This window comes from Bufo bufo, chromosome 1 (assembly GCF_905171765.1).
Source record: "Bufo bufo chromosome 1, aBufBuf1.1, whole genome shotgun sequence".
NCBI classification, from domain to species: Eukaryota; Metazoa; Chordata; class Amphibia; order Anura; family Bufonidae; genus Bufo; species Bufo bufo.
The window spans coordinates 756,465,083-756,537,171 of record NC_053389.1 but is presented as its reverse complement, the minus strand read 5'-3'; the positions used below and the strand labels follow the sequence as shown (position 1 = coordinate 756,537,171).

The window sequence follows — 72,089 nt, the reverse complement described above, 5'->3', positions numbered from 1 at the left end:
AACGCTTAGATCCGTTCAGAACGAATCTGAACGGATTTTTTTTTTTTCATGATAATGCAAACGGATCTGTTTTGACTTTACATTGAAAGTCAATGGGGGACGGATCCGTTTGAAAATTGAGCCATACTGTGTCATCTTCAAACGGATCCGTCCCCATTGACTTACAAGTCTGGACGGATCTGTTTGCCTCCGCACGGCCAGGCGTTCAGGTGTCCGCCTGCTGAGCGGAGCGGAGGATAAACGGTGCCAGACTGATGCATTCTGAGCGGATCCGCATCCATTCAGAATGCATTAGGGCTGGACGGATGCGTTCGGGGCCGCTTGTGAGAGCCTTCAAACGGAACTCACAAGCAGAGCCCCGAACGCTAGTGTGAAAGTAGCCTAAGTTTGAATCCAAGGGTTATAACGTGGATAAACTCAGTGAACAAAAAGATGAGATCAGACAGATTGAGAGGAAAAAACAGTTGGATGATGCAGTAGAAAAAATTTAAGAAAAACTGTGAAAAAATTCCACCTATAATTATTCCATATAATGCACGGACACATATCCTGAGAAATATTGTAAATAAATATTGGGACATCCTAAAAGAAGATAAAATAATAGGGAACATGATACCTACAGTCCCATTTTTTTTGTATATAAAAAAACAGCCAATATAGGCAACATAATTGCACCGACGAAAAAATGCGCCGCCATAACCAATGGGAGAAAAATCAATAAAAATCTACCGAAGGGTTTTTTCCCATGTAGGAAATGTATGGGGTGCGGAAAAACATCGAAAGATACTATTAAACAAACCCAGATAAGAAATAAAGAAGGCACATATGATTACAATATCAGAGATCATATAACATGTAATACCCAAGGAGTGATTTATGCTATAAGATGTCCCTGTGAAAAGTTATACATTGGGCGAACAAAAAGACAATTGAAAAAGCGAATAAGTGAACATATATATAATATAAAGAAAAAATCTGAGGGGCACCCTCTCTCAAGGCATCTTAAAGAAAACATGATGGGAGTTTTGAGGGATCGTCATTTGTTGGGCTAGAAAAAGTGGAAAATGAAAGCAAGAGGAGGTGATTTTATTAAAAAATCTATCAAGGAAAGAAACCCAATGGATTTTTAACATGGACACACTAATACCCAAGGGCCTTAATTCTGAAATCTAGTTATTTGGTTTCGAATGAGGCGCCATTGGACTCGTGGCTCTACGAGGGTGTATGCAGAGAAGCGGTGTCTATATAAAGAAATCAGTAGTAGCATTCAAGTGATTCCCTGAAAAAGAGCATCATAATTTGCTCGAAACGCGTTGGACTGTTTTTTGGTGCTACTGACGACCCGTAGCTCTTAGTGGTGACGTCACCCGCTCCTCTGTGAGCATGAGCAATAGGTTAGCAGAGTTTTTGCCACCGGCTGGGTCGAACTCCCAGTACTCACTACGAAACTCCCGTACTAGCAGGCACTGCAGGCTGGCCGGTCACTCACTTCCTCACGCGCATGCTCCGCCTGCTTCATAAATAAAGTGGGAGGAGCATGTGCATGACGAAGTAAGTGACCGGCCAGCCTGCCTGCTAGTACGGGAGTTTCATAGTGAGTACTACATGGATTGCGCTACCGCAGAGGATTGCTATATTTTACATATGGCTTGCCTACACTTTACATATGAATACTGCTGTGTGCGGGGCCCGATGTAATAGAGTACAGAGACTGCACCAGGCCCCGCTGCGATTTCAACACCAGTTGCCGGCCTCCACCCCCCTGTATTGGGGTCACTATTTACACAGGGACACTGTTATGGAAAGGGGGGGGGGGAATCTGTGGATGACACATATATAGCATAAGATGCTATATATGTGTCATCCACAGATCCCCCCCATAAGTGTCATCCACAGATGCCCCCATAACAGTGCCATCCACAGATGCCCCCATAACAGTGCCATCCACAGATGCCCCCATAACAGTGCCATCCACAGATCCCCCATAACAGTGCCATCCACAGATGCCCCCATAAAAGTGCCATCCACAGATGCCCCATAATAGTGTCATCCACAGTCCACCATTAGTTCAAAACCCACCAAAAGCACACCTTTTGGTTCAAAATATTTTTTTTCTTATTTTCCTCCTCAAAAACCTAGGTGCGTCTTATGGGCAGGCATGTCTTATAGGGCGAAAAATACGGTAGTTGTGGAAAAATTCATATCCCAAAAAGTTTCCCATTTATTCCTATGGAGTATTGGAAGTGTTGCTGATTTTATGAAGCCCAATTTCTCCATAAATTTCTAGGTGAAACCCTAATCGACAATGTAATCTACAAAAATAAAAATAGCAATAGTGCACAGTGCAGATATTTCTGTTGCGTGGATGCACCCTACAGTGGTCAGCCAACCTGAATGACTGTTTTATATATTTCAATGGCTGAGCTTTTAGGCTACCTGCACATGTTGCTAGTTTTGTATGTTTTTTTTCTGTGCGGATTCCCGTGTGGAAAAACTGCAGCGTAATACAGTACCAGCAAAATGTATGAGATCAGACAAATCTCATGTACATTTTGCTTTTTCGTTCCATGCGGATTTTGAAATCTGCAGCACGTCAATTCTTCGTGTGGTTCTTTTGTGCAGATTATGTGCAAGCAACACATGTGGTGTAGGTAGTCTTAAAGGGTTTCTATCACTTCGTATGCCATAATTAGCTCTCAGACACTAGCGATCCGCTAGTGTCTGCTCTGGCCAACCATCCTAATATAAGAGCTTTTTGGGCAGCCGTTTTGCTAAAAAAATAACTTTTATAAATATGCTAATGAGCCTCTAGGTGCTATGTGGGCGTCATTAGCACCTAGAGGCTCCGTCTACCTTTATACACAGCCACCGCCCAGCGCGTCCCTCCAGCCCGCCCATCTCCTGATGAATGCGATCCTCCGTGTGACGCAACGGACGAATTCTCGCGCATGCGCCGTGCGCGGCTGTATTCGGCACATGCGCAGAGAATGTCTGACCGCTTACCTGCTCAGACATCTCCACTGCGCCTGTTCCTTGGAGCACTATGACGTCATCGGCGCAGGCGCAGTGGAGATGTCTGAGCAGGGAAGCGGTCAGACATTCTCTGCGCATGCGCCGAATACAGCCGCGCACGGCGCATGCGCGAGAATTCGTCCGTTGCGTCACACGGAGGATCGCATTCATCAGGAGATGGGCGGGCTGGAGGGACGCGCTGGGCGGTGGCTGTGTATGAAGGTAGACGGAGCCTCTAGGTGCTAATGACGCCCCCATAGCACCTAGAGGCTCATTAGCATATTTATAAAAGTTATTTTTTTAGCAAAACGGCTGCCCAAAAAGCTCTTATATTAGGATGGTTGGCCAGAGCAGACACTAGCAGATCGCTAGTGTCTGAGAGCTAATTATGGCATACGAAGTGATAGAAACCCTTTAATGTTTTTTAACTAATTAATTATTAGTACTGAATGGGGCTAACGCTGGAGCCGATCCATCACACCTCAAACTGCATATCTGAGGCAGAAATCCAAATGTAAAGGCTCCCATACACATTAGACTATTGCTGGCTGGCTTCACCGAACCAAACATGTACGTGTATGAGAGAGTTGGAAAAGATAGTTTTAAGTCAGATATTTAAACCTTAACCCTTTACCACCATATTAGTACGTCACATGTTGGGTCTTTAAAGATGGCGCCTGCTTCAGAGAGAAGCACAAACCTGGGGGTAATATCTGCAACTGGCTAAAATGCCGATCACAGACATTTAACCCTTCAGATGCTGTGGTCAAATGTGAATGCAGATTAAAGGGGAAAACTAGATTTTGATTTTTTTATTTTATTTTAGCACAAGGCCAAAACATAACAAAATGTGAAAAACAAAACAATAAAAAAAAATATTTTTAGGCCATTTGTAACAGTTTTAAAAATGTGTAATAATTTAGGTACAATTTAAAGTGGCACTGTTCTTTGGGAAAACTTTTCATATGTCATAGTGACACATCAAAAGTTTTGATCGGCACGGGTCTGAGCATCAAGATGATTGCTAGAACATGGATAGAGAAAGGCTCACATAGGCTGTCTCCTCGCTACAGGAGACATAAGCGAGACAGGCCCACAGACTTTCTATTGAGTCTGTCTAGCATCCGTCTCCTGCAGTGAAAAGAAAGATAGCGATATGAGAGTGCTTCTCTATTCTCCCTCTAGCAACTGGCGGGGATCTCAGCACTTGGAGCCCCACCAGTCAAAACCTTTGATATGTCACTATGACGTATAAAAGTTTTTTTCAAAGTACAGGGACACTTTAGGCTAAATGCACATGATCAGGATTACTTGTGGATTTTCCGCACGGATTTGCATGCGGAAAATCCGCACCGTAGGTCATGCACATTGTATTCTATGAGAAATTATAATTCTCATGTAGACGATGCAGATTTTTACCTATGGTAAGGATTTTAAAATCTGCAGCATGTGAATTTATTTTATTTTTCCTGACCGGATTTTCTTTATTCACTTCAATGGGGAGAGGAAAATCCGCATCAAATCCACATGTAAATCTGCACCAATTGATGCGGATTGTCCACACGGATTTCCCTGCGAACACCTGCGGATTTCAGTGCGGATTGTCCGCACATGGATCCTGGACGAGTGCATTTACCCGTAAGCATCACATTTCTACCACCGATCTTCGTAGTAATATTTATTTCGGATCTGCACTATGCAAATCTGACACATGTTAAGATACTGAGCCAAGACCATATTAAAGTAAATAAAAACCATGTTAAGATGCACAGCCTACCATATTGCAAAATCCAAAAATTAAAGCTATTAGAAGAAATGACAGACTGGCTATAGTGCAACACATATAAAAAAAATTGCAAAACCCTGTCATAATTTCTTAATGTATTCCTCCTGAGAATTCAGAGGAGCAGCAGACAGTGAAACAATGAAACCCTGTAATGTGCTAATCCTCTGCAGATGTGGAGAAAGTGCTAACATGGAGCAATGGGAAAGCAGGAGTGTGAGATGGGGAAACAGCTTTCCTTGTCTGAACACTGTTTGTGTGATTAAATTAAATGTCCTAGACTGACATTTTGCTGTTTGGCCACAAGATGCCGCTGTTTCCTAACACAACTACAGACTGCACATATATCTTCATATTCATGAGTGAGGCGGGGATTACACAAGGTCTGGAGAGGAAGAAAAAGACAGAGCAGCAGCCATCTTAGAGTGAGGCTGTGAGAGACACTGAGGAACAGTGTGAGCAGAGAGTCCGACAGCATCCAGGTGTGAGAGCGTCCCTCAGTGACTACAGCTGCAGCTAAGTGAAGCTGATCGTGTTTAAGACCCTGATCCTGTCCAGAGGAAGGAAGATTGCGGGCAGGAACTCTGATGATAGCAGAGGAACAAAGCAACATACACTGCGGTTCCACATGCTTGTTGGAGAGACGTTTGTTCTGTTTAGAGTCACCAGTGGATGCAGAGCAGACCCAGGTCGGTAGGATCGTGCACGCACCTCATCACAGTGTTGGCGCCTAGGGACTGAGACCAGGCCTGTAGTTATTTAGTTAGGGTTTCTGTTTGTGTCAGGCCACAAGTGTTGCTACTGTTAATTTTAAAGGACATCATAACTTAAAGCGACATTTCACATTGGGGAGCAGATAAAATTCTCACAAACTCAAGCTTTTTCTTGCTGGCGTTTTCTTGCTCAGGAGGAATACTCAGGCATGTGTTACAGGACCAGTCATGGGAGGGGGGATACTGTAGAACTGGTTAAGATTGTAAGCTGTTGTGCTGCACTGCAGGATAGCCCGTAACACACACCCATACAGTGGTTCTTGTTTTTAGGGTAATAACAGGTAAGGTGTGGCAGTTTAGTTGTGCCCGCCAGCAGGTACATTACTTCACTTTTCTCCTTCATCCATCGGAGGGTGCCGTGCTGTGCAGCACAAGGGTCTCAGCCTTCAGGCTGGGTGTATGCACATTTATTGTATGTTCTCAGCATGTGTGGTTGTGTTCAGGGCCGGTACAAGGCAGGGGCCGAAGGAGCGGGTGCCCTGGGCACTACCATTTGCGGACAGGAGGGGGGCGCAGGTGAAGTGCCAGCAGTGTACAGCTTCACTGTACCACATTAGCCAAGCGCCACTTGCTGTGCTTGCTGTGCTGAGTGCGCTCCTGCACCCGCCTACACCGTCCACACCAGCCATGTCAGCGCTGCTCCTTCTCTCCCCCTATGAATTTTGTGCCGACTGCGCTCCTGGCTCGGGCTCCCTTTCCTCCTCTGCGTTTCCTCGCCCCCTCCCCCCATGGAGGATTCATTTGGTTGATACCACCGGCGTGCGCCGTGTGACGTCACGCGGCTCACGCCGGAGGCGAGGTGTGAGGTGAGAGAGGGAGGACTCGCGCAGCCTACAGGGAGCTGTGTCGGCGCGTGAAGAACAAGCCACGAGGAGCCTGCCTTCACTAGCTGCTACTCACACACAGACTGTAAAAAGTAAGAAAATAATGTAATACAAATAACAAACTAATTTTTTTCTTAAAAACGGGGGGGGGGGGGGGGGGGGGGGGGGGGGGGGGGGGGGGGGGGGGGGGGGGGGGGGGCGCAGTTTGCCATCTTCGCCCTGGGCACCAAATGGCCTTGTCCCAGCCCTGGTTGTGTTTATTGCCACATTTAAGTAAAATTCTGTAAAAGCTGGTGCTGGAGTAGTGCTTTCCTCATTCGTGACTTCACTGTATCCTGGGGAGCCCACCCCGGTACACGGCTTACAGAAGGGCAGTTTCATGGTCGTAAACGATGTCTTTCATGATCGTAAACGATGTCCACTGTTTAGTTGACTCCTATAGTTCTGTTTACTGCATGGGTAGGCTATGGGTACGCTGGGTATGGCATAGAATGAGGGTTAGGAAGGTTCACTCTTACACAGGGCCTGCAACCTCTCCGGAAATGTCTGTTTTAGAAACGACTTGTATCTTCCTTGTAATAACATTTTTGGAGCATCTATTCTTATGATTCTATGGTGTGCCGTTCCTTTATTATTCTTTCCAGTAGTTATGAATGTGTAACTGCCCTCACAGGAGAAGCTGGATGGGAGGGGTAGTACTTCTCAGAGGCTCCCTGGGCTGAGCACACTTGTGTGGAGGGGCACATCCTGGTTTGAGGTCATCTGCCTGGTGGTGGTTGGGTGTCTTTGTATTTCGGGGTGCAAGGAGATGGGGCTGGCAGAGGAGGCAATGATCAGGCCGGTGTTGTTGCAACAAGTAAACAGTCCTTTACTAAGGATAGCGGCAAAATGCAAATTTATATTTATATGTAGGCACAATACTTAAATGTTACTCAAACAGTTTCTCAAAGTTCCTGAGGCTGAATATATAGGGTAACAGTACTGACATTCTTTGTTTTTCTCTCTAATCCAGTCAAGGGGTGCTTTTCTCTTTCTTTATCCCAATATGTGGTACTACAATGCCCAGAAGTGGCGTGTAGTCCTTTAGCAGGCAAGCAGTCTGCCTCTTAGGTGTTCCTGGAAGCTGGAAACCTCTAGGCCAGACAATTGCTGTGAAGCCAAAAAGCCTTAAAGAGGACCTTTCACTTGTAAAAACAATGTGAACTAAGTATGCTGACATGTAGAGCGGCGCCCGGGGATCTCACTGCACTTACTATTATCCCTGGGCGCCGCTCCGTTCTCCCGCTATGCCCTCCGGTACCTTTGCTCTTTAAGTTATAGTAGGCGGAGTCTGCCCTTGTCCTGTGGGCGTCTCCTTCTCCTAGGCTGCAGCGCTGGCCAATCGCAGCGCACAGCTCACAGCTTGGGAGAAAAAAAACCTCTCAGGCTGTGAGCTGTGCGCTGTTATGTCAAGTAAAGCAATTTATTTTATAAATTTGAATGTTTTTTAATACTAGCAGAACACTTATATCCTACTTTTTACTTATTTTATATCCATAATTGTTTGTGTTCTGATTTCATCAAGAAGCCCTGTTTGTGGGAGGGAGCAGCAGGTACATCTGCTGATAATTAACCTACCGATATGCGCTGATTAGGTGAGTTGTGCCTGCCTTCGCACAACCGTCTCTAGTGATAATATTTGCTTATGTGCCTTATGCCCTTCTCTTGGGTAATACAATATGGATTGCCCCTTGCGCTGTTCTTTTGTCATGATTAGTATAAGCACTGCTGACATAGCACAAAGGATGTACCATGCTCTACTTGAGTCAACACCCCTCACTTCTCCCTGGTCTGACAGAGAGTAAGTTGAGAAACACATTTTATGTGAACAATTGGATTCCTAAATTTCACGATTTGTAATTTTCAGGTTAGTGGACATCACCGTAAGCACCTTTACAGAGTAAATTTTGAATTTATTAGAAGGAGTTGTTAAAGTTCATCGGCCTTTTGTCCTGACCCCCCACATCACCGGACCTGAAGAGTGAGGCATACTTACCCGTTTCCCATTACTGGGTTCCGACTCCTCTGGTTTGATGATAGTCATGTGTGCAACCAATGACTGGCCGCAGCGGTGGCGTTTCCCCCATGTGTCACATGAAGCATATGTGCGTTACATATGTCATAATTTTGAGGACAAGGAAAATATAATTTTATTGGCTTTCATTTTTGACATTTTTTATAGGTTTAAAGTGTCACATTGCTGCAACATTTGAGTAATCCCTTTTTTTATAGTCCGTATGTCCCATTTATTAGTAGTTCTCTCTGTTAATGTAGATGAAATATAGCATCGTCAATCTTACTGTCCATTGTGTGTCATCGTAAAAAATGTTAATTACAAACAAAAGGACCAATAGACACTGTGTGTGGCATTTATAACATCATTGTATCCATTTCACTGAGTCATTAGACTCTAGAGCAGGGGTGCACAACCTGCGGCCCGGGGGCCAAGTGCGGCCCTTGTTTCCATTCTGTGCGGCCCCCAACCCTCTGGTAACAGATATGTATTTCTATGTCTTGTGGCTGCTCACATGTATTTTTCATGTATTCCTCCATTAGATAGGAGTACTAGAAGTGTAACTAGACATTTATGATATATAGTATATGTTCAATATGCCATAGAAATAGTATTTCAGTTGGTAATACTTCTTTCAGTTTTATTTTCGGCCCTTAGAATTGGTTTAGGCTGACAATGTGGCCCCCAACCAGAAAAGGTTGTGCACCCCTGCTCTAGAGCCTCTATTCACACTTATATAAGAGAAAAAAAAACAAAAAGAGGCAGCGCCTGGTGTGTAGAACCTTACAAACAATAATACAGAAATACACCGATTGTGCTTACCATGTGGTGTTGTGAAGAGGCACAACACCTATGTTTCGCCTTACTGGAATTTTTCCCGTCCAGTCTGCGGGGGATGGATCTGCATCTGCTGCCTTGGTCTATGCCCTTTTTCCGTCGCTCACGGTCAAAGAGATAAGGCAGGTTTAGTTGAAAGAAGAAAATCAGACCAAAATTCTAACGGCGCTGATGCAGAAGAAGGACTCCGTTTTGAGATGTTACCATACAGGTAATCTTTTATTCAAAGGTCTACGCGTTTCAGGGGCGGACTGCCCCCTTCATCAGGACAATAAAATCCTAAATAAGTTTTATTGTCCTGATGAAGGGGGGCAGTCCGCCCCTGAAACGCGTAGACCTTTGAATAAAAGATTACCTGTATGGTAACATCTCAAAACAGAGTCCTTCTTCTGCATCAGCGCCGTTAGAATTTTGGTCTGATTTTCTTCTTTCACTAAACCTCTATTCACACTTGCCTTAGTAATTAATATATAACTTTTATTACAAAACTTCTTAAAATTAACTATACATATAGGTGAGACTGTTTACAAATCTCAGCAGTTGGCAGGCTAAAGCTCCACATTATAGCTAGTACCTAAAGGGTTATTCAGCTGCTATATTCTTCAGCTTATTGGATGTAACACATTGTAGCCAGTTCACCCCTTCACTGGCAACATTCTTTCTTATTTCTTTCCTTTCCCTAAACATTGATTCATTGTACTGGGCTATCCCTGCCTAGCTGCTGAACTTAAAACACATGTTTTGCCGGAAAACCGGCGTCTTCAGGGGATCAGGCAGATATGTTTGAGGGGGAAGGAACTACCTTTTATTTATTATTATTATGTATATATCAGTGCTAATTATCTATCTATTTATCATCATGTATACAGCATCAATTAAGAATATAGCAGCTGAATAACCCTTTAGGTACTAGCTATAATGTGGAGCTTTAGCCTGCCAACTGCTGAGATTTTTAAACAGTCTCACGTATATGTATAGTTAATTTTAAGCAGTTTTGTAATAAAAGTTATATATTAATTACTAAGGCACGTGTGAATAGACGCTCTAGAGTCTAATGACTCAGTGTTATCGTAAAATGTTAGCACATCTGGTACACTAACCATATACATCTACCTAAAATCCAAAGGCCTGGTACAGTCCTGATCAAAAGTTTAAGACCACTTGAAAAATGGCAAAAAATCTTATTTAGCATGGCTGGATCTTAACAAGGTTCCAAGTAGAGCTTCAACATGCAACAAGAAGAAATGAGAGTGGGACAAAACATTTTTTGAGCATTCACTTTAATGAAAACAACGAATAAACTGAAACAGGCTGTTTTTCAGCTGATCAAAATTTTAGGACCACATGGCTTTAAAAGGCCAAATCTGTGCAAAGATGTGGATTCATTGTTATTTTCTGTCAGGTAGTCACACGTTGTGATGGCAAAGGCAAAAACTCTCCCTTTTTGAACGTGGTCGGGTTGTTGAACTGCATAAGCAGGGTCTCTCACAGCGCGCCATCACTACTGAGGTGGGACGCAGTAAGACAGTCATTTGGAATTTTCTTAAATTCTTAAATGATCCTGAGGGTTATGGAACAAAAAAGTCAAGTGGAAGACCCAAACAAATTCATCAGCATTGAGCCGGAGGATCCAATTGGCTGTCCGTCAAGACACTGGACGATTCTCGACACAAATTAAGGCCCTTACTGGTGCTGACTGCAGCCCCATAACCATCAGACTACATCTGAGACTGAAGGGCTTCAAAAACAAAAAACGTCTTCAAAGACCTCGTCTCCTTGAACGCCACAGAACTGCTCGTTTGGACTTTGCAAGAGAGCACCAAACATGGGACATTCAAAGGTGGAAGAAAGTTTTATTCTCTGATGGTCCTGATGGTTTCCAACGTTACTGTAATGACATGCAGATCCCACCTGAGATGTTTTCTACGCGCCACAGTGGAGGGGGCGCCATAATGGTCCTGGGGTGCTTTTTTCCTTCAGTGGAACAATGGAGCTTCAGGAAGTGCAGGGGCGTCCAACGGCCGCTGGCTATGTCCAGATGTTGCAGAGAGCATTCCTCATGACTGAGGGCCCTCGTCTGTGTGGTAACGACTGGGTTTTTCAACAGGACAACACTACAGTATACAATGCCCGCAGGACAAGGGACTTCTTCCAGGAGAATAACATCACTCTTTTGGCCCATCCTGCGTGTTCGCCTGATCTAAATCCAATTGAGAACCTTTGGGGATGGATGGCAAGGGAAGTTTACAAAAATGGACAACATTTCCAGACAGTAGATGGCCTTCGTGCGGCCGTCTTCACCACTTGGAGAAATGTTCCCCCTCACCTCATGGAAACGCTTGCATCAAGCATGCCGAAACTAATTTTTGAAGTGATCAACAATAACGGCGGAGCTACTCATTACTGAGTTCATGTTTGGAAGTTGGATTTCTGTTTTGGGGGGGGTTTCGTTTTTTTTTGGAGGTGTGGTCCTAAACTTTTGATCAGCTGAAAAACAGCCTGTTTCAATTTATTTGTTGTTTTCATTAAATTGAATGCTCAAAAAATGTTTTGTCTCACTCCCATTTCTTCTTGTTGCATGTTGAAGCTCTACTTGGGACCTTGTTAAGATCCAGCCATGCTAAATATGATTTTTTGCCATTTTTCAAGTGGTCTTAAACTTTTGATCAGGACTGTATTTTCCTCTGTATGCCTTTCTCAGGGATCCTCGCCCCTTTGTTTCCTAACGGTATGCTTCCTTTTATCAGAGCATTCTGCTGCAGACTTGCCTCCAGAAGCAAAGGGGATAAGACTAGTGTTGAGCGAACTTGTGTTTCAAGTTCGGCGTAAAAGATTCGGGAAGGCTAAGAATTCCGTTATGGATAACTTATGGTCCGTGGTAGCGGAATCCATAACGGAATTGTTAGATAACCCAAACCTGAACCTTGTACGCCAAACTTGAAACACAAGTTTGCTCATCCCTAGATGAGACCAATCAGGATTGGGCCCCCTCTCACCAAGTTCAACACAGTCAGCTCTATTTTGTAGGTTAGAGAACTGTTATATAGAGACATCATTATGCTATGTGTACAAAATAATTTCTGAATACTGAACGGTTATTGAAAGGAGGAATTTATTCAATAATTAAACAACTAAACATTTTAAAAATCAGATTCTTCTTCTCTTGATTTTCAGTATATACAAGTAATGCATTACAGTACCTACATCCAGCCTGTAGATGTCATTGTTGTAGCTGTGTCTATAGACTACATTGGCCTGACCCTGGCATCCGATTCCTTTTGGATAATTGCAATCTCCGCAGCTAAGGAGCTGTGCAAACTATACCGTATGGTGTGATTGTTTATTTTTTTTAATGATTTTTCCCTACTTACATTTCATCCTGTAAAGTCGGCCATAGATGTAACTAAACAATCTAGATCCAGTTTTTCAACCGTACGGCAATCCAGTCACTTTACATAGGCGCGGTTATTATGTAGACTCATTGGTCAGACAAAAAAGTCATTATATTTATGGTCACATGAAGAGCTTGGGCACAAATCCAAAACTGCAAGAAATTATTTTATACCTTTAGGCCTACATGCACACGACCGGATGTGTTTTGCGGTCCGCAAAAAAAACGGATGACATCCGTATGCCATCTTTTTTTTTTTTTGCGGATCCATTGTAACAATGTCTAAAGTGGACAAGAATAGGACATGTACTATTTTTTTTGCGGGGCTACGGAACGGACATACTGGTGCGGACATGAATGGGTCCGCATCCTATCTGCAAAAATAACGGAACGGACACAGAAACAAAATACGTTCTTGTGCATGAAGCCTAAGGGGAATGCATTGTGTGGAGGGACACATGCACATACATAGATTGTACAGACCCTCCCTACACACTAAAGGGGTTATGCAACTTAACATTTTTTTAACATACCCCTTCAGAGTGGCCGGACCCGCAGTGGTGATCATACTTACCTGGTCCCCGCCTCTGGGTTCCAGTTCCATGGCTGCCTCCTCAGGTCCCAGGTGTCTCAGAATCAACAGCCTGTTGACGAAGGTCATGTGATCGCTGCAGCCAATCACTGGCCGCAGCAGTCACATCAACAGAATGACTATTGTCAGCCTAAGGCGACTTTCACACCACGTTTTTACTGGATCCGTTAGGGTTCAGCAAAAACGCTTCGGTACTGATAATACAACTGCCTGCATCCGTTATGAACGGATCCGGTTGTATTATCTTTAACATAGCCAAGACGGATCCGTCATCAACTCCATTGTAAGTCAATGGGGGACGGATCCGTTTTCTATTGTGTCAGATTGTGTCAGTGAAAATGGATCCGTCACTATTGACTTGCATTGTGGGTCATGACGGATCCGTCTTGCTCCGCAATCCCCGGACGGAAAGAAAACTGCAGCTTGCTGCGGTTCGCTCTCCAGTATGGGAACACAACCAAACGAAACGGAATGCATTTTGGAGAACTCCGTCTGTTCAGTTACGCTTTGTCCCCATTGACAATAAATGGGGACAAAACGGAAGCGTTTGTTTACGGTACTGAGACCCTATGACGGATCTCAATACCGGAAAATAAACGCTAGTGTGAAAGTAGCCTAACCCAGGCGGGACCACATGGTAATGGATGCTCCAAACTGTTCCCCAACAGATGATGTCAGGGGACAAAAGGATCAGGCATGTTGAATTTCAATGTCCAATATCCTCTTGCCATAGGTGTCTGGCAGGCAGACATACATGCTGGTCTTCAGCTGAACATGTATGTGTATAGAGAAGTCTGGAGAGATAGCTTTTGGTTGTGTATGGGTACCTTAAGATGCATACAGCAGGTACAGCGCGCATACTGCATGCATAGACTTGCAATATAGACATGGTTTTAAAACAAACTTTACAAATGGTGGTGATATAATGGTAATATCCACAGAAATCATAGAGCTTCACAGCAAAGCTCATGTGGAGCCCCACTACCAGCTTTACCAAATGTACTGCAACCTTTATTCAAGTTAATGTCCACCGTTCTGTTTCCAAAAATTTTGTCAGTTAATTTTATATTATCTGTACAGATAAGCTTTTTTCTGACTTGATAAATTATAGAAATCTGGCTGCAGGCAGCTACCACTAGGGGAGCTAAGTGCATAATCAATTTATACAGGCAGATTTATGGCCAGCCACAAGAGATGATTAACAAGGAAGTGATTTGTGCTCGTTTAAGTCCATTTACATCGTACTCGCCAGCTCTTCCAGATCATCCAGGAGGCTTCCAGAAAAAGGGGAGACCAGCCAGACACCCGGAAGAAGGCAAATATCCTACACAGTGCATGGAAGGCAGTTTTCTCCTGAGAGCATCCTTTACATGAGCTAACGGTATGTACAGCATCTCGGGGGCGCCCATAGTGCTCCGTAAGGGTGGGACGCATCATGAAAAGGGCTGTGATGGGTCATGAAATGGGAGGGAATACATGAAGGGGTAGTCTCAAAGAAAAGGGTGGGTCCACATCTTTAAAAAAAAAAAAATGCGGCAATAATGACCCTGCCGCAAACCAACTTCTAAATGTCAGCACGCATGATTTACATGAAGCTGACATCTGTACTGTTTGTGACAATCGATCAGGCACATACAGCCTCATTATTGTCAGCAGCACATCCCAAGAGGGCAGTAATTCAGAAGAAGGGCTTGAAAGTGCAATCGTTTGCCCAATCATTGGCTCATGTCAATGGATCTTCACATAGCTGTGTATGCAATGAGCTCCCCCTACAGGCAGTTACAGGTATCTACTGTCACCTATGGCAGCAGTTCAGTGCCATGTAGTGCAATCTCTCTAATGTGGGTATGCCACTGTTTAACGGAGACTTGTCACATGGAACATGATGTATGATCTGCAGGCAGTAGTTATAGAGCAGCAGGAGCTGAGCCAATTGATATATAGTTTTGTGGGGAAGGATTCAGCATCATTTCTCATTTATTCACTGTTGTTTCTGTACTTAAAGGGGTTGTCCTATCTCAGACAATGGGGGCATATCGCTAGGATATGCCCCCATTGTCTGATAGGTGCGGGTCCCAACTACACCAAGAATGGAGCGGGGAAGGTGGTGTCCGGAGGAACCCGGGTTTTCCATGGTCCGAACCACCAACAAACGCGGCCCTCATAGTAGTGAATGGGAGCATACCGCCACTGCTCCCATTCATTTCTATGGGGAGTGCGCCCTCCATAACTTTCAGGGCTCCGTTCTCAGTGTAGGTGCCACCCCAGACCCGCACCTATCAGACAATGGGGGGCATATCCTAGCGATATGCCCCCCATTGTCTGAGATGGGAAAACCCCTTTAATAGTCCAGGGGGTGGTCCTACTCAATGACAGTCTTCCCTATATCAGTGTGCATGCCGTCAAGTGTCAGCCAATAAATAGGACCGCCCCCTGGACTCCTAAGCATAGACAGAGCAGGGATTTCAATGAATAAATTATAAGTTTTGCTAAATCATTCCCAACAAACCTATATATCAATCTGCTCCGCTCCTTCTGCTCTATAACGTGCTGCCTACAGAGAAGGCACCATATTCAATGTGACAGGTTCCTTTTAAATGAGTGGTCTGTGCTCCTATCTGGAAATGTTTAGGTGAGCGTACACCCCCAGCATCACAGTAAGAGCCATATCAAGAACAGCTCTCTCCTGGATGACTGCCAGTGCCCATTAAAAACTATAAATGGCCATTGAATTTCAATGAGCATGGGATAATGATTAATTCTCCTCTGGCATTAACGGCCGATAGCGAGAAGTGGGGTCCGAGCAGCAGCCCCCCATGATCAGCTTTACTCTGGGCTTTGTCCATACATTCCCATTTTATTACTATACAACAATGATGAGCCATCACCCGCTATCCATAAGAACAGCCTAACGGCACGGCTCTTTTTCTATGAATGTAACATGATATAAAAACGTCTTACGGCTTCCCTCTCTAACATCAATTATTTAAACCAGGACGGGGTAAATCATTTGGAAAATCAGCAGGAAAACAGGAAGCGGAACATTTTGTCCTGGGGAAAATGGGTCATGTTGCAATGTCTGAGATTACTGAATACAGTAGTCCATTTATTAGAGAGCACCCGCGGCCAGGATATTGCTAACATAATGAAAAATAAAAGTTTTGCAAATACGCTCCGTAATCTGTCCTCATGAATTGCAAATCCACTCGCAAGTTAATGGAGCAGAAACGCTATTTAAAAATAAGCCTAAATGTGCGAGCGCATTTAAAGTGCTCTTAAAGGGCCACTAACCATAAAATACACTAATTGCACACGTAATTGTCTAAGCAGCTATTCCAGGCGCGAGAGAGTTTTCCTCAAGGCGATGATTGACGGGAATTCCAGATTTCAGAACATCATCATCACTCACCTATCTCAGAAACACTTAAGCGGATCATACACTTTAGGCTTTTGTCAACAGAACCTTCTGAGAACGGCGGGTTCGGACGATGCGCTAATGTGTGGGAAGCGCCCTACTCTCCCCCAACAGATGATGTCGGAGGAGACATGGATAAGGTGAAATAAATGTTGTTCTCCCGGAAGATAAGCCGCCACCAGAAGAATACGCATACATGTCGGGCTGATAGTGTATGTGTCTGGGAAAGCCGAGATAGAGTTGGGAGAGATAGCGGTCTTACTAAATGTGTATGGGTAGTTTTACATATATGTGTGAAGTGGCGCATATATAGGAAAGGGCGCCACAGCATAGATCAAAAAGAGCCCCCCAAATGGATGATTCTACCACCCAGAACACAGGGCCCTGGTGTTTGCTTCCCCCTCCAATTGCCTTTCCATGACCCCTGGGCCAATTCCCCTATCTTGTTTGCTAACTTACTTTGTAGAAGGTAATCTGACTGAAAAGCAAAAGGGATGGGTCCAAGAAGGGCTGGGGACCCTCTATCCAAGAGTCCCCATCTATGGTCTGCCCGCCCTATTAGCAGATCCTTACTATAAAGTTATATTACCACCTTAGACATCTATGACATAACCATTGGATATGCCATAAATGTCTCAAAGATGCATGTCCCACAACTATCTCCAGAACAGGAGCCCCCTGACCCCTGTCCCATCTGCTGAGGCAGCAAGGGCTAAAGGCTCATGGGCCCTGGTGTAAGAATTCAGCTTGGGCCCCCCTTCCCTCAGTGGTTTGTGGCCAGGGGCAGGAAAGCAGATATTCCTCATGTCACATTCTTGACGTAACCCCTTCCCTCCAGCCAGAGGTGTAACTTGACCAGCATGCACTTTCTATAATACTGGTGTCTTCTTATGAGGCACAAGGGTCTTTGGGCCCCATCAGGCTCCTGGGCCCGGTAGTGACTGCTACCTCTGCACCCCCTATAGCTACACCCCTGGGAGGCAGGCCCTGCATCCAAGTGAGAATGAAATGGCCATGCATGTCCGCTGCTAACCCATTAACAGGAAGAGCCAAGCATGCTGTCTAAAGTGGGAATGCCCCTTTAAGTCTGGTGCTCCTTTGGTCTACAACCTGAGCTGCAATACCAAACACAGTACATTACCAAGAGTGGTGCTGTTTATGGACAACCCCTTGGCTGGTAGAATATATATCGTCTATATTTCATGATCATATGGCCAGTGGGAAAAACTTCAACCCAGATCAAATGGATAAGTGAATGAATGTGTCTCCTGTAATTATTATAGAATTAGTGACTAAAGAAAGATCTTTAATGTAAAAAGAGATAGAAGCCTTGTTAATAGATAATTCTAAGACTAGACTGGGGTGATTTGTCGCTGGATGACTTGGAAATTCACAATTAATTTTCCTTCTCGTGAATTACAATTATTACCGTGGTTTTTGGGCAGTCCCAGAGTCTATCATTAGATGCCCCCTCCCCAATGTCTGTAAGATTTAGAGAGAGGGTGAATTTTTTCTTCCCCTCTCAGCGCCATCTCATCACTCTGATCTGCTGCAGAGTCCCAGCCCCCTCAGACCTTGTTGTGTCTTTAAAGAGGAAGGATCCTCACATGAAGACAGAGTGAGGTTTTGGACACTTGCTCTTTTTCACTTTACGCATGAATCGGTTAAACTCTCGGTTGCTTTTGTCCCATTTGTGGATGGCAGTGAGAATGTGCTGGTTCTTCACTTTCCGACCAAGGACCAAGAACTGACCACTCAACTGCTCCAGCTGAGGACATGGACAATTCGCTCCATTCTTCAAGAAGAGGACAAGCTCTCCCCAGTCCTTCTTCTGGATAGGACCTTTCTTCAGTGCTTTCTTCTTACGTAGGAGCAACTTGCGGTCTCCATTGTCCTTCTTGACCTCCCGGATGGAAACTTTCAGGGCTAAAACAAGAAAAGGACATAAGAATATGTTCTCTTCATAATATTTTTTATTCGGCTATTTACTAGTACCCCTTATGTCCTTTTACTTTGGATACAGTGCTTCATGGGAGACCTTTCAATGCATCATATGACGACACATTATTTCTGATTTGGTCTTTTAAAGGGGTTCTGCACTTTGTCTAAACTGATGATCTATCCTCTGGATAGATCATCAGCATCTGATCAGCGAGGCTCCGACACCTGGGACCCCCGACGATCAGCTTTTTGAGAAGGCAGCGGCGCTCCAGAAGCGCCATGGCCTTCTCACTATTTACCGCTGGCCCAGTGACGTCACGACTTGTATCAACTTACCTGGGCGCGGCTAAGCTCTGTTCACTTGAATGGAGCTTAGCTCCGCCCAGGCCTGTTGATACAAGTTGTGACATCACTGGGCCAGCGGTAAACAGTGAGAAGGCCGCGGCGCTGCTGGAGCGCCGCTGCCTTCTCAAACAGCTGATCGGCGGGGGGTCCCGGGTGTCGGACCCCCGCCGATCAGATGCTGATGATCTATCCAGAGGATAGATCATCAGTTTAAACAAACTGCAGAACCCCTTTAATTCCTATTAATTGTTTTCACACACAAAAGTGGGTACTATACACTGTTAAACAGGCGGGTATTATATACTGTATGCTAGAATATGTGAGTACTATACACAGAAGAATATGTGGGTGCTATACAGGTGAAACTCGAAAAATTTGAATATTGTGCAAAGTTCATTTATTTCAGTAATGCAACTTAATAGATGAAACTAACATATGAGACTCATTACATGCAAAGCGAGATATTCAAGCCTTTAATTGTTATAATTTGGATGATTATGGCTTACAGCTTATGAAACCCCAAAGTCACAATTTTGAGGTGCCCTTTGCTCTGTATGGATTAACTAGCTGACTAGAGTGTGACACTTTGAGCCTAGAATATTGAACCTTTTCACAAAACTCTAATTTTAAGCTGCATTAATGCAATTCCTTTTAATTTGCATTACTGAAATAAATGGACTTTTGCACAATATTCAGATTTTTTGAGTTTCACCTGTACACTGTAGAATATGTGGGTACTATATACGGTACAATATTTGGATACTATATACAGTACAATAGGTAGGGACTATATATGCTAAAATATGTGAGTACTATACACTATAACACGGATCAGCAACCTTCGGCACTGCAGCTGTGGTGAAACTACGACACCCAGCATGCACGCTTGCCTAGCTGTTTTTAGAACTTCTATAGAAGTGAATGGAGCATGCTGGGAGTTGTAGTTTCACCACATCTGGAGTGCCAAAGGTTGCTGACTGCTGCACTATAACATAGGTGGGTACTATATACGGTAGAATATTTGAATACTATACCCAGTAAAATATGTGGATGCTATATATTGTAAAATATGTGGGTACTGTATATGGTACAATATGTGCGTACTATGTGCTGTAGAATATGTGGGTATTGTACAATAACATATCTAGGTAGAATATGGGGGTACTGTATATGGTAGAATAATTGGGTACTATACAATGTAGAATATGTGAGTACTAAACATGGTAGAATATGTGAGTACTAAACATGGTAGAATATGCAGGTACTATACATGGTAATATATGTGGGTATATGCAGTAAAATATGTGGGTACTGTATACGGTAGAAAATGTGGGTACTAAACACTGTAGAGTATGTGGATACTATACATGGTAGTAATGTGAGTAATATTTACAGTGCTATACACTGTAGAATATGTGGGTAATATAAACTGTAAATGGCTACATTTATCCCAAAATTGTACCACAATTCTGGCGTAAAATTCTGTCTCAAACTAAGCCAACCAATAGATGATATAGAGTCAGAGAGAAGTGCCTGTCCCTGCACCAGACTCATCATCCAGCCTGAGCCCCTGAAATAAATCTGGTGCAGGTCTAGGCAGCCCGTCTAAGTGTACGCCATCTGTAGGATTAGGAAATCTTCCCCGTTGTATATGAAGCTGTGAAGAGAGCCTGTATTTTTATGCCCCTTTACAGTGGCCATATGAACGCTCATTAGAGATTATCTGGCGGTGAATAGGTGCCGCCGATTACCCGATGAGCGAATATAATATGATCATTTGTGCTATCACCAAAAAACCATAGTTTGCGGCAGCAGATTGTGGTATCTAAACAGGCTTTGCTCCCGACAAACAATGATTCTGTATGGGGACGAGTGATGGCATTAGCGTTCGCTCCTCCCCGTACTGTGGGGGAGATCACTGCATGTAAATGCAGGGGTCTGCTCCACTGAGGAGCAGGCACGTATCAGGAAGAAACGCTTCTCTCCCGACAATCATCTGATAAATCTACCAGTGCAGTGGGCCCTTTAGGGAAGGAATGACTGGGACTTTCTACAGCTGTCCTCGCCCGTCGTTTAGCTGGACTGCGACTGCTGCGAGTTCCAGGAAAGGGCCCATGAGACTGCAGCTAAGGTCTGTGTACACACTTGCAGTGGGGGTCTAATAATTAACTTTAAGGCAGATCACACAGTATGTCCCAGCAGTATCAATCCAGCCTACAAGCAGCTGGAACAGCAAAGAGCCAGGTGTGAGATCTTCCTGTGCGTCTGCTGAGACTTAAAGTGACATTACAGTCCATCCACTAGACACAAGGAACACAACCAGTATGTTCATTTTAAATCGAAAACTCGTATTAAAGCCTCGGGCACATCTCCGTGCTGCAGATCTGTGTTGTATGGATCTGCATTACAGCAAGAGAGCCTGCTATGGTCCGGTACTGTAAGGTGCTCTCTTACCAAATTCACTGGCGCACATGTGTTCATAGAGAGAATCGGCTTTTATCTCGCTGTCGCACTGTGGACACACCTCCGACTCTGCATAAGACACAAAAACATACATTAAGACATGCATGAAGATATTAAGGATGGGATTGTCTACATTCACCTGGAGCTCATGCATCAAAATGGACATTTGTTTCTTAAAGGGAACCTGTCACCTGGATTTTGGGTATAGAGCTGAGGACATGGGTTGCTAGATGGCCGCTAGCACATCCACAATACACAGTCCCCATAGCTCTGTGTGCTTTTATTGTGTAAAAAAAAACGATTTGATACATATGCAAATTAACCTGAGATGAGTCCTGTACGTGAGAGGAGTCAGGGACAGGACTCATCTCAGGTTAATTTGCATATGTATCATATTGTTTTTTTGACACAATAAAAGCACACAGAGCTATGGGGACTGTGTATTGCGGATGTGCTAGCGGCCATCTAGCAACCCATGTCCTCAGCTCTATGCACAAAATCCTGGTGACAGGTTCCCTTTAAAACCATTTGTGAACCTACTAATCGACACTTAAAGGGGTTGTAGAGGATTAGAAAAACATGGCTGCCTCGTTTTCATTTATTAGTATCTTGGTTAAAAAAAAAAAAACTATCTTTTTTATTTCCTCCTTTTGGAAACTATTTCAGAAGGGCATTAACGCCATCTATAAAACTAATATTCATTCACAAAATGAACCTTTCCTAAACTTTTGTCCCTTCAAAACACAATCAGCCCCCTTGCTGATGGCCGCATGTTTGCTCGTCCTTCTTCATTGGCTAAACTACTTCGGTCCTTGTAAGGTAGCACTCAGCCTTTCAGAATATTTGCTCACCCTGGCTCAAGAATACAAATCTGTAGACTCCACTACCTAGTAGAATTTGGCCTATAAACGGCCATGCACATTAGGTAGAATTTGGTTAATAGTTGAATAGCAATAGAACAAACAATCATCTGGTGAACGACAATTTTGCAGACATGGCTATACATTTTAGTCCATATTGGCCACTACTGTCGGTCAAACTAGTTGTAGGTGTTCAGTGAAACCATGCATTTACAAATGATCTTTCTAAAAACATTCTTTTCAAGAAAGATCTTTCATCCATGAAGGCTCAAACCTGGTGAAGGCATCACCTTGATCTCCTCCTAGAAGGAGAGCACATTGCACACTTACTTCTTCCTAATTCTATTTGTTGGATTTTTTTCTCATAAACTCATTCTTTTTGGATGTTGTTCCACCATTATACCATTCTAGTCTTGATAATCTAGGATTCCTAACTGTATTAGTCACTACCAGCCTTCACATGATGTTCTGTGGCTTGTTTTTATCTTAAAGTGGCTATCCCATGACTAATTTAAAAAAAATGAAAATTAGACATCATATAGGACATGACAGTCTCTTTCTAACAAAGCTAGAACCAGCCCTGTACCTCACATGGATCCAGAGATCTCCACATTCATTGCTCTGCTAGATTTATCAAGCTGACAGCTCAAGGGGAGTGTCTTTTCTGCTGTAGCTAAGGGGGCATGTCCATGGCCTCCCTATCACAGCTCAGGAGGCGTGTCTCAGCCCTCCCTATCACAGCTCAGGAGGCGTGTCTCAGGTCTCCCTATCACAGCTCAGGAGGCATCTGAAGGATGAAACTGAGCATGTGCGGCCTTCTCAGTGAGCAGGTCAAATACATATGAAAAAACAAACTGCAGGTGGTGCTATACAGATACATTTTATTGAATAACTCAGTGGCTATGCTACATTTTTAATTAAATGCAATTACAAAAGTATTCAGATCCAGGTGCTGGTTTGAAAACCGTAGAATATATTTTGTGGGACAACCCCTTTAAAGGCCCTTTACATGGACTCATGATTGGCCGAACTAACGTTCCTGTGAACATCCATTCCTGATCATTGCCCCATGTAAACATCCCAGTGGTAAGCAGTTCTGTCAGCAGATAGCATCTGTTATACAGTAAAAAAAAAAAACAACTTGCTTTTTGGCAGCACATTTTCCCATGTAAACAGGGGATGTTCTGCTGACAAATGCAAACTGACTGGGGATATGAACAGTTGCATATTTTGTGCAGCACATCCCCTGTTTACATGAGGAGACGTGCTGCCAACAAATGATGATGATGATGATGAAGATCAGCCAACAGACAAGTGTTTGCCTATTCCCAATCATCAACCCATGTAAGAGGACCTTAGGCCAGGCAGTCTAGCATATTTTTTAAACACAATAAGGAGACATGGCTCAGAGATGCTTAAAGGGGTTGTCCCATTAAAAACAATTTTACATTTTTCAAACCAACACCTGGATCTGAATACTTTTGTAATTGCATGTAATGAAAAATATATTCTAGCCACTGAGTTATTCACTGAAATCTATCTGTATAGCACCACCTGCTATTTGCCCTTTCACTATTGAGCAGCTCCAGTGCAAGGCAAGTGCTACACTCTACACCAGTGCAAGGGCTTATTAAGACTGGCGTTTTAGATGCCGTTCTTAATAAGCCCCTGCACTGGCGGTGGATCGCCGAAGTTGTGTAGAGGCGCCGGCCTATACCAGGCATAGAAAATGATGAATGAGACGAGCCTACCGACCCGTCCCCTTCACCGCCCACGCCCCCTTTTTAGACCGGGTATGAAGGGGGAAGAAGTCGCAGATGTTCATAAATGACTCCTATAGTTGTCCTCACTGCGTTTTCTGCATGATCCTGACACAAACAGTCCCGTAGAAATCTTGCACAGAACACAGGGACCATTGGCGGGCGGTCATCTGAAGGGTGGGGCTTAGCAAAGGACTTCACAATCGACTGCAGATAGAGCAGAGGAGTGAGGCTCCTGCTTCAGCCACTTGTCTTACAGCCAGACACAGGACCGGAGGAGGGGGAGGAGGAGGAGGAGGAGGAGGGAAGCATGGCTGATCTCCTAAAACACAGAGAGATCTCTTTATATAGTTCTTAGTATTAATTTATGGAACCAAATAAAATGAAGGGGAAGGAGGGGATGGAGGGACACATGCAATTTTTTTTTTTTTATTCTTTTGTGCATTTTCTGTGTTTAATGTTTTTTTTAAAGTTGCTCCTGATACACATGCGCACTTGGCTTGGCAGAGTGATAACATAGCTCGGGGCTATTATATGCTATTTTCTATATGTGGAGGGAATGTGGTGAGCTGTTTTCTTAACTGAATTCAGATTTTACCATAATGAGCGCAGTACTTAGTACTGGATGTCAGCGGATATCCTTCCAAGTAGGGATCGACCGATTATCGGTTTGGCCGATATTATCGGCCGATATTGAGGATTTTGAACGTTATCGGTATCGGCATCAATTTTGCCGATATACCGATAACGTATGGGGAACACAGAACGCGCTGCTGACAGCGCTCTCTGTGTTCCCTCCGCAGCACAGGGGAGAAGGAAGCAGTGTCTCCTCCCCCTGTGCTGCTGCTGCCGCTGCCGCCAATGAGGGGATAGAACATAAGAGGAGGGGAGGGGCTGTGGCCGCTGCGCCACCAATGAAGATAAGCCTTTCATTCATTCATATACAGGAGGCGGGAGCTGGCTGCAGAATCATATAGCCGGCTCCCGACCTCTATGAGCAATAGCTGCGGTCCGCGGTAGTTAACTCCTCAGGTGCCGCGGATCGCAGCTACCGCTCATAGAGGTCGGGAGCCGGCTATGTGATTCTGCAGCCAGCTCCCGCCTCCTGTATATGAATGATCGATAGACTTATCTTCATTGGTGGCGCAGTGCGCCCCCCCAAGCCCCCCAGTATTAATCATTGGTGGCGCAGTGCGCCCCCCACCCCCATCCCAATCCCGGCCAATAGTAAAAACATTGGTGGCGCAGTGCGCCCCCCCCCACCCAGTATTAATCATTGGTGGCAGTGGCCACAGGATCCCCTCTCCCCTGCTCCTCTGATCGGAGCCCCAGCTGTGTAAGCCTGGGGCTCCGATCGGTTGCCATGGCAGCCAGGACGCTATTGAAGCCCTGGCTGCCATGTTCAGCTCCATGCTGCTGTGTGCACTATGCACAGAGCAGCAGGGACAGTGTGAGATCCTATTCACCCTGATAGAGATCTATCAGGGGGAATAGGACAAGGGTTCTAGTCCCTAAGGGGGTTAAAAGTTAGTAAAAAAAAAACACAAAAATATTAAGTATAAATGAAAAAGATTTATAAAAAAAAAATACACATTAACAATAAACAAAAAAAATACACATTAACAATAAACATATTAATTTTCAGCAGATTTGTGTAGGAATTTTTTTTTTTCTCAAAAATGAAAATTCCCAGAATATCGGTATAAATTATCGGCTATCGGCCTGAAAGTTCACAAATTATCGGTATTGGTATCGGCCCTAAAAAATCAATATCGGTCGATCCCTACTTCCAAGTACAAAATTAACATTGGTTATTGGTATGTGGCTACAACTCTAAAACGTATGTAGATGAGAAAATAAACTACTTCATAAAGATTAGATTGCTGCTGGCAGAGTGGGAGTTACCATTACTATAATAGAGAAAGATGCCCAATCTGTTCAATTATCTTCCAAAATAAAGCCAACTAAGCATACCTTTTAATTAACAATTTTCTCATGTGCCATTGAGACATGTGAGAAGATTATATTGGGGGTCTAGGAGCTAATGACCTCAATAATGTGTCCATAACCCACTGATACTTGTCAGGGGTTTCTCTTCCTCAAAGTCTCAAATATAAAGGTCCTTTGAAAAAAAAAAAACATATTCCTGATGGACGACGTTATTGATGCACATGTGTCATTGGGGGCTAATTGTAGAGTGGGCGGGGGTTGCAGTTGTACTCAGATCCTGGTGACATAGGAGGGCACCAGTACTATAAACAGAACATGATGGTTGTGAGGTTTTGTATTAGAGATGAGGAGCTTCAGCTACAGCTATTCACCCTTCTTATGATGCTATGGAATTTCACCTATAGGTTGTGTGAATTAGCACCCTTCTTTATATGATTTTAACTCCCTTCTCGGTGTTGTGGTGTAAGGTGTCACACTCACACTCCGAGTGACGCATTTAATTGACTGTCTCCCTTTGACTTCTGTATCAGGCTCTGATGTGTAAATGGATTTCACTCATCCTTCCTGCTCCATGTTGCAATCCCTAACACATACAGCACAGCTGTCTTTCAAGTGGGTACAACAAATTTGATCACATAAATATTAGCCCACCCAGCCTGTCCTTCATAAATATGCCAAAGTCACGCAAACAGCATGGCAGCCATTAGTCAAAGCAGGAGAACACATGAACTGGTGGTATCACTATATTAAGTTAACATTATTCTCTTTCAACGCTGAAAACCAAAAATGATGACGTTGATGAGATATGATCATAGCTACATAGCTGGTAAAGTTGGAAGAAGACACAGGTCCATTGAATCTATCTTATATTTTGGTCATGTTGATCCAGAGGAAGCCAAAAACAATCCCCAAATCAATGTCCCTTCTCCAGAAATCTACTTTATATGACTTGTGATATTATTATTTGAAAGAAAAACATCCAGGACCCTCTTCAACTTATTTAATAAAGCAACCATCAGAACATTATGTGGCCGCAAGTTCCATGATCTCACTGCCCTTACAGAAAAGATTCCTTCTCTATGACGATGGTGAAAGCTTTTTTCCTCTATATGTAGCACATGCTCTTCATCACTAATTTACCTTTTTCCATCACAAACACTTTGTGGTCACTTTTAGAAGATGTCTTAGATAAGAATACCAAGGAGAATACCACATAAACCACAAAAGAACATGCCACCCCTTTTGTTGGTGCCATGGTTAATTCTGAACCCACAGTCCCAATACTGCAATGGTAGAGGTTCCCACCACTGGGCCACCTAATAGAATGAAAATAGGCTATTGTCCCTGTAGAGTTGTCCATTAGTCTTTTTGTCAATATAATGTCTGTAGATCTGTCAAAATGTCTAATGTGGAGTAACATGGAGTCAACAAACAGGATCATACTTGTATAATTACATTCCTAGAAACTTCCTTGAGATTTTTTTTTTAAATACGGTAATATGTATGTAATGCAAATCTATTGTATGTCATTGGAAAAATGCTGCTGATGACTATTGGCCAAGTAATGGCTCAGCCAATGGTTATACCTTGGCCATGCATCTTAATTTATTAGGTTTAAGTTGCAGGTCAGTGGAAATCATATATCTTCACTTTTTGTTATAATTTAGAAACAATCTATTCTATCCAAAGTCATAATGAAAGTCAGCAATTAATGGACAACCTAGTTTTCAAGGTAATCCTATGGCAGCTGCAGCTTTACTGCATTGGCCTTTGTGACTGACAACTGCCCTGGTGGGTCTAATCATTAAAACTTCAGCTGCTGGGGTACAATTGGCCCCCTGCTATCTTGGTCAGTTACCCCCTGCTGATCAACAGCCTCATAGCTCATCCAGGTTTAAATTTAGAATACTGCTATACCTACTGCCGGGCCAGAGCAATGTGGTCACATCACCAGGTGTGGGGTGTGGCGCATACTCCTGTTATAATAGGTGACCATATTGACCTTTGTACTACTCATCTCCTATTCCTTTTCTGTGCAGGGTTCATTTTGGCTTCCATTTTAACAAGGGAAAGCAAAAAAAAATTAAAATCCACAAAAAAAGGCACAACTAAGGCCACTAAGGCAAGATGGCAGCCCCCATAATCAGAAAATAGAATAAATAAAGCTGCAATCAGAAAATAAAAACAGATCAGAAAAGAAAGGATATGTGATGCTATCTGGTTTTAAACTGGCCAATGAAATTTTTAAATTTTAAGGTTAAAAGGGTTGTCTCATCTGAGACAATGTCATAGGTGCGGGTCCCTAAACGGAGCCCTGAAAGTGGTGGAGAGCGCGCTGCACATGCGCAGCCGCTCTGTATTCATTTCTTTGGGGCCACTGAAAATAGAAGAGAGCTGGCTCGGCTATTTCAGTCAGGCTCATAGAAGTGAATGGGAGCGGTGACCGGTCGTGTGTGGTGCACTCCCATTCACTTCTATGCAGAGAGCGCTTGGTGGTGGCCGGACCAGAGTCCTTCAGCCACCACTTTGCCCGCTCTGTTCTCAATATAGGTGCAGGTCCCAGCGGTGAGACCCGCACCTATCAGACAATGGGGGCATATTCGATATGCCCCCATTGTAGCAGATGAGACAACCCATTTAAGGTCTAGTGTAAGGATAGATTGATGTACCTTGACCCTCCACAACATGTTATTATCATGTCTTACCATTTCAGGATGGGCATAGAGATTTCAATTAGTAACTCAGTCGAAAATGGTGAAAGCCAAGTAGAGTTCGACAGCAGGCATGATGTGGAGGAGGGCCTTTTGTTTGGTGCTTTTTCTCGGATATAGTAACCATTGGGTATTTTGGACACACTTCTAAATTCTTCTCCATTTGTAACTCTGAAGTCTACTATCATATTTTGTACATCCTGTTTCTAAAAATGTCAATGGTAAAACAATGGAGGGTGGTATAAGACTGGGGTCTATTTGTTTTACTAGAGGAAATTATTCTAAGGGTCTACCTTTAGACTGGACTGGTCCACCACAGAACCATAGGATCTTCAGAAGGGGCAAAGCTCTGACACAATGATCCCCAAAGATTCAACAGTAGGCAACCCTATTTGGAACTCAATGTGGATACACTTTCTAATGCAGTCTACTGTATTTCTCATGAGTTGATTTACAAATAACCTATTCAAGGATGGAATGGCCTCCCAAAGGTCAAAGAATTCTTTGGTGGGCCCAGGCTCTGACATTATAATGGTTTTCTACAGAAGCAGGGAGTATAAAAACTTCTAGAGTGTTAATGAACAATCAGCTTATAAACCCTTAGTGTTGATGTGTACAATGATAACAGTATAGTTTACAATACAATTAAAAGTGGGCATGCACTTGATTTGTATAGATGTATGCTGGTCTTTCAGACTCATTTTATTTAGTGGATCCAAGGTATTTTAGTCCTATATTGAGCCTTTTACGCCTACATGTAACTGATGCTTGCCCACAAACAATATACAGTACATCATAGGGTAGGTGATAAACGCATTACTGGGGATCCAACCTCTGACACCATCATCAATCAAAAGAACGAGGGTTCCCAGGTCCCTTGTGTGAATGAAGTGTTAGAGCACAATCAAGACCACCACTCTCTTTACTTCTGTGGGACTGACTGAGATAGCCAACCGCTGTTCTCATCAGTCCTATAGCCAGTGAATGAAGCAGTATATATGCACACCACCACTTCATTCAAGCAGAACACCCCCTTTCTCCTAATCACTGGGGGTTACATCAGTCACCCCCCCCCCCCCCCCCCCATGTTGTTCATAGATCGACCTCTTTAATGTTAGCAACAAAGTTTACGATAAAGAGTAAACATATTCTGTAAAATTGGAGGGTGGGGCACCAAAATCATTTCTTCTAGTCACCCTAAGGAACCCCAGTCCAGCACTGTCCACCCTCCATCTATGGAACAAGTATTTCATTGCCATCTTTGTTATCATTGCACACACATGACATATATATTCAGTAAGATGTAATAGGTTATTTGTGAATCAGCCCATAAAAAATAGACCATAATGACAAGTGATTGGCTCCAAAGGCAGATCCAAGTGGGATTGTCTTCTGCTGGACCTTTCACAGAGTCTGGTCCCAGAAGAAGATCCTCTGGTACGCTGGTGGCCTTGTCTGACCCTGATGCATAATGTTTGTAATGAGGGAAACACTTTTCTATGGGCAATATAGGTATGATTTTTCAGAACCACAATGAAAATGTCATGAAGTTCTTCTGATGGGACATAAGATGGCTTTTAACATTGTACTACCAAGGTATATTGGCATTTAGTTTTCAAATTGGTGTTATCTCCTTGTGTACCACTTCTATTCCCAAACTGACATTGCAGAATAGATGGAAGCCCTGCCTTGTGTCAACACCACCCCCTCTTCTTCTCCTGTTGCAAACAGACTCTTGCACACAGGGTTTTAAAGGGCTTCTGTCACTCCACTAAACTCTTTTTTTTTTTTTTTGTCTCCTTAAAATCCTTATGCTGCGATTTCTCAATATATAGGGCTATTACTCAGTTTGGTTCAGTAGTTATATCAAAAAACAGACTTTTATAATATGCAAATTACCTCTCTAGCAGCAGGTAGGGCGGCTACCTGCTGCTAGCAGCCGCATCCTCCATTCATAATGACGCCCCATCCTCATGTTGATTGACAGGGCCAGCGGACGCGCTCGTTCTCTGACTGGCCCTGTCTGCGTTTTAAATCTCGCGCCGGTCTTCATTTGGCGCAGGCGCACTCAGTGGAGGACGCTCGATCGGCCGCTCCATCCTCGGTGCGCCTGCGCCGATGACGTCACATGTACACCCGGCGCAGGCGCACTGAGGATGGAGCGGCCGAGCGAGCGTCCTCCACTGAGTGCGCCTGCGCCAAATGAAGACCGGCGCGAGATTTAAAACGCAGACAGGGCCAGTCAGAGAACGAGCGCGTCCGCTGGCCCTGTCAATCAACATGAGGAGGGGGCGTCATTATGAATGGAGGATGCGGCTGCTAGCAGCAGGTAGCCGCCCTACCTGCTGCTAGAGAGGTAATTTGCATATTATAAAAGTCCGTTTTTTTATATAACTACTGAACCAAACTGAGTAATAGCCCTATATATTGAGAAATCGCAGCATAAGGGTCCATTCACACGTCCGTTTTTTCTTTCCTGATCTGTTCCGTTTTTTCAGGAACAGATCTGGACCAGATCTGGACCCATTCATTTTCAATGGGTCCTGAAAAAAATCAGACATTGAGCTGTCCGTTTTTTTCCAGGACCCATTGAAAATGAATGGGTCCAGATCTGGTCCAGATCTGTTCCTGAAAAAACGGAACAGATCAGGAAAGAAAAAACGGACGTGTGAATGGACCCTAAGGATTATAAGGAGACAAAAAAAAAATTATGAGTTTAGTGGAGTGACCTTTAAATGTTACAGAAGAATGACTGTTTTTAGGAACAGATTAAAGCAAGCAAGCCAGAACTAAACAAGGTCAAGATTCCAAAATCTAATGGAGGGTTTGCATGGCCAAATTGTCGGGCAGATTATCGGGGATGAACGTTCTTACAAATGCTCCTTCACGATAATAAAGGTGCAGCTGTTTCAGGTGAAACAGTCGTTTGTGCAAGCAAATAAATTATAATTTCTTAGCAACAGATTGTGCTGTTTAAACGGCATTCTGCTGCCCCGAGACAATGCAGCTGCTGTAGTCATCGCTCATTCTTATACTGTAGAGTTGAACACCCCCACTGAACGAGCAGCCAGTTTTTGGGAAGGAACAACATTCCCTTAATAGTACATATTATATGCCCCCCACTGTCCAGAAAGAATGGGGCTTTTTGTAGAGGTATTGGAGAAAAATCTGATGACAGAGATGGGCCTGAAAATGGAGTGACTGGTACAAAGCTTTTGTCAGCACATTGGCAGCCCTGCTTTTAGAAGAACACCTAATTCAAGGCAGATTTTTCTTGAGAATGTCTTCAAGGGGCTACAGTTGTCCATACACACTAGATGTAAGTTGGCAGAACCCAACAACTGATCAGACAGGAGATAAGCCGTTGCCCGAGGAAGCTATGATACTAATTGTAACAAGGCATTAGCTCTAAAGGTGCCTATACACCTTTAATAGCTGTTGACCACTATGTCTACCGACTCCACCATACACACGAATGCTTAATTTGGACAAGCATATTTTTTTTTGTGTTTTCAATGGAGAGTGAGGGGAAATCTGCTGCCAGATACTTCTGTTAGCGGCTTATCTCCCAGTAGAACAAAAGGATCGGGCTTTGAAAGTCAACTTGTGTGATCCTTATATCCCTAAACGTTATCTGTTGGAGAAAAATCGGAAACTCCCCATACACATTAGACTGTTGGCTGGTCCCACTAAAAAAGAGGTAGGTTTGGCCAACAACAGACTACTTAGACCTTAAGACCGTAAAAAAATACAAATGTGAACAGAGCTTGGTTTAACCCAATGTCACGGACGTTCCCGCAACACGTGGCAGGAGATCGGTGAGACTGGCAACACGTGGTTTGATCTGACATGTTTTCCTTGTGGATCCATAGGCGTCTGTGTTGTTTCTGGTAATGGCCACACCCCTTGCCTCCAGGTGTTGCTAATGTGGTCATTTAACCTTCCTTATTTATTGTTGCTTTTCCCACAATGCTGTGCGGTTTATAGCATAAGTTTCAGTTGTGGATAGCTGGTGTGTGGATCTCGGCGGAGTTCCTGGTGCTTCCATTGGTCCTTTGAAGTTAAGTCTTTCCTTTCCCTTTTGTATTTTGTTTGGGTTCTGTGTGTTGCATTTCCCTATTGTTTGTATTAGGCCTGTAGAAGACTCCTGTTCGTCCTTCCTTTTGGAGGAACAGGTAGTCTCGTCCCTGCCATTAGTACCAGGGTCCTATAGGGCTAGATAGGACTCTAGGTATTCCTGTGTATGAACACACCTACCTCTGGGGTCTGTTCATACTGGTAGTTAGTCAGGAATTTGGTTAGGGTTTTCACTAGGAGGTGTCCAACTTCCTTCCCTAGTTCTCAGGCCTGATTCCCTGTTCCCCCCTTCCCTCTTATGCTCGGTGTGGTGTTTCCCTCCCACACTAAAGCGTGACACCCAAGTGCAGCCTATTTTAAACACGTTTTCCAGGACTATAATATTGTTGGACTATATCTGATCAATGGTATCCTATCCAATCAACTGACTGAAGGAGCCTCGACATATAATGGAGTTCGTTGGAGTTCCACCAAAGGATTCTAATGCTTTTATGGCAAGACAGGCTCTATATTTGCAGTCAAATGTGACAGCACCTCTGAAGGAGCCCAGAATGCAGATCTGAACATAGCCTCACGTCTTTTTCCACCTTTACTCGGCTGGGTGAAACACATGGCAAGACCGTAAGCTAGGGCGAGTGCTATCCAATTTGACAAACATTACATGTGAGTACATTCATCAGAGCCTGACTACTGAAGGTCAGACACAAGACACATTTCCTAAAGTATGAAAAAGCCAAGGGTCACTGAGGGAGTGCCAGGGAAAGAAAACAGACACTTGGCTCTTATCTGTATTAAATTTGGGGTTTCAAAGTATAGTAGAGAAGGTCACTCAGAGTGGGTTGGGTAGTGATCAAATAACCCCTCCTTAATGAGCCCACTCAGTAGTTAGTATAAGCAGTGAGGATATGAGCTGTGATGTGGTCAGGACTTCTTCTCACCTCTGCACTAACACTTCCCTCCCCTGCCCATTTAAATGTAAATGTTTATCCTGCTGGGCTTATAGAGATAAGATGTGTTTGCACAGGAGAGGGGGGAGCTCTGCAGACAGACCCTTGGCCTCCTTCTAGGTGTTGCATACTTCTGGGTTTTATGGAATGTAGTAGGCCCCATCTTCATTGTGAATGTCTGATATATACTCAGATTTACCGGGCCTCAATTTCCTTGGAGCTCCCAAAGGTGCTGTCAGTTGAACTCTCGTTTAGCCGACCGCTACATCTCCTTACTCCCCCATACACACGCATGCTTGGTTTGGCCAAGCATGCATTTTCAATGGCAAGAGCCCAAGAGGGGACAAAGGCTGCCAGACACATTGGATGGCAGCTTATCTTCCAGCAGAAGTAAAGGACAAGGCATTGAAAATTAACTTTCCTTCTTTGTCCCGACATCATCTGAGAGCCAGGAGCCCCCGCCACCCATACAATTAGCTGGCCCCAATGAAAGGTTGTGCCGTTTAGTGTATTATTTAGTGGAGTATAGTGGTATTTAGGAATTTGGTTGTAGCATGTGGGAACTATAAGGCCTCTTTCACACGGGCGTCGCGGGTGAGGGCCGGATGCGAGTAGACACGCAATTTCATTCAGTTTTGCAATCGCGTTCCGTTGTTCAGTTTTTTCCGCGCGAGTGCATTGCGTTTTGCACGCGCGTGAGAAAAAACTGAATGTGGTACCCAGACCCGAACCTGGACTTCTTCACTGAAGTTCGGGTTTGTGTAGATTTTATTATTTTCCATTATAACATGGTTATAAGGGAAAGTAATAGTATTCTTTAATACAGAATGCAAAGTCCAATGTCAATTAAGGATTAAAAAATAATAAAAACATTACTCACCTCATCCACTTGATCGCGCAGCCGGGATCCTCTTCTTTGTTCTTCTTGAAGGACCTGCAAAAGGACCTTCGCTTGACGTCATTGCGCTCACCATGTGGTGAGCGCGGTGACGTCAGCGCAGGTCCTGCTGAATGAAGATAGGTCAGTGAAGGTCCTTTTGCAGGTCCTTCAAGAAGAACAAAGAAGAGGATCCCGTCTGCGCAATCAAGTGGATAGGGTGAGTAATGTTTTTATTATTTTTTAACCCTCAATTGACATTGTACTTTGCATTCTGTATTAAAGGGGTTCTCCGGGCTTTTAATATTGATGACCTATCGTCAGGATAGGTCATCAATATCAGATCGGCGGGGGTCCGCCACCCGCCACCCCTGCCGATCAGCTGTTTGAAGAGGAGGCACGCGCCGTGCCATCGCTGCCTCCTATTCACTGTTTACCTTCTCGCCGTCGCCTCTGCAGCGGTGAGCAGGTGTAAATACACCCAAGGAATGGGACGGATCGCTCCTATAGAAGTGACATCCATATTGCATCCGTTTTTTTTGCGGATCTATTGTCCGCAAAGCGGACAAGAATAGGACATGTTCTATCTTTTTTGCGGAACGGCCATGCAGACATACGGAAACAGAATGCACACAGAGTCATTTCCGTTTTTTTTTTTTGCGGACTCATTGAAGTGAATGATTACGGGCCACAAAAAAACTGAACGGACACAGAAAAAAATATACGTTTGTGTGCATGAGCCCTAAACAGGGATGTGCTGCCAAACCATGAACCTGTATGAGGAGATGAACAGCTCTTTCCAGATCACTGTCCTGAGTATCGATCCCTTACACAGAGCAGAGAGTACAGTAGCTACAACCCATTGATTATAGGAAGAACTGTACAATGCCTTTATTCCCCTTGTAATAGTGCTGCGGGGAAGTAAACACTTGCTTCAAGGTTCCGCAATAATTCTGATCCCTGGGCCTTTCAGCAATGACAAATCCTATAATCAGCTCACTGAAACAAAAAAGAATTGTCCAAAACGAAGCAGTTTCAAAGTTTGCCCCATAAATGTTCTGATCAACAGGTTTCTACCAGTCAATCCAATGAGTCTGGATGAAATACTGGTTGGTAAAATGGTAAGGATTGTCCACATTAACTTTATGTATAGGCAAAAAACTTCTATGGCCATCTTTAGCCTTCCTTACATGACCCCAAACATGTATCTAACACCATATTTAGTGCTTTTGTTTAATCACAAAAATCTATATTGAATACCGTATATGAAACTGTAAATAGTCCCATATTAGTGTTTATTAGTCCATGTTAGACTTGAGAGCTGACAGTCACAGACCAGTGTGTTTCCCTGGACTTTGCCAATCAAGGTCACTTCAAGAGTGTGTTGGTGATACAAGTTAAAAGGTCACTAATAATGAGCATTTACCCTACAGTCAATTTGGGCACACGTGTATTTCGTCAGATTAGACAGATCTGGGTATTCGGCGATCTGGCCTCCATTATCTTGTCAATTTAGGTGATAAGTGAGTAATAACTAGCTGTATTTTTGGAGGGCATATGGCAGGCACTGCATGTATGGTCATGATGAACACAGGACCTCTGCAGAAATGCATTTTTCTGCATCCTATGCCTTGGCACTAGATATCCAGGGGGTATGAACCACAGGGGCGATTTATGCTGATCTGGGACAGGTTTTCATGCATCTCTTTCAGTATGGTGCTAACATCCATTATTATGCTCTTTGTATACATTCAATTTTGCTAATAAATATTGTGTTCATCTTGGACAGCAGTGATTGCTCCTTTTTGCTTTTAAAGGGGTTTTCCAGGATAGGCCATCAACATTAGATCAGTGGGAATCCGACACCCAGCGGCCTCCCACTCAAGCATCTGTTTGAGAAGACCACAGTGCTCCAGTGAGCGTCATGGCCTCCTTGCAGCTTACCAAGAACAGCGCTGTCCATTTACTAGAGGCTGTGGAATAATAAAGACTTTCATCTTATTGGTATTGTATTACATTTATGGTTAATGTTGGAATAAGTAAATGTAGGATTAAATAAATAAAACTGACCCAGAATAAGTCTCCCTGTACTCTCCCTGCAGTCTCCCTGTACTCTCTCTGCAGTCTCCCTGTACTCTCTCTGCAGTCTCCCTGTACTCTCTCTGCAGTCTCCCTGCACTCTCTCTGCAGTCTCCCTGTACTCTCCCTGCAGTCTCCCTGCACTCTCTCTGCAGTCTCCCTGCACTCTCTCTGCAGTCTCCCTGTACTCTCTCTGCAGTCTCTCTGCAGTCTCCCTGCACTCTCTCTGCAGTCTCCCTGTACTCTCCCTGCAGTCTCCCTGCACTCTCTCTGCAGTCTCCCTGCACTCTCTCTGCAGTCTCCCTGCAGTCTCCCTCTCCAATATTCTTCTATTAATGATTTTCAGCAACACTGCCCCTAGCGCATGAGCGCTTACAATATCTTTCACTATGCTCAGCTCACATCACAATAGCGGAGACCGAACGGGATGAAGGTTTTATAGGGCTGTGACATCACATGAGATAGCTATTTGCGGATTGGCTGGCTGCACGGCATTATAGGTGATCTCACGTTCCCGGGCTTCTTACTTTCACGTGTAACATGTGCAACTGCCATTTTAGGAAATACTTATTCTTTCCGACTAAGCGCGAGGAAATTCGGATTCGTTGCAAATCAAAGTTTTCCTAACTTTAGCGCCGAATTCCATTTCAAATGCTTCACTTCACTCAACACTATTACCAAGGTTTACTTTGTTTTTCATTTTTGATGCATGCAAATGATAAAAAGAATTGGGGTCCATTCACACGTCTGCCAAATGGGTCTGGATCCATTCCGCAATGTTGCGGATCGGATCCGGACCGATTAATTTTCAATGGGGCTGCAAAAGATGCGGACAGCACACAGTGTGCTATCCGCATCCGCACTTCCGTTCCACATCCACACTTCCGTTCCGCAAAAAAATAGAACATGTCCTATTCATGTCTGCAGACACGGACAAGAAATGGCATTTCAATTAAAGTGCCGGCCATGTGCGGTCTGCAAAATGCGGAAAGCACATGGCCGGTGTCCGTGTTTTGCGCATCTGCAATTTGCGGACCATAAAACACTTGCGGACGTGTGAATGGACCCTTAGTTGTGGTGGCGGACCTTACGTGGACCCCCTCTGTGTCTATGAACAGCACGGAGAATCACAAGTATGTTGAATGAGGGGACAGTGGGACATAAGTGACAAAGAGCAGTTGAAACAATAAGCGTTCATGAGTGCAGGTTAGGCAATGAAATAAATGGCTCCGTTGGTAAATAGCCCCCAATGAGATGAAAGCCGGGCAGGAGAATCCCATGCGTCAGCACAAAGGGATCCTACTGTCAGTGAACGGCCATATTGCCATCTGTATGCTACCGCTAGTAACAAGGACGGCACATTCCCGCATAACAGGAGACGATTGTCAGTAAAACCTATACCACTGCCTCATCATGCGAGAGGGTCAACGTCAGTAAAGCTGTTAATTAAAGGGTATGCTCGCGTTAAGCGGTTGTGTGCCAAAAATAATAATGAGGAATTGTGTTCCCCTATAGGTTCATTGTCGTGAGCAGACGTGAGGGTGTGTATCTACTAAGTACTGGATATTTCTGGCACAAACTTTTTTAAAATGTTTATTAACAAAACTATATTAAGGGATTACCAGTCTCCCTATTCTGTATAATGTTAGATGCACTGATGACAACGCAGCCTCTAATACTAAAGCATGCCATATACATATAGAACCTAACATGTAGAAGGTTTCATATATGGATTCTGCGGCAGGTTTCACCCTACGCGGTGAAATCCGCAGAAAGAACTGACATGATGCAGATTAGATTTTTTTAATTCTCCTGCACTTTGCTGCTACTAGGTGTGCACAGACCATAAGAATGGCTGCACACAGTGTAGATTCATGTGCACAAAATCCGCATGAAATCTGCACACAAAATGTACATAAATCCACTCTATTTATTGCGTTTCTTTATGCATTGTTTTGAAACCGATTTTCCCCGGATCTCAGGCTAGGTTCACACAGGGTATTTTCAGCACTGAAAAAAACCTGCCGCGGAATCCGCACCAGGTTTTTCCAAGCAGTTTTTTTTCCTGACGTGTTTTTTTAACAACACAGTTTTTAGTGCAGTTTCAGCAAAGATGTTCACTCCTGGCCATTTTCAGTGGACTTCTGGGTGCAGATTTTTGCATGGAATCCGGGTCAAGAATGGACAGGACAGTTCTTTTTTCCATGGTGCATGGATTAACAGGCAGATCTCCCATTGAAAGCAATAGGGAAGTCCTGCGTGCGTTTTTGGCGCAGATTTTTTATATAAAAATGTATGAACCTAGCCTCACCCTTCCAGTGGAAAGGTTGAAATCTGCACGAGAAAAACGCAACAATTGCCATGCTGCAGAGTCAAAATCTGCACAGCAGGTCAATTTCCGCACCTAAGAAAAAAAGCTAAGTGTACATGAGATTTGCCTGCGGTTTTTCCGCACTAAATCTGCGGCCACCCTTAGGCCTCTTTCACACTACCGTTTTTTTTTTCCATTTTGCGGGCCATTTTTTGCGTTCCGTATACGGAACCATTCATTTCAATGGGTCCGCAAAAAAGAACGAATGTACTCCGTATGCATTCAGTTTCCGTGTTTCCGTATCTCCGTTCCGTGCAAAGATAGAACATGTCCTATATTTGGCCGCAAATCACGTTCCGTGGCTCCATTAAAGTCAATGGGTCCGCAAAAAAAACGGAATGCGTCCGTACATCTTCCGTATCTATTGAAAGTGTTATGCCCAGCGAAATTTGTTCTATGTAATTACTGTATATGCCATACGGGAAAACGGAACCGAAACGGAAACACAACGGAAACAAAAAACGGAACAACGGATCCGTGAAAAACGGACCGCAAAACTTACACTGATAATGGTGCAGCTTACATGCAGTCCCTACTGTGATTGTAGGGACATTCTAACGCAACAATGTATTGCATCTGTTTTTTTTGCCAAACTTTTTCTTTATTTTGAGGGGTTCTATGTTTTTTCCGCTACAGAAATCTGTGTGTGTGTGTGTGGGGGAGGGGGGGGGGGGGGGGGATAAATGCACAAACCTGTCACATTTAAGATATTCTCCAACTTCATAAAAGTACACATGATCTGCAAAGGTATATTCACAAGTGCTGCAGACATTTCTCCAAGCGAAAAATCCATTCTGTACATCTGGAAGGAACGTGTGCGTGGATCTCTGCAAACCCCACTTAGATGAATGGGACAGATGTAGAAGTCTCTGCAATAAATCTGCAGCATGTGAACATACACTACATACCTAAGTATCAGAATTCCAAAAAACGCTCTGCTTGAATTGGGACCCATGGGGTGATTCATTTGCCGGACCTTGCTTGGCATGTTAGACAAACTTGTCTTCTCCATGGCACCTTGTCTTCATGGTGCATTTTACGACTCCTTTCAGCAACAATCATTTTTTTTGATTCAGGACTAGTGTTGAGAGAACTTGTGTTTTCATGTTTGGCGTACAAGGTTCGGGTTATCTAAGAATTCCAGTTATGGATTCCGCTACCACGGACCATGGTCCATAACGGAATTCTTCGATAACACGAACCTTGTACGCCAAACATGAAAACACAAGTTCTCGCAACACTATTTCTGAGTTTGTTACTACAGACTAGCGAGTGAAATGTCATATAGCGCCTAATATGTATTGGAATGGAAGTGCCGTAGTCCTTATACAGTAAAATGAGGTACGGCTGGATTTATACATAGTGTAGAGCTACCCATATCCACTAGATTATTATCAATGCAATTTTTCCAGTGGGCGATCGGCGCCCTGCACTGAAGTCTACAACCTTATCTGTATCACAATGTAGTGAATTAAACTTACAAAGAGTTAATTGACACATTCAGCACTGCTACATTTTTAGATCAGAGTGCGGTGAAACAATAAGGGCACAAGGGATAAGTATGAAAGTAAAGGCAACGACCTTGACATAGTTTGTGATACTTACTTCGTGGACGTGGGGCTTGGGTGGCATTTGGTGAGGCAATGCAAACGTCCTCCCGTGGGTACTGATCACAGCGAAGCATATCGGGCCAGGGGAAGCCAAAGTACTGCATGACCGGCTCACAAGCATCTCGGACCTCCTCACATAACCAGCGGCATGGGTAGAGAGGCTGCTCCAGGCATACCGGGGCAAAGAGGGAGCACAGGAAGATCTGTGTGCCCGGATGGCAGTTCTTGCTCAGCAGAGGAACCCAGCTGCTGGCTTGGTACTTCACCTCTACCATGGTCTCATGGTCGAGAAGGTTGGGCAGTACCATCTTGTGGTACCCCACTCCATGGCACAGTGCTAAATCCTGGGGAATGTCCACGCACTGAGGCGTTCGGGAATAAAACCTTCCAGTTTGGTAGTGACGAACCATCTCTGGCTGGAATCCTACGTAGTCATACTCACTTGGTTGAGGTTCTCGAGAAAGAAGCCCAGGTGTGACCCACAGCAGAAGCAAGGGCCAAACGCCACCCTTCGGTGACATGGTCTTCCTACCTCCTACACAAACAAAAATCTAGGAAAAGTTTGTAAAAGTTTTTGATGAATCCCAATAAATGGAGTAGTCAGTCGCAGCTCCCTGTGGAAGTAAATGGTGCTGACTGTGAGGTGGCGCAGTACAATGGTCTGGAGGGTCGTTGAGCTTCTTGCTGGGTCTGAACAGTTTGATATTGGAGAACAGAGAGCAGTAACTGTTAGCCAAGAAAGAGCCGGGCAGATCCAATGAGAGAAGTGCAGTCCTTCCTCTACTCCTCCCTTTCTCCTCCTTGTGTCACACTCTCTCTGTTACTTTCCTCTCACATTTGTGATGTCCAGCCCTTCATGTCTCCTTGCACGCTGCCCACTGGCAGTCTCTCTCACTTCTCCCATCCTCCCAGACTGAATCTCCTATCCTCCACGCCTCCCCCTATCACTTCTCCTCAAGGCGTCATTCATTTACAAGTGTCACTCACAAGTCACAGGAACGACCCAAATGCTGAACCATTACCTGCACAGCCACCCCCCGGGGATATGATTACAGAGGGGGTCTTTATAACACTTGGAGCAGATACAGTGTGACGGAAAAATGTCGGATCGTAATCGTCACAGGTAAATGACTGGATGTTATTGGTTTCATTGATTTCTTCTAACTCGCATAGCACCAACGTGTTCCGTATTGCTGTACAGAGATTATCATTGACATTAAAGGGGTTATCCGAGACTAGAAAATGTCCCCCATATGCCTGGGCCCCTCACAATGAATATACTTACCTGGCTCCCCACTCCCCGCGCCACTCATGGTCCCCGCACTGCCGCTGCTGCTTCTCCTCATGCGCTGATGAAAACATCCGGTGTTGGGGGGGGGGGCAGCCAATAGCAGGCGGGGACGGGGATCAGCCTCCCTAGCATCGCGGGTGATGCTGATGCTAGGGAGGCTCGTCCCCGTCCCTGCCTGCCTACCCCCGACACCGGATGTTCTCATCAGAGCATGGGGAGAAGCATGAGCGGCAGTGCGGGGACCAGGAGCTGCGCAGGGAGCGGGGAGCCAGGAAAGTATATTCATTGTGAGGGTCCCGGGCATATGGGGGACATTTTCTAGTCTCGGATAACCCCTTTAATCCCTGTCTGCAATGGATCCAATGAGTAATCTACTGTACTGAGCATGTGTTACTCCACCGCACCCTCAGGCTACCTGCACACAGTGTGGATTATGCATGCTTTTTTCCTGCAGGAAAAAACGAGGTGTAATACAGTACCAGCAAAGTTAATGAGATTTGCAAATCTCATGTACACGTTGCGTATTTTGTACGTGCAGACGAAGGTACTTTAAAATCCACAGCATGTCAATTGTCTGTGCGGCTCCATGGCTGACGTAATGTGATTTTCCCTATAGACTTCCATACACTGAAAATCCACACCAAAATCATGACAAATAGTGCAGATTTATGTGCAGTTTTAATCTCGTTTTTCACCCTGATATCATGTGGATTTTCTGCATAAAAACACACCACGTGCTAGTACCCTTAGGTTATAGGCACATAGGGGGACATTTACTAAGACTGGTGATTTAGACGACGGTCTTAGTCCATGTCCGCTGGCGCTTGATGCACCTAAGTTATGTAGAGGCACCGGCCTCTACATAATTTAGGCGCTTTACCGGCGGACGCGCAACTTGCTTAAATCTTAGCTCGCTTGGAAAAATGGTGTGGTGGGGAAAAGTCGCAGATTTTGCCGCGATTCCCCTTTGCGACCAAATCTGCAACAAAAGTATGCCAAAAAGTACGTCACATAATAAATGACCCCTATGGTGCATATTATGCACGTATTTTCCACTCTGCAGTGTAATGTACAAGTTAGGGCTCTTTCACACTTGCGTTGTCCGGATCCGGCGTGTACTCCATTTGCCGGAATTACACACCGGATCCGTAACAACGCAAGTGAACTGAAAGCATTTGAAGACGGATCCGTCTTCAAAATGCGTTCAGTGTTACTATGGCAGCCAGGACGCTATTAAAGTCCTGGTTGCCATAGTAGTAGTGGGGAGCGGGGGAGCAGTATACTTACAGTCCGTGCGGCTCCCGGGGCGCTCCAGAATGACGTCAGAGCGCCCCATGCGCATGGATGACGTGTCCATGCGATCACGTCATCCATGCGCGTGGGGCGCCCTGACGTCACTCTGGAGCGCCCGGGGAGCCGCACGGACGGTAAGTATGCTGCTCCCCCGCTCCCCGCTACACCTTACCATGGCTGCCAGGACTTTAGCGTCCCGGCAGCCATGGTAACCATTCAGAAAAAGCTAAACGTCGGATCCGGCAATGCGCCGAAACGACGTTTAGCTTAAGGCCGGATCCGGATTAATGCCTTTCAATGGGCATTTATTCCGGATCCGGCCTTGCGGCAAGTCTTCAGGATTTTTGGCCGGAGCAAAAAGCGCAGCATGCTGCGGTATTTTCTCCGGCCAAAAAACGTTCCGTTCCGGAACTGAAGACATCCTGATGCATCCTGAACGGATTTCTCTCCATTCAGAATGCATTAGGATAAAACTGATCAGGATTCTTCCGGCATAGCGCCCCGACGACGGAACTCTATGCCGGAAGACAAGAACGTAAGTGTGAAAGAGCCCTTAAGTAGATGAGATTATCACGTGTTAGTAAAATTCTGTTTTGGCAAAAGCTAGTGTTGTAGTTGCTTTCCTCGTTCGTGACTTCGCTGTATCCTACACGGCTTACAACTATGCCACTGGTTTTCATGTATTTTTTCATGCACATTTAATGTACAGTGCATTAAATGCAAGATGTGAACAATAATTATTGTAATAAAAATTCTGCAGCTCTTCACCATTGGGGAGTAACAAGTAAACAACACGTAATCAAAAGAAATTATAAAACAAATAAAATGAGAGAACTTCCTGACCATAAAAGCTTTCAATTTAAAGGTAGTGACACAATACATAAATAATGCTAATCTTACTCAGGGGACCATCACCTAGTGTTAGCATATACATACAGTGCCTTGAAAAAGTATTCATACCAATTGAACTTTTCCACATTTTTTCACGTTACACCCACAAGATAAAATGTATTTTATTGAGATTTTATGTGACAGACCAACACAAAGTAGCAAGTACAGTATGTGTAAATGAAAAGAAAATGATACAGGATTTTCAAAATTTGTAATAAATAAAAATCTGCAAAGCGTGGCGTGCATTTGTATTCAGCCCCTCCGAGTCAATACTTTGTAGGACCCCCTTTCGCTGCAATTACAGCTGCAAGTCTTTTGGGGTATGTCTCTACCAGCTTTGCACATCTAGAGGCTGAAATGTTTGCCCAGATTGGAGGGAGATTGGATGGAGAACAGCAATTTTCAAGTCTAGCCACAGATTCTCAATAGGATTCAGGTCTGGACTGTGACTGGGCCATGCTAACACATGAATATGCTTTGATCTAAACTATTCCATTGTAGCTCTGGCTGTATGTTTAGAGTTGTTCTGCTGGAAGGTGAACCTCTGCCCCAGTCTCAAGTCTTGCACCCTCTACCTCGTCCACCAGGATTGCCCTGTATTTAGCTCCATCCATCTTCCCATCAACACTGACCAGCTTTCCTGTCCCTGCTGAAAAGCATCCCCGCAGCATGACCATGTTTCACAGTGGAGATGGTGTATTCAGGGTGATGTGCAGTGTTAGTTTTCCGCCACATATAGCGTTTTGCATTTAGGCCAAAAAGTTCAACTTTGATCTCATCTGACTAGAGCACCTTCTTCCACATGTTTGCTGTGTCCCCTACATGGCTTGGGGCAAACTGCAAACTGGACTTCTTATGGCTTGCTTTCAAAAATGGAATACATGATTAATAGTTGTCCTGTGAACAGATTCTCCCCTCTGAGCTGTGGATCTCTGCAGCTCCTCCAGAGTGACGATAGGCCTCTTGGCCGCTCCTCTAATTAGTGGTCTCCTTGCCTGGGATGTCAGTTTAGGTGGACGGTCATGTCTTTGTAGGTTTGCAGTTGTGTCATACTTCTTCCATTTTCAAATGATGCATTGAACAGTGCTCCGTGAGATGTTCAGAGCTTGGGATAATTTTTTTTATAACCTAACCCTGCTTTACACTTCTCCACAACTTTATCCCTGACCTGTCTGGTGTGTTTTTGGTTTTCATTATGCTTTTTGATCACTAATGTTCTCTAACAAACCTATGTGGCCTTCACAGAACAGCTGTAGTTATACACAGAGGTGGACTATATTTACTAAAACCATGTATCATTTTCTTTTCACTTCACACATACTTTCTCCTTTGTGTTGGACTATCACATAAATCAAAATAAAATACATTTAAGTTTATGGATGTAATGTGAAAAAATATGGAAAAGTTCAAAGAGTATGAATACTGTGTGTGTGTAGATATATATATCTCATATATATAAAAATAAGTTTCTGTCTGTCTGTCTGGACGTTCTTTATGCGCGACCAAACGACTGGACCGATCTTCACCACATTTGGCAGACAGGTACTTCAGGTGTCTGGGAAGGTTTTAGACCGGGTCTCCGCTCTCTAGGACGTACCGTTCCTGAGATATTCCCCAAAACTGACCTGCATTAGCCAATAGAAGCCAGCAAGCCATTCACTTAAATCCGAACTGCCATTTACACGGTCACATGTCCCTTATTAGCCAATAGAAGCTCGCAGGTCCTACTCCAGGTTGCCATAACAACTGATCACAGGTTTTAGCAGTTCAGAGGTCCTTAAATATTCAGTCATATGACGTATGACGGCACAACTACACTGCTACATGCATGGGGGGGCAGGGGCAACTATTAAACGGACGGGCGCTGTGGAGTTCACTGTTAAAGGGGCAGGCACTGCGGAGGTCACTGTTAAAGGGGCGGGCACTGTGGAAGTCACTGTTAAAGGGTCAGGTACTGTGGAGGTCACTGTTAAAGGGGTGGCCACTATGAAGGTCACTGTTAAAGGTCAATGTTAAAGGGGCAGGCACTGTGGAGTTCACTGTTAAAGGGGTGGGCACTGTGGAAGTCACTGTTAAAGAGGCAGGCACTGTGCAGGTCCCTTTTAAAGGGGCAGGCATTGTGCAGGTCACTGTAAAAGATGCGGTCAGTGTTAGAGAGGCGGGTACTGTGGAGGTCACTGTTAAAGGGGCGGGCACTGAGGAAGTCATTGTTAAACACGGAAACATTAAATGAAATAGATTAAATATACCCGTGCGAAGCCGTGTCCTTCTGCTAGTCTTATATATATAAAAATTAATTTCTGTCTGTCTGTCTGTCTGGACGTTCATTATGCGCGACCAAACGACTGGACCGATCTTCACCAAATTTGGCACACAAGTACATCAGGTGTCCGGGAAGGTTTTACACCGGGCTCAGCTCTCTAGAGATATTCGTAAAAAATGACCCACATTAGCCAATACAAGCCTCCAAGTCTTTCTCTTCAAATCCCAACTGCCATAAACACAGATTTACTCCAGGTTTCCATAACAACCCAGCCATTTTTCTATACTGCTTAAAGAGGCGGGCACTGTGGAGGTCACTGATTAAAGGGGCGGGCACTGTGGAGGTCACTGATTAAAGGGGCGGGCACTGTGGAGGTCACTGATTAAAGGGGCGGGCACTGTGGAGGTCACTCTTAAAGGGGAGGTCACTGTGAAAGTCACTGTTAAAGGGGCGGTCACTGTAAAAGGGGCAGTCACTGTGAAAGTCAATGTTAAAGGGGCAGTCATTGTGAAAGTCACTGTTAAAGGGGCGGTCACTGTGAAAGTCACTGTTAAAGGGGCGGTCACTGTAAAAGGGGCAGTCACTGTGAAAGTCAATGTTAAAGGGGCAGTCATTGTGAAAGTCACTGTTAAAGGGGCGGTCACTGTGAAAGTCACTGTTAAAGGGGCGGTCACTGTGAAAGTCACTGTTAAAGGGGCGGTCACTGTAAAAGGGGCAGTCACTGTGAAAGTCAATGTTAAAGGGGCAGTCATTGTGAAAGTCACTGTTAAAGGGGCGGTCACTGTGAAAGTCACTGTTAAAGGGGCGGTCACTGTGAAAGTCACTGTTAAAGGGGCGGTCACTGTAAAAGGGGCAGTCACTGTGAAAGTCAATGTTAAAGGGGCAGTCATTGTGAAAGTCAATGTTAAAGGGAAGGTCACTGTGAAAGTCAATGTTAAAGGGGTGAAAACTGTGAAAGTCACTGTTAAAGGGGCGGCAAATGTTAAAAGGGGCAGTCACTGTTAAAGTCACTGTTAAAGGGGCGGTAACTGTGAAAGTCACTGTTAAAGGGGTGGTTACTGTGAAAGTCACTGTTAAAGGGGTGGTCACCGTGAAAGTCACTGTTAAAGGGGCAGTGACTGTAAAAATCACTGTTAAAGGGGTGGTCACTGTAAAATTCACTGTTAAAGAGGCGGTCACTGTTAAAGGGGCGGTAACTGTGAAAGTTACATTTAAAGGGGCGGGCACTGTGAAGGTCACAGTTAAAGGGGCGGTCACTGTAAAAGGGGCAGTCAGTGTGAAAGTCAATGTTAAAGGGGCAGTCATTGTGAAAGTCAATGTTTAAAGGGAAGGTCACTGTGAAAGTCAATGTTAAAGGGGTGGAAACTGTGAAAGTCACTGTTAAAGGGGCGGCCAATGTTAAAAGGGGCAGTCACTGTGAAAGTCACTGTTAAAGGGGCCCTAAAGCGTGAGAAGAAGTCTGGAATCCAAATGTCTAAAAATGCCCTCCTAAACGGAATTTGGGCCCCTTTGCGCACCTAGGCTGCAAAAAAGTGTCACACATGTGGTATCGCCGTACTCAGGAGAAGTTGGGCAATGTGATTTGGGGTGTCTTTTTACATATACCCATGCTGGGTGAGAGAAATATCTCTGTCAAATGACAACTTTGTATAAAAAAATTGGAAAAGTTGACTTTTAGAGAGATATTTCTCTCACCCAGCATGGGTATATGTAAAAATACACCACAAAACACATTGCCCTACTTCTTCTGAGTACGACGATACCACATGTGTGACACTTTTTTGCAGCCTAGGTGGGCAAAGGGGCCCAAATTCTAAAGAGCACCTTTAGGATTTCACAGGGCATTTTTAACACATTTGGATTTCAAACTACTTCTCACGCATTAGGGCCCCTAAAATGCCAGGGCAGTATAACTACCCCACAAGTGACCCCATTTTGGAAAGAAGACACCCCAGGGTATTTCGTGATGGGCATAGTGAGTTCATGTAAATTTTTATTTTTTGTCACAAGTTAGTGGAATATGAGACTTTGTAAGAAAAAAATAAATAAACAATCATCATTTTCCGCTAACTTGTGCCAAAAAAAAAAAATTCTAGGAACTCGCCATGCCCCTCACGGAATACCCTGGGGTGTTTTCTTTCCAAAATGGGGTCACTTGTGGGGTATTTATACTGCCCTGGCATTTTAGGGGCCCTAATGCGTGAGAAGTAGTTTGAAATCCAAATGTGTTAAAAATGCCCTGTGAAATCCTAAAGGTGCTCTTTAGAATTTGGGCCCCTTTGCCCACCTAGGCTGCAAAAAAGTGTCACACATGTGGTATTGCCGTACTCAAGAGAAGTAGGGCTATGTGTTTTGGAGTGTCTTTTTACATATACCCATTCTGGGTGAGATAAATATCTCTGTCAAATGACAACTTTGTATAAAAAAATGGGAAAAGTTGTCTTTTAGAGAGATATTTCTCTCACCCAGCATGGGTATATGTAAAAAGACACCCCAAAACACATTGCCCAACTTCTCCCGAGTACGGCGATACCACATGTGTGACACTTTTTTGCAGCCTAGGTGCGCAAAGGGGCCCAAATTCTAAAGAGTTTTTATTTTTTGTCACAAGTTAGTGGAATATGAGACGTTGTAAGAAAAAAAAAATATATAAAAAAATCATCATTTTCAGCTAACTTGTGACAAAAAATAAAAAGTTCTATGAACTCACTATGCCCATCAGCGAATACCTTAGGGTGTCTACTTTCCGAAATGGGGTCATTTGTGGGGTGTTTGTACTGTCTGGGCATTGTAGAACCTCAGGAAACATGACAGGTGCTCAGAATGTCAGAGCTGCTTCAAAATGCGGAAATTCACATTTTTGTACCATAGTTTGTAAATGCTATAACGTTTACCCAAACCAATAAATATACACTTATTGCATTTTTTTTTATCAAAGACATGTAGAACAATAAATTTAGAGAAAAATGTATATAGAAATGTATTTTTTTTAAAAAATAATTACAACTGAAAGTGAAAAATTTCATTTTTTTGCAAAAATTTAGGTAAATTTCGATTAATAACAAAAAAAGTAAAAATGTCACCAGCAATGAAATACCACCAAATGAAAGCTCTACTAGTGAGAAGAAAAGGAGGTAAAATTAATTTGGGTGGTAAGTTGTATGACCGAGCAATAAACCGTGAAAGTAGTGTAGTGCAGAATTGTAAAAAGTGGTCTGGTCATTAAGGGTGTTTAAGCTAGGGGAGCTGAGGTGGTTAAAGGGGTGGTCACTGTAAAAGTCACTGTTAAAGGGGTGGGCACTGTGGAGGTCTCTGTTTAAGGGGCGAGCACTGTGTAGGTCACTGTTAAAGGGGTGGTTACTGTTAAAGGGACGGGCACTGTGGAGGTCACTGTTAAAGGGGCAGGCACTTTGAAGGTCATTGTTAAAGGGGTGGGCACTGTTAAAGGGACAGGCACTGTGGAGGTCACTGTTAAAGGGGCGAGCACTGTGTAGGCCACTGTTAAAGGGGCAGTTACTGTTAAAGGGGCGGGAAATGTGGAGGTCACTGTTAAAGATGCGGTCACTGTTAACCCCTTAAGGACTCAGCCCTATTTCACCTTAAGGACCAGGCCATTTTTTGCAAATCTGACCAGTGTCACTTTAAGTGCTGATAACTTTAAAACGCTTTGACTTATCCAGGCCATTCTGAGATAGTTTTTTCGGCACATATTGTACTTCATGACACTGGTAAAATGAAGTAAAAAAAAACATTTTTATTTATAAAAAAATACCAAATTTACCAAAAATTTGTAAAAAATTGCAAATTTCCAAATTTCAATTTCTCTACTTCTATAATACATAGTAATACCTCCAAAAATAGTTATTACTTTAAATTCCCCATATGTCTACTTCATGTTTGGATCATTTTGGGAATTATATTTTATTTTTTGGGGATGTTACAAGGCTTAGAAGTTTAGAAGCAAATCTTGAATTTTTAAAAACCCAATTTTTAGGGACCAGTTCAGGTCTGAAGTCACTTTGCGAGGCTTACATGATAGAAACCACCCAAAAATGACCCTATTCTATAAACTACACCCTCAAGGTATTCAAAACTGATTTTACAAATGTCGTTAACCCTTTAGGTGTTCCACAAGAATTAATGGAAAATAGAGATACAATTTCAAAATTTCACTTTTTTGGCAGATTTTCCATTTTAATAATTTTTTTCCGGTTACAAAGCAAGAGTTAACAGCCAAACAAAACTCAATATTTATGGCCCTGATTCTGTATTTTACAGAAACACCCCATATGTGGTCGTAAACAGCTGTACGGGCACACGGCAGGGCGCAGAAGGAAAGGAATGCCATACGGTTTTTGGAAGACAGATTTTGCTGGACTGGTTTTTTTGACACCATGTCCCATTTGAAGCCCCCCTGATGCACCCCTAGAGTATAAACTCCAAAAAAAGGGCCCCATTTTAGAAACTACGGGATAGGGTGGCAGTATTGTTGGTACTAGTTTAGGGTATATATGATTTTTGGTTGCTCTATATTACACTTTTTGTGAGGCAAGATAACAAGAAATAGCTGTTTTGGCACAGTTTTTATTTTTTGTTATTTACAACATTCATCTGACAGGTTAGATCATGTGATATTTTTCTAGACCAGGTTGTCACGGATGCGGCGATACCTAATATGTATACTTATTTTTTATTTATGTAAGTTTTACACAATGATTTCATTTTTGAAGCAAAAAAAATCATGTTTTAGTGTTTCCATAGTCTGAGAGCCATAATTTTTTCAGTTTTTGGGCGATTACCTTGGGTAGGGTATGATTTTTGCAGGATGAGATGACGGTTTTATTGGCACTATTTTGCGGTGCGTGTGACTTTTTGATCGCTTGCTATTACACTTTTTGTGATGTAAAGTGACAAAAAATGGTTTATTTAGCACAGTTTTTATTTTAAATTTTTTACGGTGTTCATCTGAGGGGTTAGGTCATGTGCTATTTTTATAGAGACGGTCGATACGGACGCGGCGATACCTAATATGTATACTTTTTTTTTATTTATGTAAGTTTTACACAATAGCAGCTTTTTTCAAACAAAAAAAATTATGTTTTAGCGTCTCCATATTCTGAGCCATAGTTTGTCTCAGGTAGGGGCTCATTTTTTGCGGGATGAGGTGACGGTTAGATTGGTAATATTTTGGTGGGAAAACGCCTTTTTGATGGCTTGCTGTTGTACTTTTTGTGATGTAAGGTGACAAAACAGTTTTTATTTTAATTTTTTTACGGTGTTCATCTGAGGGGTTAGGTCATGTGATATGTTTATAGAGCCGGTCGATACGGACGCGGCGATACCTAATATGTATACTCCCCCCCCCCCCCTATTTTTTACCAATTTTTTTAAACTTTATTTGGGGAAAATGACGTTTTTGCTTATTTTTACTTGAAACTTTAAATTTTTGGGGGGGAAAAGTTAATTTTTTAAACTTTTTTTTCACTTTATTTTTTGTCCCACTTTTGGAACTTTTGGGGGTATATTCCTTTACAATGCATTCCAATACTTCTGTATTGGAATGAATTGGCTGTATGAGTAATACTGTGTGTATTACTCATACAGCTTCCGGGGCCTGTGAGATCCAGGGGGCTGGATCTCACAGGCTCTTCACCGGAAGGCAGCGCAGATGCCTCAGGAAGGCATTGCGCTGCCTTCCATGCCATCGGGTCCCCCCCACAGCCCCATGGGGACCCGATGGCACCACCGCCGCACCAGGTAAAAGCCGCAAACCGCAGGTCTGAATTGACCTGCGGTTTGCGGCGATCGCCGACACGGGGGGGGGGGGGGTGTCACAGGACGCCCCCGCGCATTTAGCCAAGGTGCCTGCTCAATGATTTAAGCAGGCACCTTGTTCCGATCACCGCCCGCCGGGCGGCGGTGATCGGAACACCACATGACGTACCGGTACATCATGTGTACTTAAGGACTCGGGAAACATGCCATACCAGTACGTCATGTGTCCGTAAGGGGTTAAAAAGGCGGGCACTGTGGAGGTCACTGTTAAAGGGGCGGCCACAAATGGAGGTCACTGTTAAAGGGGTGGTCAATGTTAAAGTGGCGGGAACTATGGAGGTCACTGTTAAAGGGGTGGTCAATGTTAAAGTGGCGGGCACTGTGGAGGTCACTGTTAAAGGGTTAAAGGGACAGTCACTGTGGAGGTCACTGTTAAAGGGGCGGACACTGTGGAGGTTACTGTTAAAGGGGTGGGCACTGTTAAAGGGGCAGGCACTGTGGAGGTCACTGTTAAAGGGGTGGGCACTGTGGAAGTCAATGTTAAAGGGACGGCCACTGTGGAGGTCACTGTTAAAGGGGTGGTCACTGTTAAAGGGGCAGGCACTGTTAAAGGGGCGGGCACTTTGAAGGTCATTGTTAAAGGGGCGGGCACTGTTAAAGATGCGGTCACTGTTAAGGCGGCGGGCACTGTGGAGGTCACTATTAAAGGGGCGGGCACTGTGGAGGTCAATGTTAAAGGAGGGGCCACTGTGGAGGTCACTGTTAAAGGGGCGGGCACTGTGGAGCTCACTGTTAAAGAGGCGGGCACTGTGGAGGTCAATGTTAAAGGGGCGGCCACTGTTAAAGGGGCAGGCACTGTGAAGGTCACTGTTAAAGGGGCAGCCACTATGAACATCACTGTTAAAGGGGTGGTCGATTTTAAAGGGGCGGGCACTGTGGAGGTCACTGTTAAAGGGGCAGGCACTGTGCAGGTCACTGTTAAAGGGGTGTTCACTGTTAAAGGGGAAGGCACTGTGCAGGTCACTGTTAAAGATGCGGTCACTGTGGAGGTCACTGTTAAAGGGGTGGTGTCACGAGGGTGTCAAGAACCACGCCTGACTCCGTTATACCCGGGGTCAGGAAGTCGCAGCGGTTGGTTGCGCGCTCTATGTAAGATAGGGCTTTTTCCTTATGGTAGCTTTCTGGGTTTGCTTTGCAAACCCTTTTGGCTCACTCAGGGATCCGTAGCTCCTTCTCCTCAGCTGTTCCTTGTCCAGCACTCCCAACCTCCTTATATTCCCCTCTCACACTTCTCTGGTTGCCAGATATAGAGCTTCCTGCCTGGACATCTATTCTGACCCTCTGGAGCTGTGTTGCTGCGTTCTCTGGTTGTTGGTCCAGAACGCTACCCTCCGGATCCCTGTTGGACCTTTGTGGTCTGCTGTGGTCGCCCACCTGGGTGTATGTGTTTGTCTGTATTGTCTGTCCTCTCCCTGGTGTTTCCCTCTTAGTGTCAGTGGTGCGGACTAGCGATCCCACCGGCCCGTTCACTATCTAGGGCTCATTTTAGGGAAAGCCAGGGTTTAGGCACGTGATCGCCGCACGGGTGAGGAACCCGTCTAGGGACGTCAGGTGCCAGCCGCAAGGTGAGTCAGGGGTCACCACCTTTCCCTCTCCCTTGGGCAGGGCTTTCCCTTTTCCCTCCCTGTACGTGACGCCGGTCATTACAGGTGGGCACTGTGGAGGTCAATGTTAAAAGGGCAGGCACTGTGGAGGTCAAGGTTAAAAAGGCGGCCACTATGGAGGTCACTGTTAAAGGGGCAGGTACTGTGGAGGTCATTGTTAAAGGGGCGGGTACTGTAGAGGTCACCGTTATGGGGGAAACTGTTGATATCTTTTTGCGACACACGGAAACACAAAATTAAATAGATGAAATATATATATATATACAGTACAGACCAAAAGTTTGGACACACCTTCTCATTCAAAGAGTTTTCTTTATTTTCATGACTATGAAGGCATCAAAACTATGAATTAACACATGTGGCATTATATACATAACAAACAAGTGTGAAACAACTGAAAATATGTCATATTCTAGGTTCTTCAAAGTAGCCACCTTTTGCTTTGATTACTGCTTTGCACACTCTTGGCATTCTCTTGATGAGCTTCAAGAGGTAGTCACCTGAAATGGTCTTCCAACAGTCTTGAAGGAGTTCCCAGAGATGCTTAGCACTTGTTGGCCATTTTGCCTTCACTCTGCGGTCCAGCTCACCCCAAACCATCTCGATTGGGTTCAGGTCCGGTGACTGTGGAGGCCAGGTCATCTGGCGCAGCACCCCATCACTCTCCTTCATAGTCAAATAGCCCTTACTTTCAAAGTTTTCCCAATTTTTTCGGCTGACTGACTGACCTTCATTTCTTAAAGTAATGATGGCCACTCGTTTTTCTTTACTTAGCTGCTTTTTTCTTGCCATAATACAAATTCTAACAGTCTATTCAGTAGGACTATCAGCTGTGTATCCACCTGACTTCTCCTCAACGCAACTGATGGTCCCAACCCCATTTATAAGGCAAGAAATCCCACTTATTAAACCTGACAGGGCACACCTGTGAAGTGAAAACCATTTCAGGGGACTACCTCTTGAAGCTCATCAAGAGAATGCCAAGAGTGTGCAAAGCAGTAATCAAAGCAAAAGGTGGCTACTTTGAAGAACCTAGAATATGACATATTTTCAGTTGTTTCACACTTGTTTGTTATGTATATAATCCCACATGTGTTAATTCATAGTTTTGATGCCTTCAGTGTGAATCTACAATTTTCATAGTCATGAAAATAAAGCAAACTCTTTGAATGAGAAGGTGTGTCCAAACTTTTGGTCTGTACTGTATATATATATATATATATATACATACATACACACACACTGTATATCTGTAAGGACCTTTCACCAGCCAGTATCTGAGCCAACATGGATGTAAAGTGTAGAGAGACGGCACAAGGGGAGCTGGTTGAGGACATATCATGGAGAGATATCTGTCACCAGATCAGGTTGTGTACGGGCAATAGACTGTGGTTATGTGACATAGGTCTCCTGGAAGAAATGAGTTTCAAAGGCATGCATAAACTTAGAATGTAATGAGCCAGTCTGATGGTCCAGGGCAGGAAGTTCTACAGAATGGGTGCAGCACGGGAGAAGTCCTTTCAGCAACCCAGGGGGAGTGCAGAGAGGAGGAAGGGAGTGGTAGTGGTATAGAGTAGATGGTAGAGGTTGTCAGAGTACTCAAATTGGCTGGATCCTTCTGCAGTACCCCAGACCTGGAGGTCTCTGCAATTGTTTTATATGTTTTGTACATGTTATACCGATCATTCCAGCAGAAGTATGTTCGGCAATGGTTGGCAGAAACAGGGCTAACCACCCAGTTTCTCCCTTCTTGGTAGGAGTTGGCTGGTCCTACTTCTTGCCATGAGGGGGAGTTGGAGTCCAGACAGAGAGGAGATAAGTACATTCTAGATCTCCTACTCCAAGAGACTATCCTTCCAGGAGATTACCAGAATCAAGAATACTGCTTCCAGAATCCAAGAATCTTCAGTGTGCTAGACAGCAGAGCAATTAGCAAAACCACAGCTTTTCAAGCACTGCGGTACGTGAGATAAAACAGGTCAGACACCCATCACCTAGAATAACCACCAGGCCACACTAACTTCAAGCCTGACTATCACAGTGGACTCCTATATCCACAAGTGCCTGCTAGTTCCCTTCAATTGCCACACAACCAGCCATCATACCTTTTCATCTAGTGCCAGAAACTGCACTTTGTACTTAATACTGCTGGATGTACCACAATATATATTTTGCACTAAGTAAAGGGAGACTTTTATTTTTTTACTTCTGGTCTGATTCTTTAAACCACCTTTTCACTGCACAGATCCTCAGGGAGCAATGGCCTGAGGGAGTACACCATGACAACACCTCATCAGGTAAACTACCACTCCCATCCTCTGCAATGGCTCCTCAGGGGCACACTGCACTTCTCACTCACTCCCAGGGCTGGCACAGTGAAGAGGAGGCTGCACAAAAGGTGTAGTAGTTCCCTTGGGGCACACCCTGTGTGGAGTCACCTGGATGATGGAAGGTGGGTGTACTTGATTCTGAGGTGGGAATGAGCAGTTGACTTAGGGTACTTTCACACTAGCGTTAAAGTTTTCTGGTATTGAGTTCCGTCCTAGGGGCTCAATACCAGAAAAAAACGCTTCAGTTTTGTCCTAATGCATTCTGAATAGAAAGCATTCCGTTCAGTATGCATCAGGATATCTTCAGTTCAGTCACTTTTACGGTATTTGGCCGGAGAAAATACCGCAGCATGCTGCAGTATTTTCTCCAGCCAAAATTCCGGAACACTTGCCAGAATGCCGGAACTGGCATTATTTTCCATTGAATTGTATTAATGCCGGATCCGGTACCAAGTGTTCCGGAAAAACGGATCCGGTTTTCCGGTCCGCACATGTGCAGACCTTTAAAAATGTGAAAAAAATAAATACCGAATCTGTTTTTCCGGATGACACCGGAGAGACGGATCCGTTATTTTAACGCATTTGTCAAACAGATCCGCATCCGGAAACAAATGGTATCCGGCATTGCCGGAGTCTTCTAATGCTAGTGTAAAAGTACCCTTACAGTCTTTACTGAGTAAAGACTAGAGGCACACAGTCTTTGCAAAAATAGTTCCAACAAAGTTTGGGCTTGACTTAGCAAGATTTTCTACTCCCAATATCCACTGAAATGGATACAGCAATTCCTTACATTTCCATCTGAGGGGTGCTCAACAAATCCAAACTTTTTCCCTACAATTCCTTCTGCTGTTTTCCCGATCCTTCTCTCCCTCAATATCATCTGTTGCAAAACATATATAATATTATAAATAAAAAACCCTAAAACATAATAAAGTATCCCTTCTTTTGCCACTACTAGTGTCCTACAGCATACCTCCTAACCATCCCAGATACTGCAGGAAAGTCCTGGATTTTGGCAGCTGTCCCATGGTCCGAGGCGACTGAGGAATGTCCCAATTTCAACCGTACCTGCATTCTGAGGACACAGATACAGTTGAATGCAGTGGTGGGACAGGAGGCATACTATTTTTTTCTGTGGGGCCCTATAAGATCTGGATATGTCCCTGACTTTGGCTGTATTGCAGAAAGTGGAAGCAGCTCAAGTGCTTGGCTTTCTCCCACGGCTGGCTCCGTAGCAAACCTGAAATCTCTGGCATAAATGAAGACAGAAATCTACAGCAGCTCTGAGCTGTCGCACGGACTGCAGGAAGTTCCAGTGAAGGGAAATCTTAAAGCCATTGTTTCATCTTGGACATTGGATGCTTATTGCCCCCAATGTATGATAGGTGAGGGTCCCACCTCTGTGACCCGCTTCCATCCTTACAACAGAGCCCCCAAAGCTCAGGAGGGCGCACCGCGCATGTGCGGCCTCCCTCCATTCATCTCTATGGAACTGCCAAAAATTTCGGAAATCCCATTGAAATGAACGAGAAATGCACTGCGCAAATGTGGCCACTTCTACAGTCACTTCTCTGGAGCTTTCAGAAATAGCCAAGCCAGCAATTTTCTTCAGTCCCATAGAAATGAATGAAGGGCAGCCGCGCATGCGCGATTCGCCCTCCTGCACTTTGGGGGCTCCATTCCCAGAGGTGGGAAAATCCCTTTAATGCTTCAGCATGGAAAGACATTTTTGGGAAATTGTATGCCTCCAAAGTTGTGGGAACAGTTTAGGAAACACTTTTTTTCATTGCATACTGTAGTTCAGGGGTCAACCACCATTACTCCAGCTGTTGTCCAGTTACAGATCCCAGCATGCTTCATTCACTTCTATGGGAGTATAGAGAACAGTTGTAGTTGTAGTTCCACAACAGCTGGAGCGCTGTTTATTAGAGGAATCACTGGAGCTGTATGTGAGGGAATACATTCTATGCAGGAGAACAAGGGGTTAGCAAGAACTGACTGCAATGCACTCCCGGGAGATGTAGCTGATTGATGGTCACATGTGTACATCTGCTGCCGCCCACAGAAAGTGAAGAGACAACAGTTGCAGAGAGGTGAGTAAAGAAGCCAAAAGGGGGAAAAATATATTGGAGAGCTGCATTACTTTATTATACTTTTTTGAATTTGTGGGATAATCCCTTTAAATCCCTTTTAAATCATTGTACTTTCGGTGTAATGGATAAATACGTTGAGCCCTCCAAACTGAGATAAGTTCTTTGTAGCTACTTTCTACAAATAGATGAGGAACACAATTCTTTTTTCAGAATTCCCTAACTGCAGAATTTCAAAATAGGTTTTCTAAACAAGACAACCCTATTAGCAGACAACCTCCTATTCCAAGATTGCTTGTGGGTTCTGAGGTTTCTAAGTTGGCCCCTGTGTGTAACACATCTGTGGGCAGGGCTGGTGCTACCATAAGGCAGACCAAGCAGCTGCCTAAGGCGCACCCTGGGGGAGGGCGGAAAAATTTACCTTCTTTTTTTTTTTTAAATCACTTACTTGTGAGTTGCACTGCAGCGCCGCCGGCCGCCCGCCCCAGCCTGCGTGCGCCGTGCGGCCCCGGCCCTCACTCACAGAGCGACACAGGCCCGGCAGCACGGTCACGGAGTTAGGCCAGGGGGATGTGACTGGCGACTGACTGTGTCTGTGAGTCTGACTCACACACAGCCAGATTGCCTTAGCAGCAGGACAGGTGGGTAGGTGATCACTGATGAGCGCACTAGCGCAAGAGGGCACGGCATAAATGTGTTTTAAAAAAATTTATTACACAAACAACAATCATAGTAGTCTGTGACATGGGGATGGGGCCAGGGCCGGCCGGGGGGGGGACGACGACACTGAAATGTGACACAATAGGGGGTAATGATGTGATCATGATGTGACATGGTTTGGAGGGAGAGAAATGGGACATGGATGGAGGGGGAGAAATGTGACATGGAGGGCTGATATGACATAGGTGATTTGACATGGAGGGGGAGAAATGTGACATTGAGGCCTTGAGGGGGAGAAATGTGAAATTGAGGGGGAGAAATGTGACATGAGGGAGCAATGTGACAGAGGGGATTATGTAAAAAGGAGGGGGAGAAATGTGACATGGAGGGCTGATGTGACATAGGGGGGTGATTTGACATGGAGGGGGAGAAATGTGACATGGGGGGCTGATGGCTGACATGGGGGCATGATGGCTGACATGGGGGCATGATGGCTTACATGGGGGGCTGATGGATGGGGGCTGATGGCTGACATGGGGGGGCTAATGGCTGACATGGGGGCACGGTGGCTGACATGGGGGCTAATGGATGGGGGCTGATGTCTGACATGGGGGTCTGATCTAAGGTCTGATTAACATTGGGGGTCTGATTGGGGCTGTGAGCTGAGGTCTGATTAACATTGGGGGTCTGATTGCTGGTCTGACCTGAGGTGTAATGGAAAATATGTTTTAAACCTAGATGCGTCTTAGAGGGCGAAAAATACGGTCCTCAAACCAGCGATTGTCTGAAGCAGAGAGAAGATACCAGGACCACACAGAGGAGAAGCCAGCTGCTGCAGACGGGACCAGGGCCAGGTGAGCTGCGAGGTGGGGGCGCCAAAATGTAGCTTCGCTTGCACCGGCCCTGTCTGTGGGTTGCTGAGACTAGGTGCCATACCTTGCATCAGAGCTAGGCCTCAAGGGCACAGCTCACTGATCTAACCCCTGACCTCAAAATGGGGAGCTTGAATTTGGTTAAATGAAATACAGAATGTGTGTGCTATCATTTCGACCATTCACAGATAGTATCGATATCATGCAGATTGTAGTGAGAATATCTGCAGGTAATCCCATCATTGGAGGTATATTGTGCAAATGTAGAAGGAGGTACCCTGCTCTACAAGGACAGTAAGTCCTCACATATGTCAGATGGTCCAGCTCTCTGCACTGCTCATCTAGGGAGCCGGGTAGGATACAGCTTCCAACATCTATACACTATATAGAAAGTTTATGTTTGACTATATTCTTCTATATCTTACTCCCCACCATGGAAAATGTTATTTTTACTGGGAACAAAAGTTAAGCTCGGAGCAATAAACAGATCAGTTTCACATAAACAGCAGACTTATTAGAAACACATGTTCATTCAATACTTATCTAACCAACCAGACTGTGGAATAACCTGATCTCTGCTGGGTGCAACAAGCTGAGGTCAATACATGGGTTATGTTTCCCAAAGCATGAATTGGGAGCCTATGCAAGGTTTTACAGTCATGTGACCATAGTGAAAATATTACTGATATTTAGTCTGATGGAGCTGTCCCATTCATGAACAATGCATCATTTAAAATGATTGGGTAATATATATTTGGTGGCATGTGGCTGTCAAGATTTCAATGCCTCATATAAGAACCCAATGCAACCTAAAGGTCCAGAATAATCTGGTGCCCGTGGATGAGGATCCAGGCTCAGGGGTCTTATATAATAGCAGATTAATAGAAGGATCCACAGCACTTGTTCATTCCAATCAGGGGAAGATTGGCCATAGACCCTACAGGGAAATTTCCAGGTGGGCCGATGCCCCCCGGAGTCACCCAAGTCCTCCACTCTGCCACTGGCCGGGTACATAATGAGCTCTCTGCAGTAATTAACGCTGAGAGAATCAGGTACTCATGTACCCGGCCAGTGACCGCACATGTCCTCCTGAATTAAACTACTGTGGCCCGCACCTCACCTCCTAAGCCCCCTGCTCCATAGACAACTGGAGGAGGAGGACAGAAGATGGCAGCTATTGATGGCCACCACAGAGGGTCAGCTCTTGGGGCAGTATATTGTGCTATACTGTGTTATTTGGTTCTGCTGGGACGGTATTTTGCACCATGGTATTGTTGACCCCGTCTACTTGTGTTACCCCGCCTTCTGTTAATTTGGACCTGTCTAGAAAATGGGGCCACTTTTAGTTTTTTTTCAGGTTCACTTTAAGTTTCCAGTCTGCCTCGGATTCCAATAATCCGGTGTTTGTTTAGTAGGCAGCCAACATAGCAAAGTTTGGACATAGCAAAGTCTTTATCAAGCAGTGAAAAATTCAACAAAGTAAAGCTTAACCCCTTCCCGACATATGACGTAATAGAACTTAATGGCAAGTAACTTGCCGCATTTTGACGTACTGTTACGTCATGGTGATCGGGCGGGCACTGGAGCGGTGCGCGCCCAATAGCTGGCCCCTGCAGTACCTGCTGGCATCGCTGTAAAAGCCAATGCCAGCGGATTAACCCCTTTTATGCTGCGGGTCAGCGCTGACCGCGGCATAGAAGGTGCATGTGGCGGGTGAGGGAGCCCATCGGGTCCCCGAGCTGCTGTGGCGGGGACCCGATGGGTGACAAGGCAGCCCGATGCCATGCACAGGCTGCCCAATGTCTTGCACGGCATCGGGACCTGCCTTCTATGGGGGCCGAGGAGATCCAGCTTCAGGCTGGGTCTCCTAGGCAACCTGTTAATGTATGACTCAGTGTCATACACTAACAGGCAATGCAATACAATACAGATGTATTGTAATGCATTACAGAGGGGATCAGACCCCCAAAAGTTGAAGTCTCAGAGTGGGACTTAAATAAAGTTTATAAAAACAAAAAAAAAGTATTTTTAATAAAAAAAAATTAAGTTTCAAGTAAAAAAAGAAAAAAAATGTCCCTTTCCCCTGATTTTATAATAAAAAAATAGAAAAAATTTAACACACATATTAGGTATCACCGCATCCGTAACGACCGGCGATCCACCCCGTCCGATAAACACCATAAAAAAAAAAACTGTGTCAAAAAAAGCCATTTTTGTCACCTTCATCACAAAAAGTGCAACACCAAGTGATCAAAAAGGCGTATGTCCCACAACATGGTACCAATAAAACCGTCACCTCATCCCGCAGAATGAGCCCCTACATAAGAAAATCGCTCAATAAATAAAAAAACTCTAGCTCTCAGAACATGGAGACATAAAAACATAATTTTTTTTTCAAAAATGCTATTATTGTGTTAAAGTGAAATAAATAAATAAAAACATATTAGGTATCGCCATGTCCGTAACAACCAGCTCTATAAAAATATCACATGACCTAACCCCTCAGCTGAACATGGTAAACAAAATTAAAATAGTGCCAAAAAAGCAATTTTTTGTCACCTTACATCACACAATTGCAACACCAAGCGATCAAAAAGGCGTATGCCCCCCAAAATAGTACCAATAAAAACGTCACCTCAAAAATGAGACACTACCTAAGACAATCAGTCAAAAAATATAAAAAAATATGACTCTTAGACAATGGAGACACTAAAATATGATTTTTGTTGCTTCAAAACTGCTATTATTATGCTAAAGTGAAATAAATTTAAAAAAAGTAGACATATTAGGTATTTCCGTGTCCGTGAACAAACTGCTCTATAAAAATATCACATGACCTAACCCCTCAGGTGAACGCTGTCAAAATAAATAAATAAAAACAGTGCCAAAACAACCAATTTTTTGGTCACTTTGCCCCATGAAGTGTAATAATAAATTATCAAAAAATCATATGTACCCAAAAATGGTACCAATAAAAATGTCAACTCTTCCTGTAAAAAACGAGCCCCTGCACAAGACGATCGGTAAAAAAATAAAAAAATATGGCGTTCAGAAAATGGACACACAAAAACATTTTTTTTTTCAAAAATGCTTTATTATGTAAAACTGAAACAAAACAAAGAAAGAAAGAAAGAAAGTAGACATATTTGATATCATTGCGTCCGTAACAACCTGCTGTATAAAAATAGCACATGATCTAACCTGTCAGAAGAATGTTTTAAAAAATAAAAATGGTGCCAAAACAGCAATTTTTTGGTTACCTTGCCTCACAAAAAACGTAACATAGAGCAATTAAAAACATATGTACCTGTAACGGTCGCGTACACACACACACAGGGGAGAAGGGAAGTGACCACTGCGCTCCACCCTTACCCCTGGCCCTGCCTACTTGCCTCGCGAGTCCTAATGACAGGGGACAACTGGACGGCAATCCCTAACTTGGAATAAGTGCAGGGATGACAGACAGACAAACAACAGGACGTGAACGGACCGAGTCAATACCAGGAAAGCTACAAAGTACAAAGGATTAAGCAAAGAATGGTCAGGAGAAGCCGGGGTCAAATACCAGGAGAGCAGAGAAGTACAAGAGGAGTCCTAAGAGAGTAGTCAGGTGGGAGCCGAGGTCACAATACCAGGACGGATGCGCAGTACAGGAGGATCAGGCAAAAGGATGGTCAAGGAACAGGATCAGGTAAGTATTCAGCAGTCCAACAAATAGCCAGGAACCTAGAAATTAACAGGCAACCTGTAGCCAGCAGGCTGCCTGTATTTATAGTGGGGAGTGAGGGTCCTGTGACGTGGCCAGCGTCACATGACCGACAGACCAACCAGTCGAGCACCGAGTGATCAGCTCGGCGCTCAAGGCAGACTTAGGAGCAGGGAGCCACCCAGCTAGTAAAGCCGCCCTGGGAATGAGGTCAAACACAGATCCTCATTCCCAAAGCTAAGCAACAGGTCTGCGGGCGATGGGGGACCGAGTGCACCTTCGGAACCCCGTGACAGTACCCCCCCTTTTACGAGGGGCCACCGGACCCAAGACTTCAGGCGATGGCTTTTCAGGGTGTTCTAAATGAAATTTACGAACAAGTCTAGGAGCATGAACCTCCCTGGCAGGTACCCAAGATCTCTCTTCAGGTCCATACCCCTTCCAGTGAATCAGGTACTGCAAGGAATTAGTCACCTTCCGATCATCCACTATTTTAGACACCACATACTCGACAGCATCATTAACAAGAACCGGCGGAGGCGAGGCTTTTGATGGTACTACCGGTTCAAAATATTTTTTAAGCAGAGATTTATGGAACACATTATGAATGTGGAATGACTCGGGCAGCTCCAACCTAAAAGATACCGGGTTAATCACTTCCGTGATCTTATATGGTCCAATAAAACGAGGAGCAAATTTTTTAGAAGTTACCTTGAGAGATAGATTCTTGGAGGACAACCATACTTTATCCCCAACCTGAAAGTTTACCCCCCTTGAACGTCTCCTATCGGCCTTGAGTTTTTGAGAACATTGAGCCTTTTCTAGGTTCGATTGAACCCGGGCCCAAACTGTGCACAGTTCGGAGGAGAGTTTATCCGCTTCAGGGTTAGAGGAGGAGACGGACGACCCAGAATGAAAACGGGGATGAAAACCATGGTTACAAAAGAAAGGGGAGACCCCAGTGGAAGAATTGACACGGTTATTCAAAGCAAATTCAGCCAATGGAAGAAATTTCACCCATAATTGCTGGTCATCAGCAACATACGACCTCAAGAATTGTTCGACAGACTGATTAAGGCGTTCAGTCTGCCCATTACTCTCAGGGTGGTAGGCAGAGGAAAAAGACAATGAAATTTTACATTTTTGACAGAAGGCCCTCCAGAATTTGGACACAAACTGCACACCCCTGTCAGAAACAATATTTTCCGGGATACCATGCAATCGAACAATTTCTTTTACAAAAATAGACGCCAGGGTTTTGGCATTTGGGAGTTTAGACAGGGGAAAGAAATGGACCATCTTGCTAAACCTATCCACCACTACCCACACTACAGTCTTACCCTCCGCCGGCGGTAGGTCAGTTATAAAGTCCATCGAGATATGGGACCAGGGTCTACTGGGAATGGGTAGGGGTCGTAGGTTACCAGCAGGGCGAGTCCTAGGTGTCTTGGACCTGGCACAAACCTCACAGGCTGACACATAGGACTTGACATCCCTAGTTAGAGTGGGCCACCAATAAGATCTAGAAACCAGATCCTTAGTGCCCTCAACACCCGGATGTCCACAAAAGGCAGAATCGTGACACTCACCCAACAGCTGGAGACGAAATTGTACGGGACCAAACAACTTATCTGTTGGGGTGGATACCGGTGCCAGATGTTGTTCCGACCTAATGTGAGCCGAGATATCCTGGGTAAGAGCTGCTAAGAAGATTTTTGCTGGTAGGATGGATTCAGGTGGTACCTTAGTAGGTTGAAAAGCCTGGAAGCTCCGAGATAATGCGTCCGCCTTCACATTTTTACTTCCCGGCCTGAACGTGATGGAAAAATCAAAACGAGTAAAAAACAGAGCCCATCTGGCTTGACGGGGATTCAACCTCTTAGCAGACTCGAGAAACATAAGGTTTTTATGGTCAGTGACAACAGTTACACAATGCCTTGCCCCCTCCAGAAAATGCCTCCACTCCTCAAATGCCCATTTAATTGCCAGCAGCTCCCTATTCCCTATGTTGTAGTTTCTCTCCGTGGGAGAGAATTTCCTGGAGAAGAAGGCACATGGTCTCAGATTAGTGAGGCTAGCAGGACCTTGTGAAAGGACTGCTCCTGCGCCGTCCTCGGACGCATCCACCTCCACAATAAAAGGTTTCTCCTGATCAGGCTGGATCAGAATGGGAGCGCTACTGAATGCCTTTTTTAATTTTTCAAATGAAGAAATGGCCTCAGTAGACCAATTCTCCAAATCCACCCCTTTCTTAGTAAGGTCAGTCAACGGTTTAGCAATTACGGAAAAATTCATAATAAATTTACGATAGTAATTGGCGAAACCTAAGAACCGTTGTAAGGCCTTTAAGGATGAAGGTCTTACCCATTCCTTAATTGCTAGTACCTTACCAGGATCCATCTTGAAGGCATGAGGAGTCAGAACATGCCCTAGAAACAGAATCTCCTGCACACCAAAGACACATTTCTCTTGTTTAGCGGATAGCTGATTCTCCCTCAACACCTCTAATACTTGTCTAACATGAGACACATGGGATTCGAAGTCAGGAGAGAATATCAAAATGTCGTCAAGATAGACAATAACAAATTTACCTAAGAACTCCCTAAGAATGTCATTCATGAAGTTTTGGAACACAGCTGGGGCATTGCTGAGTCCAAAAGGCATCACCTGATATTCAAAGTGTCCTACCGGAGTATTGAACGCCGTCTTCCATTCGTCTCCCTCCTTGATTCGGATTAGATTGTATGCCCCTTTCAGGTCAATTTTGGAAAACCAGGTTGCCCCCAGGACCTGGTTAAATAAATCCGGAATCAATGGGAGGGAGTATCTATTCTGGACAGTGATTTTATTTAATCTCCGGTAATCGATACATGGCCTAAGACCACCATCTTTTTTCTTAACGAAGAAAAACCCCGCCCCCATAGGAGAGACAGAAGGTCTAATATGCCCTTTACCAAGGCTCTCCTTAATATAATCTTCCATGGCCTTGCGTTCGGGCATAGAAAGATTATAAATTCGTCCTTTAGGAAACTTGGCCCCTTCTACTAGCTCTATGGTACAATCATAAGGTCTATGGGGGGGTAGAACCTCCGGGGTTGGTGATGAGAATACATCAGAATATTCTCTAACAACAGAGGGTAAAGTATCAGACTTTACTGAGACCCCAGCCTGTACCACGGACAGGCACGAGTCACACTTAGGCCCCCATCTCACCAACTCCCCATTGGACCAATCTATAGTGGGGTTATGTAGTCGGAGCCAAGGCAACCCTAGTACCACCTCAGCAGGTAGGTTCTCCAGGACTAGAAGCGAACATCTCTCTGAGTGGCACACACCCACGGTTAGAGAAATCTCAGAGGTACATAAGCTCACCGTACCACCAATAAGAGGAGTAGCATCAATAGCCATGACATGGATAGGAGTTGGTAAGGCAAACATAGGAATACCCAATCTTACAGCATACTCAGAGTCAATAAAGCTAGCCGCTGAGCCAGAATCAATAAAGGCCTTACCTGGCCATTTATCTACTCCCAGAGAAATCGTAATGGGTACCGAAAGCTTACATTTAGAAAATTCAGGGTGTACCTGGTCTTTAGGTTGCCTTGCCTTAGGAGACTTGACAGAGAGGACCTTCTTAGGACACTGGTTGATCCAATGGTCAGAATCTCCACAGTAAAAGCATTCTCCACGTCTGCGGCGAAGATTCCCTCGGGTCATGCCAACCTGCATGGGTTCCTCGGTGGAGACCTCAGCATTGTCTCTGGGATAGGCCTCTGGCTGGACCACCATCTGGGAAGAGAACTGTTGTTCCTGTCGTCTCTCTCTAACCCGTCGGTCAAGTCGGACAACAAGGGTCATCATCTCCTCTAAGGTCTCTGGAAGTTGATAACTGACCAGAAGATCCTTTAATTTATCAGACAGACCTGACCTGAACTGACTCTTCAGGGCTGGTTCGTTCCATCCTGAGGGGACACACCACCTTCTGAATTGGGTGCAATAATCCTCCGCTGGTAAATTGCCCTGAACCAGTGCCTTTAGAGCCGTCTCGGCTACTAGAGCCCTGTCTGGTTCATCATAGAGGGTACCTAGGGCCTGAAAGAACCCCTCCACAGAATATAAACAACTGGCGCCAGCAGGTAAAGAGAACGCCCAGTCCTGGGGATCACCCTGTAATCGGGAAATGATAATGCCCACGCGTTGACTCTCGGGCCCAGAGGACACGGGGCGCAAACGGAAGTAAAGTTTGCAACTCTCCTTAAAAGAGAGAAACTTCTTCCGGTCTCCAGAAAAGGTTTCTGGGAGCTTAATCTCGGGCTCAAAATGCGGACTGGAGGCCTGAGGAGTGGAAGAGCCTTGCCCTAACTCAAAAGAGCTGAGTTTTTCCCCTAACTCCTGCACCATCTGCGTCAGATTAGAGACATAGTCAGTCAGGGTCACCAGAGGATTCATAATACAGTGATTATTGGGCCTGTTAATCTGTAACGGTTGCGTACACACACACACAGGGGAGAAGGGAAGTGACCACTGCGCTTCACCCTTACCCCTGGCCCTGCCTACTTGCCTCGCGAGTCCTAATGACAGGGGACAACTGGACGGCAATCCCTAACTTGGAATAAGTGCAGGGATGACAGACAGACAAACAACAGGACGTGAACGGACCGAGTCAATACCAGGAAAGCTACAAAGTACAAAGGATTAAGCAAAGAATGGTCAGGAGAAGCCGGGGTCAAATACCAGGAGAGCAGAGAAGTACAAGAGGAGTCCTAAGAGAGTAGTCAGGTGGGAGCCGAGGTCACAATACCAAGACGGATGCGCAGTACAGGAGGATCAGGCAAAAGGATGGTCAAGGAACAGGATCAGGTAAGTATTCAGCAGTCCAACAAATAGCCAGGAACCTTGAAATTAACAGGCAACCTGTAGCCAGCAGGCTGCCTGTATTTATAGTGGGGAGTGAGGGTCGTGTGACGTGGCCAGCGTCACATGACCGACAGACCAACCAGTCGAGCACCGAGTGATCAGCTCGGCGCTCAAGGCAGACTTAGGAGCAGGGAGCCACCCAGCTAGTAAAGCCGCCCTGGGAATGAGGTCAAACACAGATCCTCATTCCCAAAGCTAAGCAACAGGTCTGCGGGCGATGGGGGACCGAGTGCACCTTCGGAACCCCGTGACAGTACCCCTAAATAGTATCAATAACACTGGCACCTTATCCCCTAGTTTCCAAAATGGGGTCATTTTTTGGGAGTTTCTACTGTAAGGGTGCATCAGGGAGGCTTCAAATGGGACATGGCATCCAAAAACCAGTCTAGCAAAATCTGCCTTCCAAAAACCATATGGCGCTTCTTTTCTTCTGCGCCCTGCAATGTGCCCTTACATCAGTTTACGACCACATGTGGGGTGTTTTTCTAAATCGCAGAATCAGGGTAATAAATATTGAGTTTTGTTTGGCTGTTAACACTCAATCTGTTAAAGAAAAAAAATGGATTAAAATGGAAAATCTGCCAAAAAAGTGAAATTTAGATATTTCAACTCCATTTTCCTTTAATTCTTGTGGAACACCTAAAGGGTTAACAAAATTTGTAAAATCAGTTTTGAGTAACTTGAGGGGTGTAATTTCTACAATAGGGTCATTTATGGGGGGGTTTCCACAGCATATTTTTCTGTCTTTGTCTCAGTGTAATGACTCGATTAAAATTGTCTGTTGGGACTTACAGTAGAACTGTATAACAACCAGATGTTCACAAGAAAGATACACAAGGCACTCATTAGCACTGAAGGGCAACAACTATACAGAAATAAACTCACCAATAGATGACAGAAACTGAATGATGATGGCAATGGCTGAAGGAGATGGTAGTCCGGCAGTGAAGCAGTCCAAGAGCTGTAACATTTGTATTTTTGCTGAAATATTGTGTGGTCTTTTTTTGCATTTTGTACAATTTTTAATTAAAATGAAATTCCTGTTTTCTCCACTCATCTCTACTTCCTGGCCCCTCTCGACACAAGAATTGTGACCATTTAGCCAATGAATGACCACAGTGGTGACCTGCCTCAAGCAGTGATTGACTAAGCTGTTATATTTCCGTGTCAAGAGGGACATGTTTAAATGAGAGTGGAAGGGGATCAGTGACATTTGTTAAAGGGGTTGTCAGAGTTATGAAAAAAAATATTGCATTGTAAATCTAATGGTCAGCAATATATACATAAGCTAGGCACGTTTTAGGGGGAAAAAAATTATATTTCCTCATTTCCCTGGTTCTCTTCTGGCCCTTTGTTTACCTGCAGTAACAACAATCTCTGAGGTTTTCCTCATGAATATTTGTGCCCCTCTCCCTGCTCTGCTAAGGGATTAAATACAAGTGCTGCCCTGAGTGACATGTCTGCCTGGTGGGAGACTCAGCAGCATGTTGTATGTGTAGGACTACAAGTCCCAGCAGTACAATGACACTGCTGATACACACAGGATCTTTCCTCTACCTGTGCTTGTGCAATGCTCTCCAGAACTCCTCCAGTCTGTCAGCTCTGTGTCTGCAGGATGGAGGACAGATCACGTGTCTCTTCACCACCTGCAGCTACTCAGGAAAGCCTCCAGCCCTCTCTTCTGCTGAAGGGGCTAAAGTTTCCTGAAGAATCCAGGGAGAGGGCAGACAACAGCAGCAGATGGCAGTGCAGGGGGGCGTGGCCAGCACAGTGATAGCCGTGCAGGGGGGCGTGGCCAGCACAGTGATGTCTCGTGTACAGACACGTATCTGCTCTCTCAGGCTTGTGCACAAAACATCATCAGAGCAGGGAGAGAAGCTGATTTTTACAAAATTTACAAATGCATGGGTGTTTATTGTAACAATCAAAAGAATATATTTGCACTCTAAAAAAAAAAAAAAAAAAAAAAAGGTTTATGACTTTCATGTAACAAAACTTTATACCTTGAAAAATCATGTGAAATTCTTTATACTGTGAATATGTTTTTCTCAAAGTATTTTTACTATTTTATTTTGTCCACTTATGGAGCTTTTACTATAACAATGAATTATTGCATGTGCATGTAATATATACAAGTAGCTGTTAGGGCATACCTCCGGTACTAGTAGACTTTACCCCAGGACAGCCCTGTGGGCACTTTGTAGATCCAAGTCAGTCCCTTGTCACCGTCATTTAAAGCGATCACTAACATCAGGGCTAATGATCAGTAGACAAAGTGACTTTCCATCCTTCATGATCATTACTGATAATGTCAACTCAATGTAATGTCAATAGGTCGGGACGGACATGGACAGTGAGACCTTACTAGAACCCCACCCACTTTACCTGCCTACTTGCAGTGCAAGTTCTAAGTAGCAAGTCCGCAACTGGTCGACATTCCCTGCTCTGTTAAGATGCGAGACAAACAACACCAAGTGAAGACACAGAGACAGAGTTGTACTGAAATGGGTCAGAACTAGGGGAACAGCAACGTACCAAATTGAGAGAAAGAGAGTAGTCAAATAGTGAAGCCAAGATCAGAACCAGATGGGTAGCTCAGTACCAATATGTTAAACAGAGAGTGGTCAAAAGGACAAGCCGAGGTGGAAACACTAGGAATCCAAAATACCCAACCGGGACCAGGAACACAGCTAGTGTGTCAGAGACTATCACTGGAATTGGTATAAGGCCAAGAAGGGGTTTTAAGTCCCTGGATCAGAACCTGATGGTCATGACTCGGTGCTCCATTAGTCACAACATTAGCACACAGAAATAAATCAGTTGAGCATTCAGCCCACAGCTAGTCTCCTCCAGCACATGCTAAGGACGCTGTTGAGTCACCAGGGGGCGTGGCTTATTAGCGTGTCTCTCCAGGCATGCCAAAGCTGGAGATCTCGCCGCTGGAGCCTGGACAGGTAAGTTTGTGACACTCAAGGGTTAAATGGCCAGGATCAGAGATTTCTATCCTGGCCATTGCTACACGGTGACAGCTGTCAATCACGGTAGCCCCTTCCGACCTGTAGGTGATAGCATGGACACAACAGCTGTCTTCCTTCTGGCAGGTGATTGCACAGACCCAGTGGCGTACATTTATGTCTAATTGCACCAAGCTTTTGAAATCTAGGTCTGTGTAGTAGTTTCAGAGCTATGCAGCACAAAAATAGAGCTCCAACCGCAATACATGTCTATCAATCTGCCGTCACTGATATAGTTTAATAATGAAAACTTGTGGATGTGCACCATGACTGCATCATGAATCTGTGGACAAATGTCCACAACTCAAATCACATAGGCACAATTAAACATAAACTGAGGAAATAACTAGTGTGGACAAACCAGTAATATATAGTGGTATCTTGACATTGTCATCCAGGAAACAAGCAGAACGGGTTATGGAAAAATCCATAATACTGTAACTCTATTGTGCCCAATTCAATGTCAACAGACTGGTGTTTGCCCAGTAGGTCTTACCAGTCATGTCAGATGAGGATATCATCTGTAAATAGCCAGTGACATAAAATAATCCTACCATGACAAGAGATACGTGTATATTCAACATCATCACTCATACGTTCACAACTGGTTAAACCTGCCATGGAAAGATTGGTATGGTTAAAGCCTTGGAAA

At 44.4% G+C, this 72,089-nt stretch overlaps 1 protein-coding gene across 1 annotated transcript; it reads right to left on the bottom strand.

The window, feature by feature from the left end:
• Window positions 1-17,538: 17,538 nt before the first annotated feature.
• Window positions 17,539-41,537, bottom strand: SFRP1 (secreted frizzled related protein 1). The gene is made up of 3 exons (XM_040414548.1): window positions 40,667-41,537; window positions 21,421-21,498; window positions 17,539-18,606 (listed from the first exon to the last, which is right to left on the bottom strand). Exons 1-3 carry the CDS (start codon window positions 41,190-41,192, stop codon window positions 18,284-18,286), a joined length of 927 nt encoding a protein of 308 aa, XP_040270482.1. The 5' UTR covers window positions 41,193-41,537; the 3' UTR covers window positions 17,539-18,283.
• Window positions 41,538-72,089: the final 30,552 nt, after the last annotated feature.

What these genes read in the sequence shown, in the direction of transcription:
- SFRP1 (XM_040414548.1), bottom strand. Translation starts at nt 41,192, where the DNA reads ATGTCACCGAAGGGTGGCGTTTGGCCCTTGCTTCTGCTGTGGGTCACA. An exon ending in CCAAGCCCCACGTCCACGAA is followed by an intron (nt 21,499 to 40,666) that starts GTAAGTATCACA and finishes TGTCTTATGCAG; the next exon opens with AGTCGGAGGTGTGTCCACAG. An exon ending in CATGTGCGCCAGTGAATTTG is followed by an intron (nt 18,607 to 21,420) that starts GTAAGAGAGCAC and finishes TTCTTGTTTTAG; the next exon opens with CCCTGAAAGTTTCCATCCGG.